Genomic DNA, 69,630 nt, shown 5'->3' on the forward strand with positions numbered 1-69,630 from the left:
CAACTCTCAGCGATTGTCGTTGAAAACCCATCTGGTTCACCGGGGATGTCCCTTTCGGGAAAGAAATCTGGCCTACACGTGACTCCACACCCCACAGCAATGCGGTTTTCTCTTAGCTGCCCCCTCTGAAATGGACTCGTGAGCCAATCAGTTCGAGGGCAATTCGGGAAGGGCAAGCACAGGGAGAATGGAATTGGTGTCCATGGTTCTGGCCCTGTGCTCGTTGTTGATAAACGCAGATCCTGGCGCACAGAGGACCTGGTCTCCTGAGCAGGCCATGGGGGCCGAGGCCAAGCGAGGCCAGACCGTCACATGACCAGACCACGCGCTCGGTTGAGGAAAGTCTTTGGGGAGATTGTCCAGAGGGTTACGTCGGTAGATTGTTTGCTCTCCCCTGGAGCCGGGCAGATTTAGGATTTGACTTCAATCGAGGATTTGCAGAAGGAAATTGGTCGAAAGAATGAACGGGAGGAGGCAATGGCATGACGCTTGGTGCATTGCTCCTTTGGAGTGCCGGCGGAGATAAGATGGGCGGAAGATTTTAGAGAGGGGGTGGGGTGGGCGGGGGGGGGGGGGGGGGGGGGGGGGGGCTGATGTGTGCCGTGTCCGAAGAGGCATGCCTGCAGATACAAGGGAGGAAGGTGGCATGAGGAGGGGAGAGTAAGGGTTCAAAACCCAGCGGACACCGAGAACAATGGGGCAAGGGGGAGACGTGAAGGGGGAGGCGAGGGTGTACAGCGTTTGAACAACAGGAGTGAATCACTGAGGCCTTCCTTCCTGTTCTGGTAGATTTAGAGTGCTTCCTGATCCTCATTCGTCAGAAGGGCCTTATTGGAACAGTGCCGGGGCAACACAAGATGTATAAAATCACCAAAGTGGCGGTGATCCCGCTGACAGACATGGAACCCTCCGACCTGCAACTTGAGGTAAAGATTCAACAATCTTCTTCCCCCAACGCTGCCGGTCTTTTGGATTTGCACCTGGGTATTTGCTCAGGGTGTGAACCCTGCTTTATTGTGACAGCCTCCGCTATGATCCCAAACAAAAGTGGAAGCAGGCTCCGAACACTGACTTTTCAAATGCCAAACCCAGGCCCAGGCTTTGGTATTTCTGCTAGGCCCCTCGCTTGCCTGCTGCTCATCCTGGTACCAGGCGGTGGTTGGATTTAACTCCCGGTGTCCCTGTTTTCCCCCTTGCCACAGGCTGCGACCCCAAACCTCCACCTCCCTAAACTCCCTTGTCCTCCTTTTGGGAAAATAAGTCTTCTTTGCTGTCACCATTCTGGGTTCTTTGATTCCATAATCCCATTTGGAAAGTGGGCCTTGCGTCTTGCCATATTCGTGTCGGGGGTGGGGGGGTTTTGGGCCCCGTGTCTAAGGAAGGATGTGCTGGCCTTGGAAAGGGTCCAGAGGAGGTTCACAAGAATGATCCCTGGAATGAAGAGCTTGTCGTATGAGGAGCAGTTGAGGACTCTGGGGCTGTACTCGGTGGAGTTTAGAAGGGGGATCTTATTGAAGCTTACAGGATACTGCGAGGCCTGGATAGAGGGGACATGGAGAGGATGTTTCCACTGGGGGGAAAAACTAGAACCAGAGGACACAATCTCAGACTGAAGGGACGATCCTTTAAAACAGAGATGAGGAGGAATTTCTTCAGCCAGAAGGTGGTGAATCTGTGGAACTCTTTGCCGCAGAAGGCTGTGGAGGCCAAATCACTGAGTGTCTTTAAGACAGAGTAGATAGGCTCTTGATTAATAAGGGGATCAGGGGTTATGGGGAGAAGGCAGGAGAATGGGGATGAGAAAAATATCAGCCATGATTGAATGGCGGAGCAGACTCGATGGGCCGAATGGCCTAATTCTGCTTCTGTGTCTTATGGTGTTCTGGTAATGTCAAAGAATTTCTCCAAGTTGCAATGGGAATCCATTGAATGAATGTGTTCGGACCCTGCATCCAAGGGACCATTTTCCAGGGGAGAAACCTGTAGGGGGAGACATTTGTATGGTGCGCAGACCAGTCAGGAGGAAGTAAGGAGGCGGTGGGTATGCCGCCATCTTGAGCCGCTGCAGTCCCTGTGCTGTAGGTACACCCACAGTGCTGTTAGGGAGGGAGTTCCAGGATTTTGCCCCGGCGACAGTGAAGGAACGGCCGATATATTTCCAAGTCGGGATGGTGAGCGACTCGGAGGGGAACCTCCAGGTGGTGGGGTTCCCAGGTATCTGCTGCCCTTGTCCTTCTAGATGGTAGAGGTCGTGGGTTTGGAATGTGTTGCCTAAGGAGCCTTGGTGAGTTCCTGCAGGGCATCTTGTAGATGGTACAATAAGTGAGTTGCTCCTGCAGGGGTCAAGGAGGAGTGAAGGATCCCCTTCTGTCCTGGAAGCATTGTACGATTCTCCCAATATACTGCGAACCTGTTTCGGGATGTGATGTCAGGAAAGAGGAAAGTTCCCCGGCATTTGAGTTAGAATTGGTGTTTTAATTGTTTTTGTTGTTGAGTAGATTGCCCTCAATGTTTAAATGGACTGTACCAGGTACATAAAGCAGATTCCGGTGGCACTGGGAGAGTTGATGGACAAGTGATCACTGCTCAGGATAACGCTCGATTTGATGACGTCGACGGTTGTCTTCTTGGCAGTCACCTTTGGAGCTTGACATGAAAGTGGGAGAAGAAGGAAAATAAGCGCCCAGACTAGCTTCAATGACAGCTGTGTAACTGTGTCCCTTTTCTCTACACAGTTCTGTGAGATACATCCGAGACTCACGCCAGACCCCTACGAGACTACCTTTCTGAAAAAATCACCTGAAAATCATTCTCCCAAGCATCAGGTAAGACGCCGTTCATCTCGCGACTCCCCCGTCTCACTCTTCCCTCCTTCCACCTCCCAGGAGCAGTCATCCGCTCGCAACCTTGGCACTGTGCCCGCCTGTGGGCAGACGCTGGTACTGTTCCGCTCGCAACCTTGGCACTGTGCCCGCCTGTGGGCAGACGCTGGTACTACCCTGGAGGAAAGCCAATCCGGCATTCTTCCTGTCCCTGGCATCCTGGCTTAGGTGGGCACTCGGATAGTATCATGGAATCCCTACAGTGCAGAAGGAGGCCAGTCAGCCCATCGAGTCTGCACCAAACCTCTGAAGAGCACCCTCCCTAAGCCCAATCCGCTGCCCTATCCCCGCAACTCCACCCAATCTATGGACACGAAGGGGAAATTGATCATGGCCAATCCACCTAACCTGCACATCATTGGACTGTGAGAGGAAACCGGAGCCCCCGGAGGAAACCCACGCAGTCCATGTCCAAATGCAGCAAGACCTGGACAATATCCAGGCTTGGTTGACAAGTGGCAAGTTACATTCGTGCCACACTAATGCCAGGCAATAACCATCTCCTACAAGAGAGGATCTAACCCCTCGACATTCAATGTCATTACCATCGCTGAATTCCCCACTATCAACATCCTGGGGGTTACCATTGATCAGAAACTGAACTGGACCCAGCCACATAAATACTGTGGCTACCAGAGCAGGTCAGAGGCTGGGAATCCTGCGGAGACTAACTCACCTCCTGACTCCCCAAAGCCTGTCCACCATCTACAAGGCACAAGTCAGGAGTGTGATGGAATACTCCCCACTTGCCTGGATGAGTGCAGCTCCCAACAACACTCAAGAAGCTCGACACCATCCAGGACAAAGCAGCCCCGCTTGATCGGCACCCCATCCACAAACATTCACTCCCTCCCCCACCGACGCACAGCGGCAGCCGCGTGTACCATCTACAAGATGCACTGCAGTATCTCACCAAGGCTCCTTCGGCAACATTCCAAACCCACGACCTCTACCATCTGGAAGGACAAGGGCAGCAGATACCTAGGAACCCCACCACCTGGAGGTTCCCCTCCGAGTCACTCACCGTCCCGACTTGGAAATATATCGGCCGTTCCTTCACTGTCACTGGGTCAAAATCCTGGAACTCCCTCCCTAACAGCACAGTGGGTGTACCTACACCACACGGACTGCAGCGGCTCAAGAAGGCGGCTCACCCACCACCTTCTCAAGGGGCAATTAGGGATGGGTAATAAATGCTGGTCTAGCCAGCAACGGCAACATCCCGTGAATGAATAAAGAAAAGACACGGGGAGAACGTGCAAACTCCACATGGTCACCCAAGGTCGGAATCAAACCCGGGTCTCTAGTGCTGAGAGGCAGCGGTGCTAACCACTGTGCCACCGTGCCGCCCAACTGGAGGTCTGGGATTCATACCCCAGAGGTGCCCGCCCTCACAAGCAGACGGCAGCACGGGCTTCGGGGGCGACACTCCCAGTGGCGCACTGAGAGTCCCATGAAGGGAGGCAGGGAAATGGAACTCTGTTCCCGTCGGGGTTACGGATTACCCAGTCGCTATTGTGGGAGGGATCTTGCAGTTTGGACTCTGGCCGTCTTGTTGCCTGCGCGACAACCGTGACCATCGAGCTTCATTGGCTGTAAAGCACTCTGGGACATCCTGAGGATGGGAAAGGCGCTATAGAAATGCAAGATGCCACCCCATGCTGTGGGGCACCGTTAAACACTGGTGTTACAGGAGGCCGAACCGGTCGGTGAAACCAGGACTGAGATTTAGTGAACAGAGAGAGTTTCTCGAGTTGGCCTAGCATTGCCGCTCTCCCACCGCGCCCAAGGTCCCAACTGTCTCCCAGTTATACTCCCTGCTAATAAATCAAATCATCAATAAAATAAACAAAGGCCTGGGGGTGAGGGCCCCGGGTGGGACACGACAACGAGAACACAACGTCAAAGGAAACTTAGCGAATCCCATTAAAATGTCATTCATTGCTGACGATGCTCTCTATCCGCTGTGGGGCCCACAGGGTACGGATGGTCCCCTATTTGAAGGTGATCACAGTCGGATTATGGTCAACAACCGGTCACTGTCTTCCACTCTGAATTAATTTCAATCGCTGGACCGACTGGGAACATACCCCCCCGTCCGCCGCCCCGCTTCACCGCGATTTAACTCCCGGTCTCGCTGCCGCACTAACTCCACCCCCCCCCTCTCCGATTCTGTATTCCAGTTCACGGGCGAGGAGAAGCTGGAACGTCGGCTACTGGAGGAACTCGTCAAAATGTTCACCAATTCGGACTCCTTCTACTACAGCCTGACCTACGACATCACGAACTCCGCCCAGCGGCAGAACGGCAAGGCGCAGGGCACAGAGAGGTCGCCACCGTCGGCAAGTGTCAGAGGATTGCTTGTGGTCGCACTCTGCACGCCTTGTCCCATACCCGTGTCCTCCCCATGTGACGCGGTCCGCTGACCATATCGCCACCTCGGGAGCGAGGCCTGCCTCGGATTCCCCAGCACCAGCCCCCGACACGATCCAGTGTCCCCCAGATCGAACATAGAACAGTGCACCACAGTACAGGCCCTTCGGCCCACCATGTTGCGCCGACCATTTATCCTAATCTAAGATCACCCTCACCTACACCCCATCAATTTACTGCTGTCCATGTGTCTGTCCGAGAGTCGCTTAAATGTCCCGAATGACTCAGACTCCACCGCCTCTGCTGGCCGTGCATTCCACACACCCACCACTCTCTGTGTAAAGAACCAACCTCTGACATCTCCCCTATACCTTCCTCCAATCACCTTCAAATTATGTCCCCTCGTGACAGCCATTTCCACCCTGGGGAAAAGTCTCTGGCTATCCACTCTATCCATGCCTCTCATCACCTTGTACACCTCTATCAAGTCACCTCTCTTCCTTCTTCGCTCCAGTGACAAAAGCCCGAGCTCCCTCAACCTTTCTTCATAAGACCTGCCCTCCAGTCCAGGCAGCATCCTGGTAAATCTCCTCTGCACCCTCTCCAAAGCATCCACATCCTTCCTATAATGAGGCGACCAGAACTGGACACAATATTCCAAGTGTGGTCTAACCAGGGTTTTATAAAGCTGCAGCAAAATCTCGCGGCTCTTAAACTCAATCCCCCTGTTATTGAAAGCCAACACACCATACTCCTTCTCAACAACCCGATCAACCTGGGTGGCAACTTTGAGGGATCTATGCACATGGACCCCAAGTTCCCTCTGTTCCTCCACACTTCCAAGAATCCTGCCTTTAACCCTGTATTCAGCATTCAAATTTGACCTTCCAAAATGAATCACTTCACATTTATCGAGCTTGAACTCCATCTGCCACTTCTCAGCCCAGCTCTGCATCCTGTCAATGTTAAATTGCCCTCAGTGTCCAAAGAAAAGGTGAGATGGGTTATGGGGGTAGGGTGGAGGTGTGGGCTTAATTAGGGTGCCCTATCCAAGGGCCGGCGCAGACTTGATGGGCCGAATGGCCTCCTTCTGCACTGTAAATTCTATGATCTATGATCTATGAATGTCCTGTTGTAACCTGCAACAGCCCTCGACAATATCTACAACTCCACCAACCTTTGTGTCTTCGGCAAACTTACTAACCCACCCTTCCACTTCCTCATCCAAGTCATTTATAAAAACCACAAAGAGCAGAGGTCCCAGAACAGAGCCCTGCGGGACATCACTGGTAACCAACCTCCAGGCGGAATACTTCCCATCCAACACCACCCGCTGTCTTCTTTCGGCCAGCCAATTCTGTATCCAGACAGCCAAATTTCCCACTATCCCATGCCCCCTGACCTTTTGAATGAGCCTGCCATGGGGAACCTTATCAAATGCCTTACTGAAATCCATATACACCACATCCACTGCCCGACCTTTATCAATGTGTCTCGTCACATCCCCAAAGGTCGGCTTTATTTTGGACAGTGCACTGTTAAGAGGCCAGGGAGGGCCGCTGGCAGTGGGGAAACTAGGCCGTCTCTGGTCAGAGTGCAGAGCCTCCTTCATCAGAGGCCGCAGATTTTGTTCAGACAGGCCATCCTTCAGGGCCGGATGTCAAACCCGAAGCCCCAATGTCATCTTTCGCCTTTTGAGGAGGATCAGGGTAATTCTCCCCGAGGGCCCTGACCAATATTTACTCCCCCAAATGTGTCAGCCGCCTGCACAAAGCAAAGTCCCCGCCCCCCCCCCCGCCCCCCCCCCCCCCCCCCCCGCCCCCCCCGAGGTGGGCAGGGAAGCAAAAAGCAGCACATGTGGGCGTCAAGAGATTGATTGACCCTGTCCGCTCCCCGCCCCCACATTCACACACTCCCGAAGAATGGTATGGGCCCACATTCTGTCTGCCACCCAGAGACCAAAAGTGGGGGACACAACACGCTGGACCTTGCTTTCCAGAGGTAGATTTTCTAAAATGTCCGCCTTTCCGTCTCATTCAGGTGGATGACAGATTCTTCTGGAACAAATATATGATTCGCGACCTGCTTGAGGAAAAGGTAAGTTCGGCCTTCTGACTTGGTGCCTGGGGAGTGGGGAGCCTGTTTGTACCAGTCCGCCTCGGACAGCAGATTTAAAGGGCCCAAACAGACCTCCTGGCTGCCCGACCGCTGGGAGGCGCACCTGCCCCTTGAAGGCCTCATTGCTGTTACCCCCCCCCTCGGACAATGACCCGGGGCCCACGCCTGGTGGTAGCGTTCGGAGACTCGAAGCAGGGAGCTGGGGCCTTGCAGGGCCTCCTCCATACGGCACCACCAGACCCCATTTACCCTCCTTCCCCCCTCCCCCCATTTACCCGCCTTTCATTCTCCGACAACTTCCCGTTCTGACCTTTGACCCCCAATGTTGTTCTTTCCGCTTCCCTCCCCCTCAGAATGTGATGGCGGAGCAGTGGATCATCCCCATCATCCACGGCTTCGTGCAAATGGAAGAGATCCACATCCACGTCTCCCAGTACTTCGAGGAAGAGAGCAGCTTGTCCGAGATTTCCGATCTTACCCAGGACGAGGAACTGTCAACTGAACCAAAGTTCCTGCTCGTTCTCATCTCCCGACGGAGCAGATTCAGAGGAGGTAGCTCAGTATTCCCTTCTCAACACCGCGTGGAGAGACATTGGTGCGTTTACTCTCTCCCTCCCTCGCCCTCTCTCACTCCTGCTCTCTCTTGCTCTCTTCACGCTCCCTTGCTCTCCCTCACGCTCTCTTGCTCTCCATCGTGCTCTCGCTCCCGCTCTGTCACTCCCGCTCCCTCTTGCGCTCTCGCTCTCGTTCTCTCTTGCGCTCTCGCTCCCGCTCTCTCTTGCGCTCTCGCTCCCGCTTTCTCTTGCGCTCTCACTCGCGCTCTCTCTTGCACTCTCACTCCCGCTCTCTCTTGCACTCTCGCTCTCGCTCTCTCTTGCACTCTCGCTCTTGCTCCCGCTCTCTCTTGCACTCTCACTCCCGCTCTCTCTTGCACTCCCGCTCTCGCTCTCTCTTGCGCTCTCACTCCCGCTCTCTCCCGCTCTCACTCCCGCTCTCTCTTGCTCTCGCTCCCGCTCTCTCTTGCGCTCTCACTCGCGCTCTCTCGTGCGCTCTCGCTCTCTCTTGCACTCTCACTCCCGCTCTCTCTTGCACTCTCGCTCTCGCTCTCTCTTGCGCTCGCGCTCTCTCTTGCGCTCTCACTCCCGCTCTCTCCCGCTCTCTCTTGCTCTCGCTCCCGCTCTCTCTTGCTCTCGCTCCCGCTCTCTCTTGCGCTCTCACTCGCACTCTCTCGCGCGCTCTCGCACCTGCTCTCTCTTGCGCTCTCGCTCCCGCTCTCTCTTGCTCTCTCGCTCTCTCTTGCGCTCTCACTCCCGCTCTCTCTTGCTCTCGCTCCCGCTCTCTCTTGCACTCTCGCTCCCGCTCTCTCTTGCGCTCTCGCTCCCGCTCTCTCTTGCGCTCTCGCTCCCGCTCTCTCTTGCACTCTCGCTCCCACTCTCTCTTGCGCTCTCGCTCCCGCTCTCTCTTGCGCTCTCGCTCCCGCTCTCTCTTGCACTCTCGCTCTCGCTCTCTCTTGCGCTCTCGCTCCCGCTCCCGCTCTCTCTTGCGCTCACGCTCTCGCTCTCTCTTGCGCTCTCGCTCTCTCTTGCGCTCTCACTCCCGCTCTCTCTTGCGCTCTCGCTCCCGCTCTCGCTCCCGCTCTCTCTTGCGCTCTCGCTCCCGCTCTCGCTCCCGCTCTCTCTTGCGCTCTCGCTCCCGCTCTCTCTTGCGCTCTCACTCCTGCTCTCTCTTGCACTCTCGCTCTCTCTTGCGCTCTCACTCCCGCTCTCTCTTGCGATCTCGCTCCCGCTCTCTCTTTCGCTCTCGCTCCCGGTCTCTCTTGCAATCTCGCTCCCGCTCTCTCTTGCGCTCTCGGCTCTCTCGCGCTCTCGCTCCCGCTCTCTCTTGCACCTCCACTCCCGCTCTCTCTTGCACTCTCGCTCCCGCTCTCTCTTGCGTTCTCGCTCCCGCTCTTTCTTGCGCTCTCGCTACCGCTCTCTCTTGCGCTCTCGCTCCCGCTCCCCTCTTGCGCTCTCGCTCTCTCTTGCGCTCTCACTCCCGCTCTCTCGCGCTCTCACTCCCGCTCTCTCTTGCTCTCGCTCTCGCTCTCTCTTGCGCTCTCACTCGTGCTCTCTCTTGCACTCTCGCTCCCGCTCTCTCTTGCGCTCTCGCTCCCGCTCTCTCTTGCGCTCTCGCTCCCGCTCTCGCTCTCGCTCCCGCTCTCTCTTGCACTCTCGCTCTCGCTCTCTCTTGCGCTCTCGGTCCCGCTCTCTCTTGCGCTCTCGCTCCCGCTCTCTCTTGCGCTCTCGCTCCCGCCCTCTTGTGCGCTCTCGTTCTCTCTTGCGCTCTTCGCTCCCGCTCTCTCTTGCGCCCTCGCTCCCGCTCTCTCTTGCGCTCTCGCTCCTGCTCGCTCGTGTGCTCTCGCTCTCTGTTGCGCTCTCGCTCCCGCTCTCTCTTGCGTTCTCGCTCCCGCTCTCTCTTGCGCTCTCGCTCCCCGCTCTCTCTTGCGCTCTCGCTCTCTCTTGCGCTCTCTCTTGCGCTCTCTCTATTGCGCTCTCGCTCTCTCTTGCACTCTCACTCTCTCTTGCGCTCTCACTCTCGCTCTCTCTTGCGCTCCCTCTTTTGCGCTCTCGCTCTCTCTTGCACTCTCACTCCCGCTCTCTCTTGCGCTCTCTCTCTTGCGCTCACGCTCTCGCTCTCTCTTGCGCTCTCGCTCTCTCTTGCACTCTCACTCCCGCTCTCTCTTGCGCTCTCGCTCCCTCTTGCGCTCTCTCTCGCGCTCTCGCTCTCTCTCTTGCACTCTCGCTCCCCGCTCTGTCTTACGCTCTCGCTCTCGCTCCCGCTCTCTCTTGCACTCTCGTTCCCTCTTGCACTCTCGCTCCCCGCTCTCTCTTGCGCTCTCTCTTGCGCTCTCTCTCTTGCGTTCTCACTCTCTCTTGCGCTCTCACTCTCGCTCTCTCTTGCGCTCTCACTCTCGCTTGCACTCTCTCTTGCGCTCTCTCTCTTGCGCTCTCGCTCTGTCTTGCGCTCTCGCTCTCGCTCCCGCTCTCTCTGGCACTCTCGCTCTCTCTTGCGCTCTCTCTTGCGCTCTCACTCTGTCTTGCGCTCTCACTCTCGCTCTCACTCTCGCTCTCTCTTGCGCTCTCTCTTGCGCTCTCTCTCTTGCGCTCTCGCTCTCTCTTGCGCTCTCACTCTCGCTCCCTCTTGCACTCTCACTCCCGCTCTCTCTTGCACTCTGACTGCCGCTCTCACTTGCACTCCCACTCTCTCTTGCGCTCTCGCTCCCGTTCTGTCTTGCGCTCTCGCTCCCGCTCTCTCTTGCCCTCTCGCTCCCGCTCTGTCTTGTGCTCTTGCTCCTGCTCTGTCTTGCGCTCTCGCTCTCGCTCCCCGCTCTCTCTTGCACTCTCGTTCCCTCTTGCACTCTCGCTCCCGCTCTCTCTTGCGCTCTCGCTCCCGCTCTCTCTTGCGCTCTCTCTTGCGCTCTCTCTCTTGCGTTCTCACTCTCTCTTGCGCTCTCACTCTCGCTCTCTCTTGCGCTCTCACTCTCGCTTGCACTCTCTCTTGCGCTCTCTCTCTTGCGCTCTCGCTCTGTCTTGCGCTCTCGCTCTCGCTCCCGCTCTCTCTGGCACTCTCGCTCTCTCTTGCGCTCTCTCTTGCGCTCTCACTCTGTCTTGCGCTCTCACTCTCGCTCTCACTCTCGCTCTCTCTTGCGCTCTCTCTTGCGCTCTCTCTCTTGCGCTCTCGCTCTCTCTTGCGCTCTCACTCTCGCTCCCTCTTGCACTCTCACTCCCGCTCTCTCTTGCACTCTGACTGCCGCTCTCACTTGCACTCCCACTCTCTCTTGCGCTCTCGTCGCTCCCGTTCTGTCTTGCGCTCTCGCTCCCCGCTCTCTCTTGCCCTCTCGCTCCCGCTCTGTCTTGTGCTCTTGCTCCTGCTCTGTCTTGCGCTCTCGCTCTCGCTCCCGCTCTCTCTTGCACTCTCGTTCCCCTCTTGCACTCTCGCTCCCGCTCTCTCTTGCGCTCTCGCTCCCGCTCTCTCTTGCGCTCTCACTCTCGCTCTTTCTTGCGCTCTCTCTTGCGCTCTCACTCTCTCTTGCACTCTCACTCTCGCTCTCTCTTGCGCTCTCACTCTCGCTCTCTCTTGTGCTCTCTCTTGCGCTCTCTCTCTTGCGCTCTCGCTCTCTCTTGCGCTCTCGCTCCCGCTCTCTCTTGCGCTCTCTGTCGTGCGTTCTCGCTCTCTCTTGCACTCTCACTCCCGCTCTCTCTTGCGCTCTCGCTCCCGCTCTCTCTTGCGCTCTCGCTCCCGCTCTCTCTTGCGCTCTCACTCCCGCTCTTGTGTTCTCACTCCCGCCCTCTCTTGCTCTCACTCTCGCTCTCTCTTGCACTCTCACTCCCACTCTCTCTTGCACGCTCGCTCCCTCTTGCACTCTCACTCTCGCTCTCTCTTGCTCCCGCTCTCTTGCGCTCTTGCTCCCGTTGTCTCTTGCGCTCTTGCTCCCGCTCTCACTTGCGCTCTCACTCCCGCTCTCTCTTGCTCTCGCTCCCGCTCTCTCTTGCTCTCTCACTCCCGCTCTCTCTTGTACTCACGCTCCCTCTTGCACTCTCGCTCCCGCTCTCTCTTGCGCTCTCGCTCCCGCTCCCTCTTGCGCTCTCGCTCTCTCTTGCGCTCTCGCTCCCGCTCTCTCTTGCGCTCTCTTTCCCATTGTCTCTTGCGCTCTTGCTACCGCTCTCTCTTGCGCTCTGTCTCCCGCTCCCTCTTGTGCTCTGTCTCCTGCTCTCTCCTGCACTCTCGCTCCCACTCTTGCGCTCTCGCTCCCGCTCTCGCGCCCTCTCTCTTTTGCTCTCACTCTTGCTCTCCCTCTCCCCCTCCCTCCCAATCGCTATCTCTCTCTTGTTCTCTCTCTCTCTCTTTCCCCCCATGTCACTGTCTCTCTCGCTCTTTCTCTCTCCCTCCCTGTCTCTCTCTCTCCCTCCCTGTCTCTCTCTCCCCTCCCTGTCTCGCTCTCTCTCTCCCTCCCTGTCGCTGTCTCTCTCGCTCTTTCTCTCTCCCTCCCTGTCGCTGTCTCTCTCGCTCTCTCTCTCCCTCCCTGTCGCTGTCTCTCTCGCTCTTTCTCTCTCCCTCCCTGTCGCTGTCTCTCTCGCTCTCTCTCTCCCTCCCTGTCGCTGTCTCTCTCGCTCTCTCTCTCTCCATCGCTGTCCCTCTCGCTCTCTCTCTCTCCCTCCCTGTCGCTGTCTCTCTCGCTCTCTCCCTCCCTGTCGCTGTCTCTCTCGCTCTTTCTCTCTCCCTCCCTGTCGCTGTCTCTCTCGCTCTCTCTCTCCCTCCCTGTCGCTGTCTCTCTCGCTCTCTCTCTCTCCCTCCCTGTCGCTGTCTCTCTCGCTCTCTCTCCCTCCCTGTCGCTGTCTCTCTCGCTCTCTCGCTCTCTCCCTTCGCTGTCTCTCTCGCTCTCTCTCTCTCCCTCCCTGTCGCTGTCTCGCTCACTCTCTCTCTCCCTCTGTGTCGCTGTCTCTCTCTCTCTCCCTCCCTGTCGCTGTCTCTCTCTCTCTCTCTCCCTCCCTCCCTGTCACTGTCTCTTCCACTCTCTCTCTCCCTCCCTGTCTGTCTTGTCTTCTCTCTCTCTCTCTCTCTGTTTCTCTCGTTCTCTCTCTGTCACTCTCCCTCTCTCACTGTTACTCTTTCTCCCTCTCTCGTTTTCTCTCTCTCTCTGTCCCTCCATGTTCGGTGTTTTTAAGCTGGTCAGAGTGACAATTGGTGTGGAACCCCAAATAAGTTTCTGTGGATGGAAGAATAGAAAGATATGCATTATTTTCCTTTTAAATATTTTTATTGGTTTTCCCATTTTATGTTTCACTCTTCATTTCTTCAGTTTTTTAAATTCGTTCATGGGTGTCGCAGGCTGTGCCAGCGTTTATTGCCCATCCCGAATTGCCCTCAGTTAAGAGTCAGCCCCATTGCTGTGGGGTCTGGAGTCACGTGTAGGCCAGAACGGGTCAGGACGGCGGATTTCCTTCTCTGAAGGACATGAGTGAACCAGATGGATTTTTACAACGAGCGACAATGGATTTGTAAGAAGTCTGACAACACCAGGTTAAAGTCCAACGGGTTTGTTTCGTAACACTAGCTTTCGGAGCGCTGCTCCTGCCTCTTCATTCACCTGAGGAAGGAGCAGCGCTCCAAAAGCTAGTGATTCAAAAAAAACCCGTTGGACTTTAACCTGGTGTTGTCAGACTTCTTACTGTCACCCCAGTCCAACGCCGGCATCTCCCCGTTTGTGGTCATCGTTCGACTTTTAATTCCTTGACTGGTTAAAGTTTTGCTGTTGAACAATTGTTGAACAATTATGTGGGTTAGATAACTATTGTCAAAAACTACGGACGATTCTGAATAGTCGAAGAGCTCCTGCAAATTGTGGCTCTCCACTACGAAGACTATCCCCAGACTCCCTGGGGTAACAGTGCCACGTGGTTGTTCTTGACTGCCTCCTGCTGGTCGGAGGTCTTGTCTGTCACTATATACATGACTGCTTCTGCATGTCATCACAGTCCTGTCTCCAGCTTGTGATGGTGGCGGCCATTGTTACCTGAGTAAACCTATGTCTGATGGCGGACATTTTGGTTCGGCCAAAGTGCTGAAGGAGTTGATTTGACCTTTCCCCTCAATGACCCAACAACTACGAAGCGTGCGACAGCCAATGAGGTACAGTCGCTGTTGCCGTGTCGGAAACGCAGCAGCCAATGTGTGCACAGTGCGATCCCACAGACAGCACAGTGCCGATGACCATTTTTTTGCGATGTTAATTGAAGGATACATATTGACCAGGAGACGGGGAGGGGTGGGGGAGAAGCCTCTGCCTGACCATCAGCAATGGAATGGTTAATGAACTGTTTCTGTTTCTCGTCAGGAATGCGGTACAAACGCAGGGGAGTCGATAGCGACGGAAATGTGGCTAATTACGTGGAGACCGAGCAACTGGTTTACCGAGGCGATAATATTCTGTCCTTCGTCCAGCTCCGGGGCTCTGTCCCCATCTTCTGGAGCCAGCAGGGTTATCGATACAAGCCCAGGCCCAAACTGCACAGGAGTAAGTCGGGAGGGCGGCTGATCAGCAGCTCTCCACGTTCTGATTGGCTCCTCGCTGTGGGGTACTCGCTCAGTGGTCCCACTCCCAGGCCCTGTAAAAGGGGGGAGGGGACTTGTCTCGGCAGACCCCAGTTACCAGCCCGGGAACAGCGCAGAGTGGGAGGAGGCTAGCTGGCCCGGCAAACCTATTCCACACCATGGCGGCCAGCAGGTATATCGACGGCACACCTTCTCCTCCCCCCCCACACCAGCCCCTCCTCTCTATCCTCGGAACAGATCAGTCATTCCTGATGCGCCCAGCTTCCACAGAGCTCTGAGACCTCACAAGAGGGCATGTTCTATCGGCCCCTCCAGCCTGTTCCGTCATTTGATTCGCTCAATGCGGCTTGGCCCCGCATTCCCGCCGACCGCCCAAACCCCACTCCGCTGATACCCTTGTTCGTCAAGAATCGGCCTTTGAACTATCCACTGACCCTGCCTCCACCACCCTCTGTAATCGACAACACTCCATTTGTCGTCCTAATGCCTTGCTGTGGCTAACCTTTCATAATTTACTAAAAGGGTGTGACAATTTGTTCAACACGGAGAGAAGTCAACGTAAACTTTGCTTTTCTGTTGGAGCAGGTGACCAAGAGAACAGGCTGGCTTTAAGACCCACTTTGAGGAACAGTTTCAGGTTTACAGTAGAGAGGTTTGTTTCCGTTTCTTACTCATCCATTTAACATCCTCCACTTTGCCCCCCTTTGAATGATCAATGGCGGGGTGGAGGGGGGGGCTCAGTCAGGTCGCCATGGGAGCTGACCCAGTAAGAGCCAATGGGAGCGGGGCTCAGTCAGATCGCCATGGGAGCAGACCCAGTGAGAGCCAATGGGAGGGGTGCTCAGTCAGGTCGCCATGGGAGCAGGAGCAGGCCCAGTAAGAGCCAAGGGTGGGGAGGGGGGGGGGGGGGGGGGGGCTCAGTCAGATCGCCATGGGAGCTGACCCAGTGAGAGCCAATGGGAGGGGGGTTCAGTCAGGTCACCATGGGAGCAGACCCAGTAAGAGCCAATGGGAGGGGGGCCTCAGTCAGGTCGCCATGGGAGCAGACCCAGTAAGAGCCAATGGGAGGGGGGGGCTCAGTCAGATTGCCATGGGAGCAGACCCAGTCACAGCCAATATGTGTAGGGGGGGGGGGAGGGGGGGGCTCAGACAGGTCGCCATGGGAGCAGACCCTGTAAGAGCCAATGGGTGGGGGCCTCAGTCAGGTCGCCATGGGAGCCGGCCCAGTAAGAGCCAATGAGAGGGGGGGCTCAGTCAGGTCGCCATGGGAGCAGACCCAGTGAGAGCCAATGGGGGGAGGGGGTGGCTCAGTCCAGTCGCCATAGGAGCGGACCCAGTGAGAGCCAATGGGAGGGGGGCTCAGTCAGGTCGCCATGGGAGCAGACCCAGTGAGAGCCAATGGGTGGGGGCCTCAGTCAGGTCGCCATGGGAGCCGACCCAGTGAGAGCCAATGGGGGGAGGGGGTGCCTCAGTCCGGTCGCCATGGGAGCAGACCCAGGAAGAGCCAGATTGTCAGGAGAAAGGAAGACAATGGAACTTTGCACCTTCAGTTTGAGCTTTGTGAGAGTTTGGATCCCAGAAGGTGTCTGGGTGCAGAATTAGCTTGACCCCAAATTCCACACGGTCCCTGTTTATTTTCCAAGGGGGTGCGGATGTGACCCCTGGCTCGGGATTGCTGACCGGTTGTGTCTTTGCTCTAGGTCATCATCAATCTCATGGACCACAGTGGCCCGGAGAAGCTGATTGGTGATGCCTTCCTGAGGCAGGTGGAGTTGCTGAACGACCCTCGCATCATTTACGTCTCCTTCGACTTTCACCGTCAGTGGTAAGAGGGTAGTATCGCTGGGCTAAACTCAGTGAACCCCTTTCCCCCAACATTCCCCCCCCCCCCCCCCCCCCCCCCAGCTCGCCATTGCCGTGGAGTTCTATCGCATCCCGACAGCACGTAAGGGGGACCATTCGGCCCATTGAGTCTAACCCGAGGTTAAACCCTAGGTAAGAGCACCTTACCTAGAGCCACTCGGAAGCGCTTGCTGTCAGAATGTGCCGGGGGGTGGGGGTCACTACCTCATGACAATTGAATGGCTCCCCCCCCCCCCCCCCCCCCCCCCCCCACCCCCACATGCACCCTCATCACCTCCCAATGCCAGCGGTTCCTCTCCCGCTCCCTGAACCCCCTGCTCCCCCGAGAGAGAGGGTGCGAATCGGCCTCTTCCCCCCCCCCCCCCCCCCCCCCCCCCCCCCCCCCCCTCCGTTGCCTTCCAGCGGCCGACTCTGCTAACACGGATTGTCCCTTCGTCTCTCCCAGTCAGGGCAGGAAGTTTGAAAATGTCAACATTCTGACGGGAGGAATCAGTAACATCATCAACGACCTGAGCTGGTTCAGGTAAGCACCGGCCGAGCGCCGACTCCTCCAGCCTGGAATTCGGGCCTAGCTGTTCTGGGCCTCGAGCTGCATTTCACAATCCTGCCCCCCCCCCCACCCGAGCCAAATAATAAGCAGAACGAGCAGTTGGTTGAAGGCTGTTAATGGAGGGGAAAACAGATTGCAGGGGTGCAGTAGGCCGCATCCCTACTTCTAGGCCCGAGGCTCCGGGTTCAGGTTCCACACCAGGCCTGCTTGGCTGCGGAAGGAGTAACCTTGAGCCGGTTCGACGGGCTGATAGTCAGCCGGGGAACCCTCCCAAAAGATGAGGTGGGGGGGGGGGGGGGGGGGCGGCGGGGCGGGGAGGAGGAAGGTGGCGTGAAAAACACTCACAATACAAGGAATTTGGGAATCATTTGAATTCCCGTTTCACCATCTGCCACGGTGGGATTTGAACCCACGTCCCCCGAACTTGAGCCGAGGTCGCTGGATTAATAGGCCAGTGGCAGTAACACTCGGCCACCCTCGGCAGATTCCGTTCTTTGTGGGGGGGGGGGGGTAAATAGCCCGCCCCCCCCTACCTTCGCCCCTCCTTCGCGGTGTTGTCAAGGGGTCTGAGCCGCTGTTGGCCAAGAGCTGGGCAAATTTCCCTCGCTCAGGATGAAGATCTGAACAGGTGTGGGCCATTCAGCCCCTCGATAGCGAACCTTTGCCCTGTATCCCTGAACACCGTTCGATCACGGAGGCCCCCCCCCCCCCCGATCTCAGATTTAAAATGAATGGATTTGGTGTCTGGTCTCACCCTCGCGAGGACCACGCGGGCAATCGCTGATTGAATGCGTGTTGCCGTGGTGAGCATGAGGAGACTCACTCAGCAGAGACTGGTTATTGGGGCCTTTAAACGTCGCTCCCAGACCTGGACCGCCTGTGGAGTTCTCTACCCCATCGTCTGAATTGTTAACGGATGCAGACAGTGGTTGAGGCCAGGGCTGGCAACACCAGTCGTGATCGGACGGGAATGAGGCGTCGCCCCGGGCTTGAGCACTGACCTCTGGGAAGCAGCAGGACCGCCACTCTTGGCGATCTTGCCGACGCGCTCTCTCGGCAGTTCCGGATCTGAACCTTGCTGTCTCTGCCTCCACACCTTCCGCAGGTTAACTGAGGGTGTGGTGATGAGCTGGCAGGAAGGCGTGCCTCGTGTCAACTGTATGGACTGCCTGGATCGGACCAACCTCGTGCAAGCCGCCATCGCCCGGAACATTCTGGAAAGACAAGTAAAGCGGCGCCTTCTCCCCTCTCCCTCTGCGCCTCTCGCCCTGTTCAATCCCCTCGCCCTCTCACCCCTGACCCATGCCCTCTCACCACCGCTTCCCCCCCCCCTCCCCCATTCATTACGACCATGTCTGATCACACATCGGCCTCAAATCAATCTATCCCTGCCGTGGAAAGGGCTAATTCCTATTTTGGGAAAGCTGGGGGAGGGATTTTATCCACCGATGCAGACTTCCATTTCTACCTGGGGACGGGTGGGGGGGGGAGCGCCCCTGTGGGTCTATCCCACAATTCCCAGCGGTTCTGGGGAGTTGCCAGAGTAACTATCCTGACATCACTTTTGGGGGTAGCACAGTGATTAGCACTGCTGCCTCACAGCGCCAGGGTCGACTCCAGCCTCGGGTGACTGTCTATGAGGAGTCTGCACGTCCTCCCCGTGTCTGCGTGGGTTTCCTCCGGGTGCTCCGGTTTCCTCCCGCAGTCCAAAGACGGGCGGGTTAGGTGGATTGGCCATGATAAATTGCCCTTGGTGTTCAAAAAGGTTAGGTGGGGGTTACTGGGTTACGGGGTTATGTCATGGGCTCGTGTAGGGCGCTCTTTAGGGCAGCACGGTGGTGCAGTGGTTAGCACTGCTGCCTCACGGCGCCGAGGTCCCAGGTTCGATCCCGGCCCTGGGTCACTGCCCGTGTGGAGTTTGCACAATCTCCCCGTATCTGCGTGGGTCTCACCCCCACAACCCAAAGATGTGCAGGGAAGGGGGATTGGCCACGCTAAATTGCCTCTTTATTGGAAAAAAGAATTGGGTACTCTAAAAAAAAATTTTTTAAATAGGGTGCTCTCAGTGGATCTGTGCAGGCTCGATGGGCCGAATGGCCTCCTGTAAATACCCATTTTGGGCTGAGGAGGATCTATTCCATCAGAAGGGGCTGAGTTTGACCTCTGACCCGGAACTGAAAGCCAGCGAGGTCATTCGGTCTGCACCAAGGGCTCATCAAGTTCACCCGAGAGGTCGTTTCCCCCTCCCCCCCCCCCCCCCCCCCCCCCCCCCCCCACTGGGGTTCAAACTCCACCGCCCCGCAGGAAGTCCGCTGACTCGGGCTGGAGGATCCTGGGCGGTTTCTAATCCGAGCCTCTTCTTTCGCAGATGAAGATGTTGAGGCTGCTGCCACGGCGAGCCACTCTCCCCCAGGACGTTCAAAAAATATTCCAGATCGTCTGGGCAAACAACGGGGACACCATCAGCAAGCAGTACGCTGGCACCAACGCGATGAAGGTAAGAGCCCGCCCGCTCGTATTGACGTCCCGGCTGAGGGCCAGAGCGGGCGAAAGAGAGGGGTAAAGGGAGTCTCCTCGTCAAGCGAGTGACTGGCGGCACTTTGAGATTCAACGGGTCCTGTGCTGTCCCCCCGCCCCCCCCGTAGTCGAGTGGCTGCCGCCAGGGCAGGGCGCAACCCGCAGTGTTGCCCGCTTGCCTCAACGCCCGCAGTGGCCTCACAGCGCCAGGGACCCGGGTTCGATTCCGGCCTTGGGTGACTGTCTGCGTGTGGGAGTTGGCACGTTCGCGCCCGTTGCCCCCCCCCCCCCCCCCCCCCCCCCCCCCCCGCCGTGTCTGCGTGGGTTTCCATCGGACACTCCGGTTTCTTCCCGCAGATATGCAGGAATCGGTGGACTGACCGGGCTGAATTGCCTCTCAGTGTCCAAACGTGAGGTGGGGTGACAGGGATAGGGCAGGGGAGTGGGCCTGGGCCTGGTGTGCTTTCGGAGGTTCGGTGCAGACTCTATAGGCCGAATGGCCTCCTTCTGCATTGAAGGGATCCTCCGATAGTCTTTACACCTTCTTTAAGGAGGTGGGAGAAAGGAAATAATTTTCACACACAACATCCTGTCGTTGAGGCCGAACCCTGATTTATTTTTGTTTTCTCGCCGTGTTAGAGCGATTTTACGCGTTATGGACAGCACAAGTTTTCGTCCGTGATGAAGGACAGCTACAGGTCTGCGCATCGCTATTACCTCCATCACTTCAGGCACACATACAGACAGGCGGTCATTGGTAAGGAAGAGGCGGAGGCTGAAGGGCCATCATCGGGCCTATCGGAAGGGATTTGGGGGAAAGAAAACAGGCGGGGGAATTCCAAAATCGAGGCGTTAAGTCACTGGAAGCCGATGGAGTGGGAGGGGGATAGGAGCTTGCTGCAGAATGGGCTGAAGTACACGGATGAGCCTGAAAGAGCGAGCTCTGCTCGCGGACGGGGGAGGAACTAGATTGTGCTTCATGTCAGGTGGGGGGGTGGGGGGGGGGGGGGGGACGGGCCGAGGGCATCTCAGGCCTGGGAAAACCAGTGGCCCCTTTATCCATTCAAGCCCCCCAGTCTTAAGAGGGTTGCAGATGAGGTCCACATGAGTGGTTAGCACTGCTGCTTCACAGCTCCAGGGTCCCAGGTTCGATTCCCCGCTTGGGTCACTGTCTGTGCTGAGTCTGCGCGTTCTCCCCGTGTCTGCGTGGGGTTTCCTCCGGGTGCTCCGGTTTCCTCCCACAGTCCAAAGATGTGCAGGTTAGGTGGATTGGCCATGATCAATTGCCCCTCAGTGTCCAAAAGGTGAGGTGGGGTTACTGGGTTACGGGGATAGGGTGGAGGCGTGGGGCTTAAGTCGGGTGTTCTTTCCAAGGGCCGGTGCAGACTCGATGGGCCGAATGGCCTCCTTCTGCACTGTAAATTCTATGAAAACGAATCCATGAGTGTACGGGATGGGAGCCCCAAATGAAAAATCTCTCACATGTGCTATTCAACATGAGATATCTTTAGTCTTGGCCCCGATGCCTGTCCAATAGTAGCAGCAACTGTTCGACCCCCAACATTTGTTAGGATATCAGACAAGAACCCCAAACCTTTTTTTTAAATTTGTAAAATGTGAGGAAAGGGGACTTCACCCCACGAATTACAACTCGAACCAATCGGTATCTTTTATGTTAAAACAAACTTCAATTTAAACGCAGAATTAACCCCATTAACATCAAAGAAATAGTGTTACAATTATCCGTTAAAAGTTCTTTAAATGTAAGGAAATTAAACTTGGTAACTGACCATCCACATCTGCCACTAATTCCAATTAAGCAACCCGATACAGTTCAAATGCCACTTATAAATAAAGTCAGCGCAACAGGTACTCGCTTAGTTGTGCACAAACCTTTGGGAGAGTTCCTTTCAAGTACACGTCTGTCGTGTCCAACTCACATCCTGTGTCAAACTGCTGTTCAACTTAAAATCTTGCATCAGACCGCAAAACTACAGCCAGACCTCGTGAAGGTCCATGACCTGTTTAGCTCGGACTAAATACAAACCCTCATTAATTATGTACTCTCCAGGGAATCTCCAGCAATCACAGCAACATCCCATTAGCCCTTTATCTATAACCAAGTAAATGGCTAGAAACAATAATTACTTCAGGCATCCGTAACAAAAGAGTGATCAGCCCTCAGCAAAGGCTAAGAGACTGAACCAGATGCGTAACTTTTTAAAGTTTTAAGACGGTGAAGAAAGATTAATTTGTTCCAGGAGTAATAATATAAGAAATAGGCCTTGGTTATTTTATAAACAAACTTTATTCAAACAAAATAAAAGAAAACAATTTAAACTTTTCAACTGAAAACTAACACTAATAAATTACATGCAGTTTCTTCACCCTAACACTAGTTCCCGTCAAACAGCAGATTTCATGAAAATACAGCTCTCGTTCCACTTAGACATACAGGCAAAAGCAACCCTTGCACTTAGGAAGCAATCTTTCTTCTGTTGGGACATTCAGTCAGAACCCTTTTCCTAAGCCTTCTCTGTGACTTTTTCATGACGTCTTCGATGGCTACTTACATCCTTCTCTGTGTACCAGATCCATGACCTGTCTCATGGCTGCTCGCATCCTCTGTCTTTGCCTGTTCCAAATTAATTCTCTCTCTCTCTCTCTAAGCTACGCCCAGCCCTTCAAACAAAGCTCTTCCTCTGGAATGTCCAGGCTGGAACTTATCAATTATAATTGAGCTCCTCCCGTTTATCAGAACTATGCCATTCATATGCAGCTACCTTCCATTGACGGACAAATGGGCCATCAAGCTCTGTAATAGGATAATGGCTGTCAAACAAGGTTGTCCCGAATGACAATGGATCTTGGGTGAATCACCTCATGTATTCCCTAACTAGTTTAAGTCTGAATGGGACCATGTGACTTGGGCAGGTGTGGGCGTATCCCTTTGAATCCGGGCTAACAGTATTTTCCTTCCGTCTGTTTAACCCCTAAATTGCCGTCTTCACCTTGGCCCCCCCCACCCACAATTTCTGGACCAAAGTTCCTTATATCTCCCACATCGTGACACTTTTACAACACCTTAATTGCAGATTTAGTAGGCACACTGCATGTGTGTATTTCAAACCACGGTTCTTAATAACATTACTGCCGCAAATATGGAAATATAACAATTTCTACATTCAGTACAGAGCACCCAGGACAGAAAGCAGATAGAGTGATAATAATCCACTTTCTGATTGCTCCTAGACTTGATGCATGGCGTTAAAATGACCATGGATATGCAGACCCTCATCGGGAAAGAGAAGCCAGCAAAGGCTCTCTTGAAGCGGGAGAGTATGTCCCGGCAGAAGGAGGAGATTGAAGCATTGATCCAAACCTGCAGTTTTCTCCTGATCCCCACCTCGGAGGAGTTCCTGGGAGGCTGGCTCTTCATCAACTGCATGCCGAGGTGGCCCTCCGACATTCCCCTGAAGGATTTAGCCTTTTGGAGCTTTGAGCACTTGCACTCAGAGTGTCGACGGGGCGGCGGGCTTTCTGAAATGTAGAGGCAGATGTTTGTGTTCTGGGCAAGGATGTAACACAGAGAGCGTGACATAACCTTTACGCCGAGGGTTGAGTGTTCAGATATGGTTCCCTCGGAGCGGCACAGTGGTTAGCACCGCTGCCTCACGGCGCCAGGGACCCGGGTTCAATTCCGACCTGTGTGGAGTTCCCCTCAGCTCGAGAAAATGTTTGACGGGGGACCATCCTCAGTGAGGTCGGGAGTTGGGCGTGTAAGGGCGGAGTCTAACTAGAACTAGGGGCAGCACGGTGGCACAGTGCTTAGCACTGTTGCTTCACAGCGTCAGGGACCCAGGTTCGATTCCCGACTTGGGTGACCGTCTGTACGGAGCCTGCACGTTCTCCCCCGTGTCTGCGTGGGTTTCCTCCGGGTGCTCCGGTTTCCTCCCACAGTCCAAAGATGTGCAGGTTAGGTGGCTTGACTGTGCTAAATTGCCCAGTCGTGTCCAAAGTTTAGGTGGGGGTTGCTGGGTTACTGGGATAGGGTGTCGGCTTAGGTAGGATGCTCTTTCGGTGGCCGGTGTAGACTCGATGGGCCGAATGGCCTCCTTCTGCACTGTAAATTCTATGATTCTAGAGGCAGCGATGTGGGGCGGCAGGGGCGGTGTGAGCTGATGAGTGTCGGCGGGCAAACTGATCCTTGTACTGAGGCTAGGTTTAAGGAGAGCTCGACCAACAGGAAGAGTGGGGAGGTGAGGACACAAACCAGGGGTCAACAAGTGCCCTTGTACACCTCACCAAACCACACGTCAAAGGGGGTTCGGACTGTGCAGAGCCGGTTTTATTCACGTTATCGTCTCACTCGGAAGAGAATTTGAAAAGTATTGTTGGTGACGGAGCTTGTATGCCCGTCTATCCGCTCTTTGTACGTGAGGCGCTGGTCTCGAGGTTTCGGTTGGAACAATGGACTGGGAAATGTCGGGGGCGATCTTGCTGATGACTAATTCTCAGGCCGAATGCATTCATCGTGTCAGACGACGTTTTGCGTCTGAACCCAGTCAACTCCAACAAACTCTTAACTATTCTGTTGTTCCTTTGCTCCAGTTCAGGAGATACGTCAGCTCAGGACGTGGATGTCACCTTCCTGCTCTCCAATCACGCGTGCTATTTCGCCTAGTAAGTACTCCCAAGTGTGAAGGCTAGCACCGGGATGCGGGCCCAATGGCCTGCCTTTCGTCCTCTGCTCACTCATTGTTGGATGCTCCATGTGGTCCGAGGTTTGGTTGGGTCGCGCCTGAACTAATGTGTCTCCCTTGCAGCATTGACAAGGACTCGGAGATCACGCACCACAGTCGGATAGGCCTGGAGGATATTGACAAGATCGAGATTGGTAAAAATGTTGCCTTTGCCTCTGTCCGTCTGTCGCTGTTAGAACTGAAAATTCGGGTGTTCGTCCAGCACGAGAGCAAACAAACGAGGCTGGGATAGTTCAGCCAGAGGTGCCAAGTAGAAGATCCATCTCGGTCTCCTCCGGAGGTCCCCACTATCCCAGATGTCAGTCTGCCAATTCGATTCACCCCACGTGTTGTCAAGAAATGACAGAAGGCACTGTATACAGCAGAGGCTATGGGCCCTGACACTATCCCGGCAATAGTACTGAAGACTTGTGCTCCAGAACTTGCCACGCCCCTTGGCAAACTGTTCCAGTCCAGCTACAACATTGGCACCCAACCGGAAATGTGGAAAATTGCCCAGGTGTGTCTTATCCAGAAGAAATCTATCCTGGTCAATTATTGCCCCATCAATCATTATTTTTTTTAATTAATTTACGGGATGTGGGCGACACTGGTTAGGCCCAGCATTTATTGCCCATCCCTAGTTGCCCTTGATGGTGGTGAGCTGCCTTCTTGAACCGCTGCAGTCCCTGAGGTGTAGGTACTCCCACAGAGCTGTGGGGGAGGGAGCTCCAGGATTTACTTCCGTCATTTTTCCCAAAATTCTTTGGGCTCTGGAATGGTTCCGACAGATTGGAGGGAAGCTAACACAGCCCCACTATTCAAATCGGGAGGGAGAGAGAAAACAGGCAACTGTAGGCCAGTGAGTCTAACGTCAGTAGTAGGGAAGTCGCTCGAGTCCATTATTAAGGATTTCAGAGCAGAACATTTGGGAAGCAGTGGTATAATCAGACAAAGTCGGCATGGATTTACGAAAGGAAAATCATGCTCGACAAATCTACTGTAATTCTTTGAAGATGTAACTAGTAGAGTTGACCAGGGAGAACCAGTGGATGTGGTTTATTTAGACATTCAGAAGGCTTTGATAAGGTTGCACTCAGTGCATTAATAGGTAAAGTTAAAGCACATGGGATTGCGGGTAATGTCTTGAGAGGGATAGAAAACTGGTTAGCAGACAGGAAGTTTGAAATGAATGTTTTTTTTTCCAATTGGGAGGCCGTGACTAGTGGGGCACCGCAGGGATCTGTGCTGGGACCCCAACTATTCACATTGTACATCAATGATACGAACGTGCATCAGTCACTGAAAGAAATCGCACAGGTACAGCAGGCAGCATGGGTGCCGACATCTGGTGCAGGGTGGGCGTTTACCCGCCCTCCGTGTGGGGGGTTACCCACCGTCCATGTGGGGAGAGGGGGTAGGGTTAGGGGTGTGTGGGACGGGGTTAGTGCCAGGGGCACAGTGTTGCCTCCTCACCCTGGCCGCCCTGACGCGGTTGTGCAGTTTCTCCCAAGATTGCTGTCCGATCTGGATGGTATTACCCACGGCGCTGACCGCCTTTTGCCACCCGCGCCCAGGCACGGCGAGCGGCAGCGGCCGCCGCCTTCCCGGGCTGGTGTACAGGGTCATCCGCCTCTTCTCCACCGGGTCCAGGAGGGTCTCCAGCTCGGTATCCGTGAAGCGTGGGGCTGTTGGCTGGGATGGTATGTGTGGGGAGGGAAGGATGAATATGTGGCTGCAACCTGTCCGCCTCCTGATTGTCAATCGCGAAACTGGCGAATCGGGCACCGTTTCTCATTGGAATCGATTATGTGCCACGTGGCCCCGGTGCTAGCCTCTTTACGGGAGCAGAATCGGTCCAGGTGTGGCGCCAGTTTGGCCGTCCGCGTGAAACTCCACAAATTCTGCGCTGGCGTCAACTCCTTATCTCAGACACGGAGAATCCCATCCATTGTCTTCAAATTTGCAGATGACACAAAGGAGGGTGAGCTGTGAGGAGGATACAGAGATGCTTCAGCGGGATTTGGACAGGCTGAGTGAGTGGGTACATGCATGGCAGATGCAGTATAATGTGGGTAAATGTGAGGCCATCCACTTCAGTAGCAAAAATAGGGAGGCAGATTATTATTTGAATGGGTGTAAATTGAGGTGGACACTCAGCAAGACCTTGGTGTCCTCGTGTATTAGTCGCTGAAAGTGAGCGCGCAGGTACAGCAGGCAGTAAGGAAGGCAAATGGTATGTTGGCCTTCATAGCGAGAGGATTTGAGTATCGGAATCGGGATGTTTCACTGCAATTGTATCGGGCATTGGTGAGGCCACACCTGGAGTAGTGTGTGCGGTTTTGGGGTCCTTATCTGAGGAAGGATGTTGCTATGGAGGGAGTGCAGCGAAGGTTTACCAGGCTGCTTCCTGGGGTGGCTGGACTGTCATATGAGGAGAGACTAAGTCGGTTAGGATTATATTCATCGGCGTTTAGAAGAGTGAGAGGGGATCTTGTTGAAACTTATAAAAGTTTCCAGGACATCACTGCAGGAGTTCCTCAGGGTAGTGTCCGAGGCCCAACCATCTTCAGCTGCTTCATCAATGACCTTCCTTCCATCCCAAGGTCAGAGGTGGGGATGTTCTCTGATGCACAAGGTTCAGCACCATTCGTGACTCCTCAGATACTGAAGCAGTCCCTGTCCCAATGCAGCAAGACCTGGACAATATCCAGGCTCGGGGCTGACAAGTGGCAAGTTACATTCGCGCCACACAAGTGCCATGAATTAACCATCTCCAATAAGAGAGGATCTAACCATTTCCCTGTGACATTCAATGGCATCACCATCGCTGAATCCCCCACTATCCACATCCTGGGGGTTACCATTGATCAGAAACTGAACTGGACCCAGCCACATAAATACTGTGGCTACCAGAGCAGGTCAGAGACTGGGAATCCTGCGGAGAGTAACTCACCTCCTGACTCCCCAAAGCCTGTCCACCATCTACAAGGACACAAGTCAGGAGTGTGATGGAATACTCCCCACTTGCCTGGATGAGTGCAGCTCCAACAACACTCAAGAAGCTCGACACCATCCAGGACAAAGCAGCCCCGCTTGATCGGCACCCCATCCACAAACATTCACTCCCTCCACCACCGACGCACAGTGGCAGCCGTGTGTACCATCTACAAGATGCACTGCAGCAACTCACCAAGGCTCCTTAGACAGCACCTTCCAAACCCACGACCTCTACCATCTAGAAGGACGAGGGCAGCAGATACCTGGGAACCCCACAACCTGGAGGTTCCCCTCCAAGTCACTCGCCATCCCCGACTTGGAAATATATCGGCCGTTCCTTCACTGTCGCTGGGTCAAAATCCTGGAGCTCCCTCCCTGACAGCACAGTGGGTGTACCTACACCTCCGGGACTGCAGCGGCTCAAGATGGCGGCTCACCACCACATTCCCAAGGGGCAATTGGGGGTGGGGAATAAATGCTGGTCTCGCCAGCGACGGACACATCCTATGAGTTACGATCCAGAAACCATGCCCTTTGCCATGTTGATCAACTATTGCATGTAAATGGGGTAACGACAGTATTAAGAATTGAATGTAGACACGATGACGTGATTCCTCCAAAGGGCGGTTATTTGTTGTCAATCAGACCCACAGTAGATCTTTGTAGTCTGTGGCCCACTTGGCGTATAGGCCTGACGATGAATTCTTTTCCAAGGTCAGCAACCCATCGCCATGGCAAACTCCAAGACGTTTCACTTGAGACTGCATTGCAGGAGTGCGGGGAAGAGGGATGGCCTGTTCACGTTGCAAAGCACTCTGCAGTGCCAACAGGACAGCAGTAGAGGTAACGCCCCCCCCCTTACTTTCAATTCTGTTCAACACTCGCGTTGGTAAGGCTCTCCAAGCCACTCGCGACCGTCGCCCGGGTGACCAGACAACCTTTGGGCCACAGTTGATATTGCCTGTAACTGCGTGTTTCTGCCTGTAATAACTCTCCCTGTTAGACCGAAACTCTCCGCCATTACACAGTCTCTCTCCCCGTCACTTTGGCCAGGGACTAGCTGCTAATGTTGCATCTCTTTCAGGGACACTGCAGTCAATAGCAAAGGCTGTCCAGAAGGCGAAGAGAGATACTACGGGTCTTGACCTCCCAGTCCTGGTTGACAATCCGCATCGGTGAGTTCCCGGGCCTGGGGTAGCGGAGGGGAGTTGGGGGCATGGGGAGTGGGGGCGGGGGGGGGAGGATGGGGGGGGCAATGGCTCTGCAGAGTAACATTCAGGTGTCAAGATATCCTCCGTGGGGTTCTGGAGAGCTGGTTTGTGTGGCATGCCGTCTCTGAGTCTACCTCGCCCACTGCAGATCGGCCAATGGGGTTGCCCCGATGGTGGGTAGACGAGCAGGAAATAGCCTCTCCAACCGCACCCGAGAACCTCTGCCCAGGGCTTGCAGTCGGTCGCAGAGTCTGGGGAGCCCTGCGGTGATGCCGTGGCAGTCCTGACGTTGGTTGCGTCGGGTTCATGTCTTCCGGGGCGGCATGGCAGCGCAGCGGTTAGCACTGCTGCCTCACGGCGCCGAGGTCGCGGGTTCGCTCCCGGCCCCGGGTCACTGTCCGTGTGGAGTTTGCACATTCTCCCCCGTGTCTGCGTGGGTCTCGCCCCCACAACCCAAAGATGTGCAGGGTAGGCGGATTGGCCGCGCTAAATTGTCCCTTCATTGGAAAACAAATGAATTGGGTACTCCAAATTGAAAGAAAGTCTTCTCTCTTTGCAGGTCACGTATTTCAGAAAGATTGTGGGCCCTGCTGGTGTCCTGGGTGGAGTCCCTCGTAGCCATGGTTAAATCCGTCATCAGAGCATGTCAACAGGGTCTCCTGAAGAACAGGTATTGTCTCCCTCAGAGTTTGTGAGCACCTCGCACCTTCCAACCATGTCTCAATAAGAGGCTCCTCTGGGAGTGACGCGCACGGAGGTTCAGAGAGCCTCCATGATCTGGACGTCCTGTCTGGCGCGTGTTAAACCCAAGCGGCAGCGTCAATGTCTTGCAGTCTTCCTGAAATAATCGACACCAGGAGCGTGCAAGCTTCCATGACCCGCCCCTCCCCGGCCTCGTTTGTGGGGAGTGAGACTGCGTCTGTCAGAGTAGGACCAAGGGGACAAGGGTTGGCCTCAGTACCTCTGAGAGCGAACCTACCAAGTCAAACCGTGACCCAAGAACCTTCTACTGCCCCGCTGTGTCCAGGAATCCAGTTCGCCTCCCAGTCTTGGTAACCCCCCCTGCCCCAGCCTTGGCCACGTGGCTGAGATGCAGGGTGAGCAGTGAGGAGGGGAGGGTGGGGGGATGGAGGGGGGGGGGGAATGCGGATGGGGGATCACGGTGCCCCCCCACACACACACACCCCCCACACACACACACCCCCCCCCACCCCTCCCCAGACCCATTGTTGAAAGACCACCTGAGCGACACCTGAGCCTGTCTTCACAGAGAACTTCTCATATCTTGCAGGGGCCTGATAGAGGCGGCGCCCGATGTTCCGGAATTACCCGCGAGGTTTACGCCCACCATTAAGGTCAACGCTGGTCCGGCCGAGTGCCACGAAGGAGAGGTTCTCTACCAAATTGACCAGCAGAGGGCCAAGGACCAGATGTTCTCCATCTACCTGCCCACAGAAGGGAAGCAGACCTTGCCGCATCCTGTCAAGCTGTTAGAGAAAGAGGACGACTCCAGTGACTTCTGGCCCTACGTCTCGTCCAGCAGCTCCACTTGTAGCACCTGCAAGAATTCCGACCAGGAAGAGTATTTCCTTTCGTCCAACAGCACCTCCTCCTCCTCGTCGTTCCTGTCCGAAAGCGACCCGACCACGATGCAGCGCTTCATGCTGGCCCAGGTGGACCCCAGCGCCGGACGACCGAAGGCGGGCGAGAGGAGCCAAGCCCAGCGCCCACCCCTCGCCGCCCGGTTCCCCTGCCAAAACGAGCTGCCACCCATCCGAGGCCTGGGCATAAACACCACCAGCAGATACAGCCGCAACCTGCAGGCCCAAGGCCTGCCCCCTCGGCTGAAGGTGCCCACCCGCCCGTCCAGCAAGTCCGGCCCCAGGGCAGGCCAGGCTGGGAGGCCTGCCACCCCCAAACGCCCCTCCGCTCAGCCGTCCCCGGCGCAGGTGTACAACAGAGCCAGCCCCTCCAAAGGCCAATCGCGGGGCAACAGACGGGCACGGCACACCGCCCGGGCTGAAGAGGCCAGGTTAGCGTCCTGGAGCAAGCAGATGGACGAGATACTCCCTCCAGATTAGGGCGGCCTACAACTCACTGGGAGAGGGGGGGGGGCCACCGCAAAATGGCGGTGCCCTGAACCCCAGTGAGATTAATAACAATCCTGCCTTAATGGAGCGATCGCCATGTACAACAGTGTTTGGTCCCCTCCTAACCTGCCTGGAGTACATACAATTATTGTCGGGCGTAACATTGACATTGAGACTGCCTGTGTTTACGGACATCACTTCAAAAACACCTTTCCAATGACGGAATTAATTTGATCCTCGGATTGTGGCCATTTAAGTTGCTGATCCGTCTGCCACGGCGCACACGCACACACCCATCTCGCATTCTGCACGTGTGTGGCTTCATGTTCCAACCAAAGATACGATCAGCAATCTGACTGCGTCGACCTACGAGCCTGTTTCAAACGTTCTATTTTTCACAGACAATGTATTATAGTTAAAACTGGTGAAACCTTTGTCGGTCTTGCCTCTTTGCCAAAGAATCAACCCTTCCTCCTTAATATCTCTCTTTTTTTTACCGCCGGATCAACTTTGTATCGCTGTCTGTGATCGATATTTTGCAGGAAACGATTAAACTGTTGACCACCGCCCTTTCCGTTTGTGTCTGCGTTCCTCCGATTTGTCCAGTGAGGTTCCTGGACGCCCGCTCCGGGGCGGTGCGGTGTTTGCAGGGGAAGCTCTCTGCCCTCCTCGCCTCGGGAGGAGTGCGGTGCTCGAGCTCTGAGAGGGTGGGTTATACTGGCCTCCGAGGTTGTTCGCCCTGGACCGCTGGGCGGCAGGGGGAGGAGGGGACTGGACGGGCGTGTCCCAATGCCGAGAACATCCAGACCCTCAGCAAGCACACCGGGATCCCTGAAGGCAGGAGGGCAGGTTAATAGGGGGTGAAAAAGGCACATGGGACACTTGCCTTTGTCAATCGAGGCACAGATTACAAAAGCAGGGAGGTCAGGTTGGGAGTTGTGTAGAACTTTGGTGAACCACTGCTGTGTGCAGTTCTCGTCGCCACTCTATAGGAAGGATGTGGTTGTACTGGAGAGGGTGCAGAGGGGATTCACCAGGATGTTGCCTGGGATGACACGTTTAAGTTATGAAGAGAGGTTGGCTAGGCTGGGGTTTTCGCTGGAGCAGAGAAGGCTGAGGGGGGACCTGATCGAGGTGGACACGATTCTGAGGGTCATGGACAGGGGGCAGCTGTTCCTCTGAGTTGAAGGGTCAGTCACGAGGGGTCACAAGTTCAAGGTGAAGGGGCGGGAGATTTGGGGGATTTGAGTCGTATCGTTTTTACCCAGAAGGTGGTGAGGGTCTGGAACGCACGGCCTGGGAGGGTGGTAGAGCCGGGTTGCCTCACATCCTTTACTGAATACCTGGAGGAGCACTTAGCACGTCAGAATATTCAAGGTGCTGGCAAATGGGATGAGGCAGGCAGGTCAGGTGTGTGTCATGCAAACTCGATGTGCCTTCTGCGTGTTTCTGTGAAGCCAGGCAGCCCATTGCATCCGCGATTTCTGGAAAGTTCCCGGCCGCCTCATCCCAGAGTCCGGCTCCTTATCCATAGTCCCAACAGGTTATGGCTCAGACTCAAAACAATACAGTGGCTTCTGACTCTCCCAACCTCCGAGGCACTGAGTACCAGACCCCAACTACCCCCTGGGGCAAGACGTTCTCCTCAACTTCCCTCGAAATCCTTCTAGAAATCTCTTTCAATCTGTGCCCCCTGGTTATATTGATGGGGAAAACCTATCCTTCCTCTTCACGTTGGCGACCCATTCTCATTTTACACACTTCAATTCAATTTCTCCTGGGCGTAGTCGCACTTGGCAAGAAGCAAGATGATTGTGGCCGTTGGAGGTGGGATCGTGACCGGCACAGACTTAGAGGGCCGAAGGGTCTGTTCCTGTGCTGTGCTGTATTGCTCTTTGTTCTTTGTCAGCCATCTCGCCACTGGACTGCAGGAGCGCCTCAGGGTGGTGACCCAGGCCCGATCATCCACAGCTGCCTCAACGATGGCCTTCCCCCCAACGTAAAAGGGAGATTTGGAAAGTTCGAGAGAAAGGACCGGGAAATAGTGGGGAGCAATGATTACCAGAGTGTGATAGAACATACAAACATTGGCGGGTCCCAGCAACAAAGGTAAAAAGACGGGACAAAAAGCTCTTTATCTGAATGCTCGTAGCAGTAATGGCAGGATGGATCAACTGATGGTACAATAATGAGGACGATACGATAGCTATTATTTAAGCCTGGGTTATGGACCCACATTTCTCACTCTCAAATTGAATATGAAATTCCATCATGTTATGATCACTCTTGCCTAGAGGATCCTTCACCATGAGGCCCTTAAGGAGGCTCCCATGAGGAGATAAGAAGGAGCAAAAGGAAAGAAGCCAATGGGGGAGTAGCTTATAGGCTTGCTAACATCAGCTACATGGGAGGACAGAGTATCCGGCAAGAAGCTGCAATAATTGTGGGTGATGTTAACCTTCATATAGATTGGGCAAATCAAATTGGTAAAGGCAGTCTGGAGGGTGAGATCATTGAGTGCATTCGGGACAGTGTTCTTTTGAACAATATGCCCTGGAACCTACCAGGGCACCAAACTATTTTGATAATGTGTAATGAGACATGATTATTTAAGGGCCTCATGGAAAAGGATCCTCTAGGCAAGAGTGATCATAACATGATGGAATTTCACATTCAGTTTGAGAGTGAGAAATGTGGGTCCATAACTAGTAGCCCAGACTTAAGAGGCAATTAAGAGGGAACAAAGAACAGAGTTGGCTGAGGTGAATTGAGTAAATAGGTTAAAAAGGTAAGACGGTGGAGATGCCGTGACAGATATTTAAGGAGACGTTACATAACTGTCAACAGAGATTCAGACCGCTGAGGAGGAAAAAACCTACCAGAAGGATGCGCCATGCGTGGCCCGCTAAGGAAGTTAAGGGTGGTATGAAATTGAAAGAAAAAGCTTACAACTCCAGATGTTAGCCTAACATCTGTCATTGGGAAAACGCCAGACCCCATTCCTGAAGAAGCACTGGCAGGAGGTAGAGAAAATCGTCAAGACAATCAGGCAGAATTTGTGGGAAGTCGACCACGTTTGACAGGTTTATGAGCACTGTTGCGGAGTCGAAACAAAGAGGCTGGATGAAGGGGAAACCAGTCGATGTAGTGTATCTGATCACTGCATAAGGTAACAGCTCATGTTGTTGGTGGTGCCATATTAGTGCAGGTAGAGGACTGGCTGCTAACGAACAGGAAACAGTCGGGATAGAAGGGTCTTTTTCAGGTCCGAAAACTGTAACTCCTGGAATGCCGCAGGGATCAGTGTTCATGATTTGGATGAATGAACCAGGTGTGTTGTAGCCGGCTTTGCTGACGATACCGAAGATTGGTCGGGAAGTAAATAGTGAGAAGGATACAAGGAGTCTGCAGAGGGATATAGACCTGGGAGTGGACACAAATTTGGCATGTCCTGTATAATGTGGGAAAACTGGAGGTTCTCCACTTGGGCAAGAAGAAAAGCTTACTTGAGGAGGGATATCCTGGCCTTGGAGGAAGGTCCAGAAGATGCTCATCTGGCAGATTCCTGGGATGAAGGGGATTGAGCAGGTCCGGGCCTGAACCCAATTTGGGGTTTAGAAGAATGAGAGGGGATCTTATTGAAACATCTCCAATTCTCAGGGGTCAGAATGGGATAAAATTCGGAGAGGGTGTTCCCTCACCCACCCCCCCCCCCCTCCCCCCCTTGGGGAAGTTTGAAAATAAACTCTCCCGTTCAAGAAGGAGATGAGGAGGAATTTATTCCGTTGGGGAGTCCTTCACCTTGGATTACTATCCCCCAGAGGGCAATGGAGGTTGGAGCAGTGAATAGAATGAAGGCAGGGTTCGATTCCTGATTGACGGGGGAGTTGAGGGGTACGCTGGACCCTCCAAAAAAGTCTACTATTAGACGTGAATTTTGTGATTGGGCAACACCTACCGAACAATCCTGAGTGCGCTGATAGCCGCACTAATAGATGCACTCAAATAATCAATCGAGCCTCGTAACGTGGCTCATTTTATAGAAATGCGGAGTTAAGTTTACAATCTGATCAGTCAGGAGCTTATTGAATGGAGGAGCATGCTTGAATGGCCTACTCTGTTTCCTCATATGCTTATTTTCTTATAAAGTTATAAGTGGGGATGTTCGCTGATGACTGCACAATGTTCAGCACCATTCGTGACTCCTCAGATACTGAAGCAGTCCCTGTCCCATTGCAGCAAGACCTGGACAATATCCAGGCTTGGGCAGGCAAGTGGCATTCGCACCACACAAGTGCCAGGCAATAACCATCTCCAACAAGAGAGGATCTAACCATCTCCTGTGACATTCAATGGCATTACCATCGCTGAAACCCCCACAGTCAACATCCTGGGGGTTACCATTGATCAGAAACTGAACTGGACCCAGCCATATAAATACGTGGCTACCAGAGCAGGTCAGAGGCTGGGAATCCTGCGGAGAGTAACTCACCTCCTGACTCCCCAAAGCCTGTCCACCATCTACAAGGCACAAGTCAGGAGTGTGATGGAATACTCTCCACTTGCCTGGATGAGTGCAGCTCCCAACAACACTCAAGAAACCCGACACCACCCAGGACAAAGCAGCCCCGCGTGATCAGCACCCCATCCACAAACATTCACTCCCTCCCCCACCGACGCACAGTGGCAGCCGTGTGTACCATCTACAAGATGCATTGCAGCAACTCTCCAAGGTTCCTGAGGCTGCACCTTCCAAACGCACGACTTTATCATAGAATTTACAGCGCAGAAGGAGGCCATTCGGCCCATCGAGTCTGCATCGGCTCTTGGAAAGAGCACCCTACCCAAGGTCAACACCTCCACCCTATCCCCACAACCCAGTAACTCCACCCAACACTAAGGGCAATTTTGGACACTAAGGGCAATTTATCATGGCCAGTCCACCTAACCTGCACATCTTTGGACTGTGGGAGGAAACCGGAGCACCCGGAGGAAACCCACGCACACACGGGGAGGATGTGCAGACTCCGCACAGACAGTGACCCAAGCCGGAATCGAACCTGGGACCCTGGAGCTGTGAAGCAATTGTGCTATCCACAATGCTACCGTGCTGCCCACTAACCATCTCGAAGGACAAGGGCAGCAGATACCTGGGAACCCCCTCCACCTGGAGGTTCCGCTCCAAGTCACTCACCATCCCGACTTGGAAATATATCGGCCGTTCCTTCACTGTCGCTGGGTCAAATTTCTGGAACTCAAATTCAGGCAGAACCTCCCATAACGAATTGTACCCCATGGCGAATAAAGGTAAGTATTTGGTCTGCATTTGTAAGTGTTTTATCTATTTACTGGACGTGTTCCACTCCTACCATTCATTGTGTCAGCTACTACTGTGGCCCCAGAAGGTTAACTTCACAATTCTTCAGATTGAATTCCATTTTCCCCTAAATGATCAGCCCATCGTTGCCTTCAGCAGCCTCAAACTATTATTTCCTCGCCGATTTGTGAATCGGTCAAACCGGTGGATAATAAAGGACGTTCCATTGGAGAGGTTCAGGGAAGGAATTCCGGAGTTTGGACCGCCAATGGTTGGAAGTCGGGAAGATCCAAGAATTGGAGGAGCGACGAGGTTTTGGAGGGGCCATTGGGGCAGGCCAAGATTACAGAGATAGGGAGTCATGGAATGAATTTGAAGACTTGGATGTAAATTGCGATCGAAGCGAATGCACATCAGCAAGCGGTGGGGGGGGGGGGGGGGGGGGGGGAGTGCTGACGGGCAAATGGGACTCAGTCTGGATACAGGCAGCAGAATTTTGTATGTTTCTTTGCTTGTTTGTACCAGGCACAGTGAACCGTGCTCAACCAACCCACGCTTGCAAAACACTCCCAAAAAAGTCTACTATTAGATGTAATTTTGTGATTGGGCAACACCTACCGAACAATCCTGAGTGCGCTGATAGCCGCACTAATAGATGCACTCAAATAATCAATCGAGCCTCGTAACGTGGCTCATTTATACCTGCTCGAAGTGACACACACTTATGCACAGGAACCCATTGCCTGCAAACAAAAGGAATGTGTTCAAGCCTCATGTCTGTTTTGAATTACCCGGGGCTTGGGCAGCCCTTGAACAGTTCCCTGTTACTTCCTCCACAGCAGTGCCAATCGGGGTCAACTTGCCAATCAATCGGCGCCCCTTTCTCCTGGCAGTATAACTTGTTGTGAGAGTTTGAACTTTGACATTCTTGTGCTCGTCCTGGTGGGTGCAAGGTGAACAGAGCTTTGGCACTCCGGAGATTAAATTGGACGGTTTTGGTGATGGGAGGGGATGCGAGGGTGAAGTGGGGGGGGGGGGGGGGGGCGGAGGGCTGAAGGTGACACATGACGAGGGGAGATTAAGAGAATCCTCTTGCTGTGGTGAGTGGCTGAAAAGGGTGGGGGTGGGTGATTAAAACGTGGCATACAGCAGGGAATTTGATTTGATTTATTGTCGCATGTACCGAAGTACAGTGAAAAGTATCTTTCTGCGGCCGGGGGAACGTACACAGTACGTACATAGTAGACAAAAAGAATAATCGACAGAGAAGAAATGACTAATGGTCCATCGACAAACAGTGACTGGTTACAGTGCGGAACAAGGCCAAACAAAGCAAATACATGAGCAAGAGCAGCATAGGGCGTCGTGAATAGTGTTCTTACAGGGAACAGATCAGTCCGAGGGGGAGTTGTTGAGGAGTCTTGTAGCTGTGGGGAAGAAGCTGTTCCTATGTCTGGATGTGCGGGTCTTCAGACTTCTGTACCTTTTGCCTGATGGAAGGGTCTGGGAGAAGGCAGTGCCTGGGTGGGAGGGGTCTCTAATACTGCTGTCTGCCTTCCTGAGGCAGCGAGAGGTGTAGACAGAATCAATGTGGAGGTAACCAGCTTGTGTGATGCGTTGGGCTGAGTTCACCACACTCAGCAGTTTCTTGCGATCTTGGGCCGAGCAGTTGCCATACCAAGCTGTGACGCAGCCGGATAGGATGCTCTCTATCGCACATTTGTAGACGTTTGTGACAGTTGATGCAGACATGCCAAATTTCTTTAGCTTCCATTGGAAGTGGAGACGTTGTTGGGGTTTCTTGACTGTTGCATCAACGTGAGTGGACGAGGACAGACTGTTGGTGATGGTGACCCCCAGGAACTTAAAGCTATCGACCACCTCCACTTCGGAGCCATTGATGCAGACGGGAGTGTGTGTCATGCTGCGCTTCCTGGAGTCGATGATCAGTCCCTTGGTCTTTCCGACATTTGAAGATTGGGAGGGAGGGGGGGGGGGGGGGGAGAGCAAGGGATGCATCCGAGAGATGGGTCACAGAGCTGGCATCCGGGGGCTCATTCTGTGCTGCAAGGTTCTGCGAGCTGAGAGGGGCACTGTCCCTTTAAGAGGAGCTCTGAAAGAGTCCAAATCTCCACCAGGGGGTGACAACACTCCTGTTCCTCCTGACCATTCCGTTGGGAGACGCTACTGCAATGAACTACATGCCTGGGACGGCCAGTCTGATCGAGGATATCGACAGTGAGTGTGTCACCTTCCCTCTGGGCATTGTCCAGGGGCTTAACCCCTCTCCCCTGACCCAGGGACTCCCACTTTCCCCACTGCGGGAGGCAGGCTTCCCCAATTCAGCTCAAGAACTGGATTCTGAGACAGGTTTGATTTGCCACTTGCTGCTGTCTCTCTGCCTGTGGGAGGGAGGTGCATCTGACCCAAGTTCAGACTCTCTAAAAGTTTGCAAAAACTTTTTGCTGAATCAAACGGCTCACGTAACTTGAGCAAGGGGGAAATTGCAAACATGTCCGGTTATCCTCAATCCCTCCCCCCGCCCCGCCCGCCCACCCACCACTCAATTGACGTGTTTAGATCCAATTTATGACTGATTTGCTTTTGGAGATGAGAGATTATACTCTTTTTAAATCTCTTCCCCCCCCCCCCCCACCCCCCCCCCCCCCCCCCCTCCAAGACATCAAAACCAGTTCCAACTGTCTGGGTGAGAGCAGCAATTGAACTTGGCAATCATTTTCCACTGAAAAGCTACTGTGGACAGGTACAGCAAAAGATAACTCCCTGCAGTGGTGGTCTTCGTTTTCTAAAACAAGTGGGGGTGGAATAAAATGAGTGCAAGTTCCAGCTGTACAGAATTCTGCCTCCAAATCTTGCCCCATGGACTAGTAAATTGTGGGCATTCAATCCCCTCCCCCAGAGATTGGTTTGGAAAGAGGGACAGTGCTGGTTCCTGGGGGTTCAAAGGGTTAAGTCATGAGGAAAGGATGATTAGCATTTAAGTTGTGATTGCAATTGGGGGTGGAATTGAGGGTTTGTGCAGAACAGGGGAGGGTGGGACAATTTAACAGTGATAGCTCTCCCCACCCCCCACACACAACCCCCACACACACAGTCTGGCCATCCTTTCAAATTGTTCCAAAGGCAGCACAGTGGCTAGCACAGTTACTTCACAGCTCCAGGGTCCCAGGTTCGATTCCCGGCTTGGGTCACTGTCTGTGCGGAGTCTGCACGTTCTCCCCGTGTCTGCGAGGGTTTCGTCCGAAGGCTCCGGTTTCCTCCCACAGTCCAAAGACGTGCGGGTTAGGTGGATTGGCCGCGCTAAATTGACCTTAGTGACCAAAAATGGTTCGGTGGGGTTATTGGGTCACGGGGATAGGGTGGAAGGGAGGGCTTAAGTGGGTTGGTGCAGACTCGATGGGCCGAATGGCCTCCTGCACTGTATGTTCTCAGGGGGGGGGGGGGGGGGGGGCGGTCAGTTGAACATTTCAAATCTGAGATTAATGGATTTTGGGGTACTTAAGGGTGAGGGAAACGAGTTGAGCAGATGGAGTTCAGATGCAGGATCTAATTGAACAGCAGGAGCTAGAGGGGCTGATTGGCCTCCCCCCCCCCCCGCTTTGTGTAATCTCAGGAGTGGGCACCAGAGGGTGCTGCTGGACCACGAACCGGGTTGTCCTGTGCTGCCACACAGTAGTGGAGGATGATTACGAATGCTGATCAGTGCCAAGCTGACCCAACATTGATAGAACATTACAGCGCAGTACAGGCCCTTCAGCCCTCGATGTTGCGCCGACCTGTGAAACCGCTCTAAAGCCCATCTACGCTATTCCCTTATCGTCCATATGTGTATCCAATGACCATATGAATGCCCTTAGTGTTGGCGAGTCCACTACTGTTGCAGGCAGGGCATTCCACGCCCTTACTTCTCTCTGAGTAAAGAACCTACCTCTGACATCTGTCCTATATCTATCTCCCCTCAATTTAAAGCTATGTTCCCTCGTGCTAGACATCACCATCCAAGGAAAATGTCCACCCTATCTAATCCTCTGATCATCTTGTATGCCTCAATTAAGTCACCTCTTAACCTTCTTCTCTCTAACGAAAACAGCCTCAAGTCCCTCAGCCTTTCCTCATAAGATCTTCCCTCCATACCAGGCAACATTCTGGTAAATCTCCTCTGCACCCTTTCCAATGCTTCCACATCCTTCCTACAATGCGGCGACCAGAATTGCACGCAATACTCCAAATGCGGCCGCACCAGTGTTTTATACAGCTGCAACATGACCTCATGGCTCCGAAACTCAATCCCTCTACCAATAAAAGCTAACACACCGTACGCCTTCTTAACAACCCTCTCAACCTGGGTGGCAACTTTCAGGGATCTATGTACATGGACACCGAGATCTCTCTGCTCATCCACACTGCCAAGAATCTTACCATTAGCCCAGTACTCTGTCTTCCTGTTATTCCTTCCAAAATGAATCACCTCACACTTTTCTGCATTAAGCTCCATTTGCCACCTCTCAGCCCAGCGCTGCAGCTTATCTATGTCCCTCTGTAACTTGTAACATCCTTCCGCACTGTCCACAACTCCACCGACTTTAGTGTCATCTGCAAATTTACTCACCCATCCTTCTACGCCCTCCTCCAGGTCATTTATAAAAATGACAAACCGCAGTGGCCCCAAAACAGATCCTTGTGGTACACCACTCGTAACTGGACTCCAGTCTGAACATTTCCCATCAACCACCACCCTTTGTCTTCTTCCAGCTAGCCAATTTCTGATCCAAACTGCTAAATCACCCTGAATCCCATGTCTCCGTATTTTCTGCAGTAGCCTACCGTGGGGAACCTTATCAAACACTTTACTGAAATCCATATACTCCACATCAACTGCTTTGCCCTCGTGCACCTGTTTGGTCACCTTCTCAAAGAACTTAATAAGGTTTGTGAGGCACGACCTACCCTTCACGAAACCGTGTTGACTATCTCTAATCAAATTATTCCTTTCCAGATGATTATACATCCTATCTCTTATAAACCTTTCCATGGTGATGATCTGAATTTTAAAACTGTGCCCTCTCCATGTCTATGTTGTCAATCCCATTCAGGATCTTTTATTCCTCAATCCAGTCACCCCCCCACTCTTCCAAACTCCACTGGAAACCAGCCCAATCTGCCCAACCTTTCCTCGGAAGACAAGCCGCTCATTCTCGCTACCAATCTCGTAAACCTCCTCTGAATTACCTCCCAATGCACATGCACCCTTCCTTGAAGAAGGAAACAAAAACTGCACATAGAACATAGGAAATACAGCACAGAACAGGCCCTTCGGCCCACCATGTTGTGCTGAACTTTTGTCCTGGATTAAGAACAAATTAATCTACACCCCATCATTCTACCGTAATCCATGTACCTATCCAATAACTGCTTGAAGGTCCCTAATGTTTCCGACTCAACTACTTCCACAGGCAGTGCATTCCATGCCCCCACTACTCTCTGGGTAAAGAACCTACCTCTGATATCCCCCTATATCTTCCACCTTTCACCTTAAATTTATGTCCCCTTGTAATGGTTTGTTCCACCCGGGGAAAAAGTCTCTGACTGTCTACTCTATCTATTCCCCTGATCATCTTATAAACCTCTATCAAGTCCTTCTCCGTTCTAATGAGAAAAGATCCAGCACCCTCAACCTTTCCTCGTAAGACCTACTCTCCATTCCAGGCAACATCCTGGTAAATCTCCTTTGCACCTTTTCCAAAGCTTCCACATCCTTCCTAAAATTATTTGAGATGCGACTGGCCTCTATAATTGAAGCTTAACATCCTTAATTTGTGCTCAGTTCCTCTCGTAGCCACATGAGGAGCTATAGGGAAGCTGGTGGGCAAGGTGTTACCAGAGACCCAGAGTCTGGGGCCCCGGGCTCGAATCCCACCAGGGCAGATGGTGGAATTTGAATTCAAGAAACATCTGGAATTAAAAGTCGAATGATGAACCATTGTCCATTGTCGTTAAAAACCCATCTGGTTCACTACTGTCCTTCAGGGGAGGAAATCTGGGGCTGATGCCCTAGGGAGGGTGAACTCTTCCTCATCGTGCGCGAGGCTCAGCCTCATACAGTTTAAGGTGCTGCACAGGGCACACATGACCGGGACAAGGATGAGCCGGTTGTTTGGGGGTGAGGACAGGTGTGTTAGGTGCTCACCCATATGTTCTGGGCATGCCCAGCACAGGAGGAATTTAGGAAGGGTGTAGCGAGGACGGTGTCGAGGGTGGTAGGATCCAGGATCAAACCGGGCTGGGGGCTCGCAATATTTGGGGTGGCAGAGGAGCCGGGAGTGCAGGAGGCGAAAGGGGCCGGAATTCTGGCCTTTGCGTCCCTGGTAGCCCGGCGGAGGATTCTTCTTCAGTGGAAGGATGCGAGGCCCCCAAGCGTGGAATCCTGGATCAACGATATGGCAGGGTTCATTAAATTGGAGAGGGTGAAATTCGCCTTGAGAGGGTCGGTACAAGGGTTCTTGAGGCAGTGGCAACCGTTCTTAGACTTTCTGGCAGAACGGTAGATATTGGTCAATGGCAGCAGCAGCTCGGGGGGGGGGGGGGGGGGGGGGGGTTTACTTTATTTTTATTTTTATTTTTATTTTTGTTTTTGTTATTTACACTGGAGGGTCTAAGGGGGTGTATATACTTGTGTTAAGTCGGGGTGTCAATGTTAATTTATTATTTATGTACAGGGGGGAGGGGGGTATGGAGGGTTGCTTTTCTAGACTGTGTTTTGTACTTAACGCTGTTGGGTTCCTTTTTCATTTTGTTATTGATATTTTATATATATCAATATATATTAATAAAAATTATTTGTTTAAAAAAAAAAGGGGGGGAGGAAATCTGCCGGCCTTCCCCGGTCTGGCCTACATGTGAGTCCAGACCCACGCAGTGATGTAGTTAACTCTTGCCGACCCTCTGGAATTGTCCTAGCAAGGCCATTGTCTACGGACAGAGTTTCACGCCCATGAATGTTAATCCGAATGGATTCGGTTTTTACCTCGGGTTTCTCAACCTCTGCAGGATTGGTGGTTTTTGTGTTGGGTTTTGAATGAGAATTTCAGAGATGGGCGGTTGAAGGTTTGGGTAGGGTTGGCACCGAAAACCAGTCTAACGTTGGACGGGCTCCGGTTGTGTGTGGCACTGGAGTCCTGTGACCGCGGCGTTCGATTTATACTCGACAGAAAAGTCAGGAGTTGCTCAGATGAACTGTCGGCTGTCATTGGCTCTGAAGGAGGCCAATCAGCTCTGCTCGAGCGAGACGGCATCCAAGGGAAACGGGGGCAAATAATTAATCCACCCTGTTCAATATTACAGAGAAACACCTTGTTCTCCTGCGCGATGGGCGGACATTAATTGGATATTTGAGGAGTATCGACCAGTTTGGTGAGTGATAAGGTTAACCACCCAGCACAATAAATAAGGCTCTTGCACGCTGTTGTGTTCAATGGTTTAATTGTTCTGTGTTGGATCATGAGAGTCCGGTAACTGATCTGTGCTCACTGTGCTTGATCTGCCTGCCCTCACCCTATCGACCTCACTTCAAATCTGCATTTACTGCAATAAACGGTGGTAATTACCACAAGGTAATGTCACTGGGCTAGTAATCCAGTGACACCCCCGGCTAATGCTCTGAGGTCACGGGTTCAAACCCCACCGTGGCCGTTCGTGGAAATTCAATTAAATTCATCAATCTGGAATTGTCACTAATCCCAGTAATGATGACCATGGCGACTGTCATCTATTGTCCTGAAAACCCCATCTGGTTCACTCATCTCCTTTTAGGGAAGGAAATCCGCCCACCATACCCGGCCTGGCCTACACATGACTCCAGACCCCACACGGCGCTGTGGTTGACTCTGAAATGGCCAAGCAAACCACTCCGTTCAAAGGCAATCAGGGATGGGCAACAAATGCCCAACGATGCCCGCATCCCGTGGGTGGGCACAGACTCTGCACCCGAAGGCTTGACTGCTTCTTCGAAGAGGGGGAAGCTCACTGAAGGAGCTTGTGTTTCTGAAAAATCAGGAGGATCAGCTCGCGCTTAAAGACAAAATGGGAGACCGCCTCATCGTAAAGCATCCATGTTCTATAACAGTCCGGATGCTGCTAGAGAGTACCTCCGTGCCATTGAGAGTGGGACAATTACTGTGCAAGTGTGGTGCTGTGCATTGCCAGGTTGAAACTGTAACTTGTATCTTATTGATTTGAACTCTGCAGCCAATCTGGTGGTTCACCAGACACTGGAACGGATTCACGTGGGCCAGAAGTACGGAGACATCCCTCGCGGGATATTCGTGGTGAGAGGGGAGAACGTGGTTCTGCTCGGAGAGATTGTAAGTGCGCGCGGCCTTGCGTTCAGACGGGAGGGCCGGCTGGGCCGGGAGAGCGGGTCCTCCCTTTTTCCAAACGTGCGGATTGGGAATTGTGCGCGGATCACTGAGACCGGGTCAAAGGCCCGTCCGACCGCCCCCACCCGCAGTCCACGGTGCTGTCGGGGAGGGGTTTCCAGGGGTTTGACCCCGGCGACAGTGAGGGAATGGGCGACGCATTTCCAAGGCGGGTTGGCGCGGGGCGGGGCGGGGGACCTCTGGCGACTGTGAAGGGGCGGTTCAAATATCTGGAAGAGCATTCATTCTTGCTCGTGGAGAGTGGGCCCAATCTGTTGTGAATTCCGGGCAGAGGGAGGCTTACGGGATCCCGATCTGCACGCGTTCCGGTAAATCCCTGAGGCGTCTCTCCGTCTTGGATATACCCGGAGTCGAGGACACCGGGAATGGGGAAGAGCTTGCGGCCCGGCCCCTGAAAGAAAAGCAACACTAAACTGAACTATCCTTTGACAGGATCTGGATAAGGAGAACATGTCCACCTTACAGCAGGTGACCGTTGAGAAAATTCTGGAAGAACTGCGTGCAGAGCAGGAGGTCAGGACCAAGACTGAGAAGCTGAAGATCCGGTTTTGTCAGGAGCGTGGGCTTGTCCTCCCCCACCTGGACACTCTGGACGAATATTAAGAGCAACAGAAGGGTCGGGGGTATCTCGACCTGGGATTGAAGTGAGTTTAAACCCAGCCGCCTGTTCGGGTTAACTGAAGCATTTTGGATTTTTAATTTCCTCTTTGCGAGGAAATAAATTAATTGAATTATTTATTTTCTCTCCATCGGGTGAACACTGAGGGATAAATGTACAAATGCCTCACTGCTTACGTCTCCGCCTGCTCCTGCACCTGTTCCCAATCATGTTGGCAATCTTGCCCCTGGCCAGCCTTCTGGGGAAAAATGCAGCCAAGTTCCGGAGTTTCAGCCAAGTGAAAATTCCTTTTTATTCTGAAGGAAATTTGGACCCCATCACCGGAATGATGGAGGGATGGGTTTGCAGAATGTGATCTTCCCGAAGAATTTGTACACGTGTTTAAAAAGGACAGGATTTGACTCCATGCCACCAAAGGCTGGACTTTGTGTCTGCCCAGCTCCAGTGGCGATGCTCTCTGCTCCCACGAGCCTCCCGCTGCTGTTTGAAGGCAGTTAAAGGGACACTACACCTGTTGGCTCCCACGTCCCCTTGGCTAGTTGCAGGGGTCCACAAATGCAGAGGCCATAATGTAATGTGCGTTGCCATAACGTCAATCCTGGGAGTTTCCCAATGTCGAACCGCAGGCCTTTTGACTTATCTGATGGGGTGGAGTGGCAGGGAATTGACTTTTACACCTTGTTTGTAAACTCCATCCAGGTATTGGCAGATTCAAAGTATCGGCTTGGGGCCTGTAATCTCATTCGAAGTATCAGTTCCCACAGACTTGGGGCCTACAATCTGATTTGAAGTATCAGTTCCCACAGGCTTGGGGCCTACAATCTGATTCGAAGTATCAGTTCCCACAGGCTTGGGGCCTACAATCTGATTCGAAGTATCAGTTCCCACAGGCTTGGGGCCTACAATCTGATTCGAAGTATCAGTTCCCACAGGCTTGGGGCCTACAATCTGATTCGAAGTATCAGTTCCCACAGGCTTGGGGCCTACAATCTGATTCGAAGTATCAGTTCCCACAGGCTTGGGGCCTACAATCTGATTCGAAGTATCAGTTCCCACAGGCTTGGGGCCTACAATCTGATTCGAAGTATCAGTTCCCATAGGCTTGGGGCCTATAATCTGACTCTGTTTCTTCTCTCTCTCTCTGCAGGAAAGAAATGTTTATTGTTCGGACAAGTCTCTTTTTTGGGGGGGGATGCGGGAACGATTCTGTCAAGGCCCGAATGAATCTGCCACACAGGTTTCCCCGAGGAGCGTGGAGAGCCTAGAGTGGGTCTTTCTTGACGACATCAGTCCTGACCAGGACGGTGCTGGGGGAGACTACCAGGATGTATTTACATTTTGTAAAGTGACTCTTTCCTCTTGCTATCTGTGTCTGACTGGGAAATCCCATGCGTGCGTGCGTATTTCTTTATTGTTGCCCTTTGAATCCAGTATTGCTTTTGGCATTTAATTTCCTGTTTTGTTTTTTTCCGCCACTCCCCCCTCCCAAACAGGATAGGATCATCGCTGTTTGTGTTGAATTAAGTTCAGGGACAAATCCTAGGCATGGCCAGGTCCAGCCGACGTGGGGGTTGGCCAAATTGGCCACCATTTTGGATTGATGGCCCTCCCACGATTGTCTCCTTGCGCGCTGAGTGGGAGGGAGGTACTGATACTGGCTTCAAATGGAGTTGATGTCGGCGGAGAATGTGAGATACGTATGTTTGGAAACCAGCTTGTTTTTGCGAAGTCTCATTAAAATGTTGCACCCCCTCCACTCCCCGAGGTCCTGTGGGCTTAATTATGCTCGGTTCTGGACCATTCTGTGTTTACGTGTCTTGACCATGAGTCACCAATTAAAATGGTTATTCTGAGGTTCGTTATCCATTCTCCCAGGGATCTCAACGAGTGAGTTGGGAGTTGGAACCGTCTCCTAAGCAGGGGGGGCGGGGTGGCGGGCAACCGCAACAGTATGGGAAAACTCCCCCATGTGCTCACCGTAAAAGGTTTTTCAAATAAACCTTCCAATCGAGGCCCTTAATGAAGGGGACGGTTTTAGGAGGAGGCGTTGGGGAATTGCGACCATTACTGCACACAACACATTAGAAACACAAGTGAGTGAAATGTTCGATTCCGATAATGACTTGTGAATTGACATTACGTTCTGTCTCATTTTATTCTTCTTGTTGAAGGGTATTCGCTCCCGTCAATAATCATTTTTATTACGGTCACAAGTCGGCTTACATAAACACCGCAATGAAGTTACTGCGAAAATCCCCTCGTCGCCACATTCCGACGCCTGTTCGGGTACACAGAGGGAGAATTCAGAATGTCCAATTCACCCAACAGCACGTCTTTCGGGGACTTGTGGGAGGAAACCGGAGCACCCGGAGGAAACCCACGCAGACACGGGGGAGAACGAGCAAACTCAGCACAGTCAGTGACCCAAGCCGGGAATCGAACCTGGGTCCTTGGCGCTGTGAAGAAACAGTGCTCTCCTGCCGCCAACTCCATATTGTACTGTCCTGCCATTGGAGAATGGACAGAACAGTCTATTTCTGTCTGAGGGTAATATCCGAGTGTGTTTTCACCCTACCACTGCTGCATGAGTTGCAGTTGATGACAGCAACAAGGTCTCTGCAGCCACTGTGGGTATTAGCTTGTCTGTACCTTGGTGTGTTTAACAAGTTGTGTTTAAACTGTGTCTTTTTACTGTGTTAAAACATTCCGAGCTGATTTAACAGTGATGCTCGTCCGTCAAATGTTACACCATTTGGGAGATTTCAGTGGCCAATTTTTTTGTTTTTTTTAAATGCCTGGTCAAAGAATCTGGTCTTTTGGAAGTGTCTTAAATGAGGAAGAGGTTGAGAGAGGAAATTCCGGAGCTTGAGGCCCACGTAGCTGAAAGCATGGCCATCATTCGGGGAGCAAAAAGAGGTTGGGATTGGAGCGGCGAAGAGATCTTGGAGGGTCGCAGAGGCTGGAGGAGGTTACAGAGATAGGGAGGGGTGTCGGGGCTGGAGGAGGTTACAGAGATAGGGAGGGGTGTAGGGAGCCGGAGGAGGTTGCAGAGATAGGAAGGGTTGTCGGGGCTGTGGGGGGTTGCAGAGACAGGGAGGGTTGTAGGGAGCTGGAGGAGGTTACAGAGATAGGGAGGGGTGTAGGGAGCTGGAGGAGGTTACAGAGATGGGGAGGGTTGTACAGGCTGGAGGAGGTTGCAGAGATGGGGAGGGTTATAAAGGCTGGAGGAGGTAACAGAGATGGGGAGGGTTGTAGGGGCTGGGGGAGGTTACAGAGATAGGGAGGGTTGTAGGGGCTGTGGGGGGGTTACAGAGATAGGGAGGGTTATAGGGAGCTGGAGGAGGCTACAGAGATGGGGAGGGTTGTAGGGCTGGAGGAGGTTACAGAGATCGGGAGGGTTGTAGAGGCTGGAGGAGGTTTCAGAGATAGGGAGGGTTGTAGGGGCTGTGGGGGGGGGTTACAGAGATAGGGAGGGTTATAGGGAGCTGGAGGAGGCTACAGAGATGGGGAGGGTTGTAGGGCTGGAGGAGGTTACAGAGATCGGGAGGGTTGTAGAGGCTGGAGGAGGTTGCAGAGATAGGGAGGGGTGTAAAGTCTGGAGGAGTTTACAGAGATGGGGAGGGTTGTAGAGGCTGGAGGAGGTAACAGAGATAGGGAGGGTTGTAGGGGCTGTGGGGGTTTACAGAGATAGGGAGGGTTGTAGGTGCTGGTGGAGTTTAGAGAGATAGGGAGGGTTATAGAGAGCTGGAGGAGGTTACAGAAATGGGGAAGGGTGTAGAATCTGGAGGAGGTTACAGAGATAGGGAGGATAATAGAGCCTGGAGGAGGTTACAGAGATAGGGAGGCTTGTAGGGGCTGTGGGGGGTTACAGAGCTAGGGAGGGCTGAAGTCAGAGATTGGTTTAAGACACTGATAAGCATACTAACAGTGAACATGTCGAAATATTTGAACACATGAGTGACTGCAGCCAAGCACAATTCCTTCTGCCAGGAAAATGTGTCCCGCAGGAATTCCTGCTTGTGGAGCAGTGAGGAGCGCCCTGACCTCTGTGCCACCAGCTCTGGGGTGCAGGTCCCACCTCTGGACTTGCTGCCCAAGCAAGGTGCCATCTTAACCAGGCCAAACAGGTTGATAGTCCTTCTAACAGGCCCGATGGTCAGCCATTTCTGCGTAGGCCTCAGCCAACTCCTGCAGTACTTTGCCAAGTGTCGTCATAGACCGATCTATCCATGAGAGCGTAGAGAGAGTGGATATGGATGCATGTTGAAGATCCGCCGCCCCCCCCCCCCCCATTTCTATCTCCACAAAACACTTTGTGACTAACGTCTGAGGGAAGTCCTGTCGCCAGACCGCGGCGGCCTCTGTGAAGCCTCTGATAACACTCGCTGTTATCACATTCGCACACTGGGTTTCCACACCCTCTGACTCTCGTGGTTGCATTTTTTTCACTTCGAAATCAGCCGATTCTTGACCTTGAACGGTTGTTCATCAGCGCGTTTTAATATGTTTTTTTTTTTTTTCGGTTTTACGTTTTCAGGCTTGCCAAGGTCAGTATTTACTCTGCCTGCCATCTATCCCGGCCCCTCGAAGTGAGGAGTATAACTCTGCTTGCGGTAATCTGCAGAGTGGTGGGCGAGGGCAATTGTGTTGAATTTGATCGAAGAACGTTTTCAGTTGGCCAATCCTGCCATTTAAAAGAACAAAATGTTCTGTCCCTGGACTGTCAATGGTGATTTGGAGCAAGTCGGCTGACTGGACCACAGCCTGGAGTGTTGGAATGGGAACTAGGATGGGGCCTGAGCGTGGCCTGGGGCCTGGTATCTGCGACAGAGCCTGGGGGTCTGGGATGAAATCTGGGGCCTGAGATCTGAGACGGGGCCTTGGGCCTGGGGCCTGGTTTCTGGGACAAGGCCTCTGGGACAAGGCCTGGGGCGAGGCCTGAGATCTGGGACGAAGCCTGGGATGTTGCTGTGCACCAGCTGGCTGTTTTAGGTCTCCTACATAAAGGACAATGACCGTTGGGGAATTGGACAGTGAATGGTAGAACCCTCAAGAGTATTAACAGTCAGAGAGATCTAGGTGTACAGTGTTGCCAATCGGCACCAGAGTTAACAATAATGTTGCTCTTTTTAGGAGTGGAATACTCTCCCACCAATCGACACCAATAATGTTGTCAAATTAACTAGATATGGCAGTTATTAATGATACTGCTTTTCAGAGTCCCCAGGTATCAAATGATACCGCCACAAGGCTTTACCGGATATCGATCAAAGACCAAACAACCAGTTAGTCAGTTCAAGTTCAAAGATAGTTTATTTACACACAAGATTCACTTACACATGCAACATAAAGCACTACAAGTTAAACTACACCTAACAACTACAATAACCTGTACTTAACTTCAGGGCAACCGGCTCTCTGCAGATGAACAAGACCTTTGTTTGGATCTTGCGTGGCTGGGTAGAAGAAGTGGCTTCGTTTCTGCGGGGCTCATCCGTCTGGTAGCGATCGTTGGTCTTGAATCTTCTGGTTGTAATGCTACGCTAGGATTTAGGCATAGGCCGGGGTCAAGAGAGACTGAGCACGTGGCTGTGACTCTTTTTACCCCTACAGTCCTTTTGTTCTGGGGAAATGGGCCATTAGAATGCAAACGAGCGGGGGTTTCGATCGCGTCTAGCTATCTGGGTTGCAAACACAAGCTCTGAGTGTGTCGGAGTCCTGGGTTGGCCATAATTCCCATGGTCCTTTGCAGGTGACCATCTGAGATGGCTACCGCAGGTCCACAGGTCACTGAAAGGGGCAACACAGGTGGAGAAGGTAGTCAAGAAGACATACGGCATGCTTGTCTTCATTGGCCGGGGCATTGAGTATAAGAATTGGCAAGTCATGTTGCAGCTGAAAAGAACCTTAGTTAGGCCACACTTGGAGTATAGTGTTCAATTCTGGTCGCCACACTACCAGAAGGATGTGGAGGCTTGAGAGAGGGTGCAGAAGAGATGTACCAGGATGTTGTCTGGTATGGAGCTACGAGGAGAGTTTGAATAAACTCAGTTTGTTCTCACTGGAACGACGGAGATTGAGGGGCGACCTGATAGAGGTCTACAAAATTATGAGGGGCATAGACAGAGCGGATAGTCAGAGACTTTTTCCCAGGGTGGAGGGGTCAATTACTGGGGGTCATAGGTTTAAGGTGCGAGGGGCAAGGTTTAGAGTAGATGTACGAGGCAAGTTTTTTACGCAGAGGGTAGTGGGTGCCTGGAACTCGCTGCCGGAGGAGGTGGTGGAAGCAGGGACCCAGCAGGGATTCGAACCTGGGACCCTGGCGCTGTGAAGCCACAGTGCTATCCACTTGTGCTACCATGCTGATCCCTGCAGAAATGCAAGGAAAAATGTGTTCTTTTTCTCTCTCTGTCTATTTCCTTCCTCTCTGCAGCTCTCTCTGCCCCTCTCCCTGCCCCCCTCTCTCAAGACCCTTTCTGCATTTGTCTTCCATTCCAAGTCAAAATTCTGCTTAGTGTGCAATTCTGGGGGGTCTCCCAATTGCAACCTGGGTGCAACTTCAGTTCTTTATTTGATCTGTGCTCCTTGGATAGTTCCAAATTGACAGGGTGACTCTCGTCCTCGCAAAAAGATTTTAAAAATTCCCAAGCGCGTCCAAATCAACTGCTTTCAGCTTCCCGTTCTTTCCCAAGACCTCGGAACAGGAACTCGTCACCTCCTTGGTCTCCCCTTCCCGTAAGGTCGTCATCTCCTTCAAGGCCGTGCCCGCCGGGCTCCAGTATACCCGCTGAAAGCTGAAAAGGGCAATATTCAGGATGGAGGAATATGCTGAAGATTTAACTCTCCCTCAAGTGACTCCCATCCTGTCACAAGAAATTCAGGGTCTCCGTGCTTGTAGAAAATTACAATTCGCTCAACGAGAGAACGCTTGCGAAGCACGCACGTGAACAAATCTGCGAAAAAGCTGCTGGAAAAGGTCAAAGGAAAACGAACGCAAACCGAAGCTGGCACAAAACTATTCTGGGTGAGTGAACATGGCGCTAAACTTTCCAAATCCCAGCTCCAGTAGGGATAAAAGGGTGATCTGTGCTGTTACGATACCCTAGGCTTGTGCACGAGCAATTCCAATCCCCCCCAAAGTTGCGACACAAGTGAATTAACCAATAATTCTGATAAAAATACCCGAAGCTTTTGGCCCTTGGCCGCCCAGTAATTACACTCACCAGGTTTGTAAGTTTAAACACAATTACTGTTTATTTAGACCAGACATTGTCAAACTCAGGGGCGCGACCGTGGGTGTCGGGAGGGTCACACGCAGCAGCCGGCTTTTAATAATGCCGGCTGCGAGCGGCCTTCAAAATGGCCAGGAACAGATTTTAAAAATTTGGCCGCACTGCGCATGCGTGCCTGATCATCACTCGATTGCGATCTGCATGCGCACCGATGATCGGGCACGCATGCGCAGTGCGGCCGCATTTTTTTAAATATGGTCGCAGCCTTTTTTTTTCCCCAAGTTCGGGGGGGACCAAAGGGACCGTTGGGGCCAAAGGGACCCAAAACCATTAGCTTCAATTTTGTCAGCAACAAACAAGGTAAGAGAAAATGGTGGATCGTGCAGGTTAGCTGGCGTGGGCCGCAAAGGTCGGCCAGCATAGGTCGCGATGGTGGCCGGCGTGGGTCGCGAAGGTCGGCCGGCGTGGGTCGCAAAGGTCGGCCAGCATAGGTCGCGATGGTGGGTGGCGTGGGTCGCGAAGGTCAGCCGGCGTGGGTCGCAAAGGTCGGCCAGCATAGGTCGCGATGGTGGGTGGCGTGGGTCGCGAAGGTTGGCCGGTTGATAAAAATGGGTCCCCGGAAAAAAAGTTTGAAAAACACTGATTTAGACCAGGAACTAACTACAATGAAATATGCAGCAAATACAACTGGTTAACTATTAGCTGATTCTAATCCCCATTTTAACCTGCTCTCACCAGCCGCACACACACCAGACAGACAAACACTGAGTGGTTGAAAGGGTTAAAAATCATCAGTGAAAGGAAAAAGAATCTTTGCTTCAGATGATAGTTTTCAGCACACCTTCACAGCACGCTTGCGGGTTAAAGTCTCTTGTTTGCAGCCCGTAATGGTCTTCTCTGTAGATTCCTTCATTGCGGTCAGAGGTATAGCAGTCCCAGCCTTTCTGGAGCGAGAAAGAGTAGGTTCTGGTCTTTTTTTTTTGTAGCCTGTAATGGGTTTTCTGCCAAGTTCAGAAACACAGCATTGACAGCGGCTTTTCAGGAGCAAGAGAGATGTAGCATTCTTGCCTCTGTACTCCCAGAATCCGAACTGAGACTCCTTGGCACTCTGAAAAGAATTCCACTGGGATGGGACCCAATCACCGCCTGTTATCAAGGAGAGTACAGCCTTTTATGCCAATTCATTGACCACCAGCCAATCAATCAAACTGAGTCCTACTTCATCTCTCTCTCTCTCTCTCTCTCTCTCTCTCTCTCCAGTGACCAAAGTTAGCAGTTTCTTTTGAAACCACCACAGATTAGCAAAGCGATCTCTCCTGTAACCTCCGGACTCTTCTGCTTGCATTAAAGATGCATGTCCATCACAATCCATGGATCAAAAATAATGTGAATACGAAAGAAAGGGGAAATAATGGGATAAACAGCAAGGGCCCTTCCAGTGGCAGAATGGGTAGTTTTTTTCCACTTGCAATAGCAAATCTACGAGCTCGTAACAGAATGAACAAACTGGAACTGATGAGAGAAGCCACAATTCTAACTATGTTGGCAGGAACTAACCCCCACTGACGATCAAAGAAAACAGACACCTGAAATTTTGAAAACCATAGAGCCCTGGGTGAATGATACATATGAGTGCTACGTATTCAGCACTAGAGCTCAAGGTGAACAGGAAACCATTGATTGCTATGTCACTGCAGTAACACAACTTGCAGAATAATGTGAATTCTGACAGCTAATACGCAACCCCTCCGTGAGAGAGTGTGTACTGCAAGAGGGGAAACCCCACGCTCACGGAAGCAAAAGGCGAGTGTAGAAGTGCTGAGCTTGCACAGCAGCCAAGGACGGACATTATACTGAGAGACATTCCAGGCCAAACGGGCAGTGCAATTGCAGACAAAGGGCAGAATGCAAATACTGTGGTGTGTTCCACGCAAAGGTAAAAGAAGAGATAGACGTTTACATTCCCCAACAATGGCAACAACTGCCACAGAGAAAACACTCTCCAGACCAACAACCATACTAATTAAAGACCTGTGCATGGTCTGACTGGAAGAACAAACAATTGTTGATGCCTGTGCACACTTTGGGTACAATGGATAACTTGGGTAACACATAGTTACTCATGAATGTACGTACAAGTGTGTCTTGCGTTCGTTAGGAAAATGAGGGATGTTTAGCTCATGAAAAGGATGTGTTTGGGTTTTGAAATGCAACTGTGTATGTCCTATTGGACTTGCCATGTCAAGTGACCTCTGCCATGAGACACTCCGGACAGGCCAGTTCAATAAAGATCGAAGCAAAGAAGCAGTCTTTAAAAAACAGGAAGTCCACCATCCAATCTTTATTCCTTCTTTTTCTGTCACTTCGACCTTGCTCCTGTGTGATACGTGACAAGCTGGCCATTCAGCCCATGGCGAAGACCCTTTGCAAAGTGGTGGAAAGGCGTTGTGAATATATCGGTGCCAGTCTCTCCGGCAAGATGGTTTTCTGGTCATTCTCGCGGAGCAGGCGGTGGGAGCAGCCATGTTGCCTGAAAAGCGGGAGGTGGGGGAAACGGCGGAGATGAAAACTTGGGAAGGGACTGGTACTGGTTGGAATTGATCTTGGCCAACAGAAAATGCGACGCCAGCACTGACCGGTTTTTGCCTACCCCCACCCCTCACGGTATATTCCCCCCCCCCCCCGGGATATTCCTTTTCTCCCCCCCCCCCCCCCCCCCCACCGGGACATTCCCCCACACACACTGGAATATCCTTGCCCCACTGGAATATCTCCCCCCCCCCCCCCACTGAAGTATTCTCCCTCCATCCACTGGAATATCCCCCCCCCCACTGGAATATCCCCCCCCCCACTGGAATATGCCCCTCCACTGGAATATCCCCCCGCCCAAGAATATCACCCTCCCCACTGGAATATCCCCCCACCCCCACTGGAATATTCCCCCCCCACTGGAATATGTTCCCCACTAGAATATCCCCCATCGACTGGAATATCCCCCCCCCCCAACAGGAATATGTTCCCCAGTGGAATATACCTCCACCACTGGAATATCCCCCTCCCCACTGGAATGTCCCTCCCCCACCACTGGAATATCCCTTTCCTTCCCACCCCACTGGAATATCCCCCCTCCCCTCTGGAATATCCCCCTCACTGAAATATCCCCCCCAACTGGAAAATCCCCCCCAACTGGAATACCCCCCCCACTGGAATATCCCCCTCACTGGAATATCCCCCTCACTGGAATATCCCCCTCCACTGGAATATCCCCCCACTGGAATATCCCCCTCACTGGAATATCCCCACCCCCCACTGGAATATCCCCACCCCCCACTGGAATATCCCCACCCCCCACTGGAATATCCCCCCCCCACTGGAATATCCCCCTCCACTGGAATATTCCCCCCCACTGGAATATACCCCCACTGGAATATACCCCCACTGGCATAATAACCCCCCCCCCACTGGAATATCCCCCCCCCACTGGAATATTCCCCCGCCACTGGAATATCCCCCCCGCACTGGAATAGCCCCCCCCACCACTGGAATATCCTCCCCCACTGGAATATGTTCCACACTGGAATATACGTCCCCCACTAGAATGCCCCCCCCCACTGGAATATCCCTCCCCCCCCACTGGAATATCCTCCGCCCCACAGGAATATCCCCCCTCACTGGAATATCCCATCCCACTGGAATATCCCCCCTCCCCTCTGGAATATCCCCCTCACTGGAATATCCCCCCCCCCCCACTGCAATATCCCCCCTCCCACTGGAAAATCCCCACCCAACTGGAATACCACCCCCCCTAACTGGAGTCCCCCCCCCCCACTGGAATATCCCTTCACTGGAATATCCCCCTCCACTGGAATATCCGCCCACTGGAACATCCCCCCCCCCACTGGAATATCACCCCCACTGGAATATTCCCCCCCACTGGAGTATACCCCCACTGGCATAATAACCCCCCCCCACTGGAATATCCACCCCCCACTGGAATACCCCACCCACTGGAATATCCCCCCCCCATCCACTGGAATATCCCCCCCCATCCACTGGAATATCCCCCTCCCCTCTGGAATATCCCCCCCCCGCACTGGAATATCACCCCCCCACTGGAATCCCCCCCCCCACTGGAATATCCTCCCCCCCCCCACTGGAATATCCTCCCCCCCACTGGAATATCCTCCCCCCACTGGAATATCCCCCCCAACTGGAATATCTTTCTCCCCCCCCACTGGAATATTCCCCTCCCATGGGAATATCCCCCCACTTGAATATGCCGCCCCACTGGCATATCTTCCCCCCCCCATTGGAATATCCCCCCACCCACTGGAATATCCCCCCACCCACTGGAATATCCCCCCACCCACTGGAATATCCCCCCACCCACTGGAATATTCCCCCCCCCACTGAAATATCCCCCCCCACTGGAATATCCCCCTCCGACTGGAATACCCCCCCCCCAACTGGAATATTCCCCCACTGGAATACCCCCCCTGGAAATATCCCCCTCCCCCCCCCACTCGAATACCCCCTCCCCCCCACTGGAATACCCCCCTCCCACTGGAATATCCCCCTCCACTGGAATATCCCCCCCCCGGCATATCCCCCCTCCAATGGTATATGTCAGAAGTGAGTGACTTTCAGGTGGATGCCATTGGCTGGAAAAGGTGTCTTTTTTGGGCGGGGAGGGGAGTTAAAGGGGCTCCGCTGGGGAGGGTGAGTGACAGGCGCTACAGCAATGCAAGTCCTCCCCGGCTGCATGTTCCGTGGCTGTTTGCAGCCAGCCCTTGTGGGGGCGGGAATGACGCAGGGATTGACGTCAGCAGGGGGGGTGGAGACCACGCCCTCTCTGGGCTCTGGCCACGCCCCTCCACCCCCCAGCCAGCCTGTGGAACGTTGTGTATCCAAAGAGGGGAAATGACAATTGGAGCGCGGCGGATACATTGTGTCGGCGGAGAGGGGATTCCCTGAAGGAAACTGACAGAGCTGCCTGGTCTCTCACTCTGCACCTGGGAGACTGCAAACCCCTTCCCCACCCCTCACACCTCCTCCAGGTCACAGCCCCCCCACCCCAGAGCTGCTGCACGACCCTCCCCTCCCTCCCCTCACATACACAAATGGAGCTGGAGAACATTGTCGCCAACACCGTGTTGCTGAAGGCGAGGGAAGGTAAGCAAAGCCAGCCCCAGCCTCCCTTGGTGGGCATTTGGGAAGTTTCAGCCCCCCCCAAAAAAGGGAAAGGTGGTGGGAATTGAAGTGGGGGGGGGGGGGGAGGTGGCTAAAATGGACTGTTTCTATCTCAAAACCCAGGAGTGTTGTCTGTGGGGGTAAGTGGGGGGGGTGGGGGGGGGGGGACTCCGGAAATGCAGCAGTGTTTGTGTGTGTGGGGGGGGGGGGGGGGTGTAAGAGGATCTTGTGGTTTGTGTCAGTGTCAGGTCTTCCTGTTTTGCTCTTGCATTTTGTGGGTGATGATAATGTGTGTGTGTGTGTGTGTGTGTGTGTGGGGAGGGTTCCTTCACACCCTGGGTTCCTCCTGCAGGAATGACACAGAGACAGAGAGAGAGCATTTGCAATTTAGGTGGTCAATTCAACCTCACTCCAACCGCTTGCTTTCCCATTTGCTGGATTATCAGTGGGGTTTGATTGGAAACTCTGAAGTGTGTGACATCTTCTTTGCTCGGTGGAGTCAAGACTGTGCTCGGGAGGGAGGGGGGGCTGATTAAAGTTCGCAGGAGCTCACAACTGTGGCCATCATTCTTTGGGAGTTCGCTCATGTGATTCTCTCCTATCTTGAGTGTCAGTGGTTTTTGTGGTTTCACGATGCTCCACTTTGCAAAACTCCAGTCAAGGTGAGGGAGTGCTGCACTGTCAGAGTTCAGGATGAGGAGCTGGACCCGCTTTGTCCTCTTAGGAAGAGGCTGGGCCCCTCCAGCCTCTTCATAGAATAATAGAATTTACAGGCAGAAAGAGGCCATTCGGCCCATTGAGTCTGCGCCGGCCCTTGGAAAGAGCACCCGATTTAAGCCCACGCCTCCACCCCATCCCCATAACCCAGTAACCCCCACCAAAACTTTTTGGACATTAAGGGGCAATTTAACGTGGCCAATCCACCCAACTTGCACACCTTTGGACTGTGGGTAGAAACCGGAGCACCCGGAGGAAACCCACGCATAGAGCGTGCAGACTCCGCACAGACAGTGACCCAAGCCGGGAATCGAACCTGGCACCCTGGAGCTGTGAATCAACTGTGCCAACCACTCTGCTACCGCCCTTTTAATGCGATCGACTGACTGATCTGTGGCCGAATTCTGTTCAGGACTGAGAGCGCAAGGTTCCCCCCCCCCCCCCCTTCAGAACACGGGTTGCTGCAAACACTGTGGGGGCAGAACGAGGGGAAGCTGAGTTCATGTGCCAGCCCCGCGGCCTCCCGTCAGATCCCACGGGAGCTGCCTCAAACTCCATCCGGGAAAACTGTCCACTGTTTACCCCTCGACCACTTCAAAATGGCTGCTGATCCGGTCATTACCGGTCGGGCCTATTGGATCGTGCCGGGTGGCAGACGGCGCGTTTACGCCACGACAGCAGTGACCGTGCTTTGCCCCAGTTCCGTGGGCCCTCCCTCCTGGGTCACTGTGCGGAGTCTGCACATCCTCCCCGTGTCTGCGTGGGTTTCCTCCGGGTGCTCCGGTTTCCTCCCACAGTCCAAAGATGTGCAGGTTAGGTGGATTGGCCGTGATCAATTGCCCTTAGTGTCCAAAATTGCCCTTAGTGCTGGATGGGGTTACTGGGTTATGGGGATAGGGTGGAGGTGTTGACTATGGGTAGGGTGCTCTTTCCAAGAGCCGGTGCAGACTCGACGGGCCGAATGACCTCCTTCTGCACTGTAAATTCTATGAGAAAGGGCAAAATATCTGGTTTCGAAACAGAATTGTCAACTTCGCCAGCCTCCCCTGCATTTCCCCTTCAGGAGCCTTGTTGCAGAGAGGAGGCAGTTCTTTGTTAGCGCTGGTGTCGAGGGACCTTGTCCGTTCCACTTGAATATAATGGTGGTGCACTCAGTCGCAAAGCAGCGACCGTTGATTTGTCTAAATAGTGGGGCAGGGGGGTGGGGATTATTTTCCACTTGTACTTGGAGAAAGCACAGTTGATTCTTTAAACACCCAAGTGATTGTGCAGTTGAGGAAGGATGTTGTGGTCGGTGCCGTTGGGGCGGTTTGGCGGTTAGCACTGCTGCCTCACAGCGCCAAGGTAGATTTTGGTTCCGGCCTTGGGTCACTGTCTATGTGCAGTTTGTGCCTTCTCCCCCGGGTGCTCCGGTTTCCTCCCACAGTCCAAAGATGTGCAGGTTAGGTGGATTGACCATGATAAATTGCCCCTTATAGAACATACAGTGCAGAAGGAGGCCATTCTGCCCATTGAGTCTGCACGGACCCACTGAAGCCCTCACTTCCACCCGATCCCCACTTCATCAACCGGAACGCACCTCTCCCAAACGTGTCTCCGCCTTCAAGCGTTGGAAACCCAAGTTTCTGCAACCTGCCTTCATCATTCACCTGCTCACCCCTGTCGCCATTCAGGTAAACCAAAACGGCAATCGTTTTGAGACACCTTGTTCGAGGCATGACGTCTCTCCTTGCTGGTATCCAATCTCCTTGAGATAAAGCACTCTGCACGCCCGAGGCATGGATCTGGCCGCTGGATCCGCCAACTTCTGGCTGAGGGACAGTTTCTATCTGCACGGGCTGTCACGCATTCACCTCCGCTCTTTATCCCTGCCATCGAAAGTGCATGGCTCCCCCCACCCCCACCCCCACATGGACCTCCACCTGCTGTAGTTCTTCTCCCTCCCTCCACTTGTCATCTCCTATTAACCCACCCACCCAGTCGATTGAGCCTCCCACCCACGTACCTTGTCGTGACTTGCACCTGTCACTGATGGTGAGGGACAGGTCCTTGGGGAGCGCCAATTGACACCTCCCAATCCCAGAACGTTCTCCTCAAGCCCCTCCTGCGTGCCTCCACTTGTGCAATGGGCTTCCCGGGCAACAGCGGATGCTTACCTCCAAGGTCGGCACGCCCGTAGAATTTCTACAGTGCAGAAAGAGCATCCTATTTCGGCCCACTCCCCTGCCGACCTAATCTGCACATCTTTGGACACTTGGGGGCAATTTAGCTAAGCAAATCCACCTAACCTGCACATCTTGTGAGGGAACCCTGTTGAATTCCTTGTGTCAGTCAAGTTCATGGAAGCACACATGGGTGCAACTCGATCTACCGGTATAACACCGTAATCGTGGCAGTACGAGATGCTGAAGCCTCGACAGCACCTCGTTAATGTCTTCGAGCCAACCGTGCATGTTTCTGTGTTGGCTCAGTATTAGTCATTGGGATGGTAGTTTGGAACCTGGGCTGCCACACCGATGGAGGAAGTGGCACTAATCTCGCTATAATGAGGGGTGGGACAGATACCAACCAGCTGAGCTGATGGGTTTGCTCCTGGGTGGACATTGCGCCCTCCCTCCATCGCCTCACTTCACCGTTGATTCAGCTGAGATAGAAAAGCAGAACAATTAGCCACTTGGCGATCTCCTTTGGCCATCCCTGCGATTGGTTTGACTGCTCGATACGCGCTTGCTAGGTGACTTGTACATACTGAATTCTCCCTCTGTGTACCCGAACAGGCGCCGGAGTCTGGCGACGAGGGGTAACATCATTGCAGTGTTAATGTGAGCCTTCTTGTGACACTAACAAATTTATTATCGTGCCTCTGGTTTTAAAAACGAGCCTAATGATGAGGCTGCACGGTGGCACAGTGGTTAGCACCGCTGCCTCACAACGCCAGGGCCCCAGGTTCGATTCCCGGCTTGGGTCACTGTCTGTGCGGAGTCTGCCCGTGTCTGCGTGGGTTTCCTCCGGGTGCTCCGGTTTCCTCCCACAGTCCAAAGATGTGCCGGTTAGGTGGGGCTGCAGAGACAGGACGGGGGAGTGGGTCTAGGTAGGGTGCTCTTTCAGTGGGTTGGTGCAGACTCGATGGGCCGAATGGCCTCCTACTATAAATTCTATTATCTGTGTTCCTTTGGTGCAGGGCCTGCCTTTCCAAGCGGAGAGGTTACCACCTCCCAGCGTTTCCCACCTGTGCCCAGACCCCTCCACTACCCACCTTACTAAAACCCGCGGCTACCTCCTTCACTTTGAGCTGGGGCCTGTATTTTCCTCATTGACCCGCTCAACAACATAAAGACCAACTTCGGATTCGAGGCCCTCGTTCTTTCTTAACTCCCCTTGCTCTACGTTTGTGCTTTTCTGGAGGATTTCGGGATGTTTCACAACCTCCCAGGTTTCTCCCAGAAGTGAGTCAATTTGCAATGGTCCCTTTCCATCCGGAGACTTTGATTTAATTCTGTTTGAATGCCGTTCCACGCCTGCTTTGCTTTGAATAAGATCCAAGCAAGTGTCATTGTGGCTTGGTTCTTGAAATCCAGAGCTGGGTCTCTGCTGGTGTCAGGGTTGAGAAAGTGTTGTGTTCAAGAGCGAGCGCTTGTCTCGATGTCAGGACAGGTCGGTCGTGATTGGTCAGCACTGTTGACCAGTTGACTGAGGCGACGATCCCGTAATATACTGAGGTGGAGCCTCCATTTGCGTTTGATTGCAATTGATTGTCTCATTGCTTCCCTTTTTAAAAAAAACCTATTTTATTACAAACATGTATCTAAACAGGTCACAGCGAACAAACACCCCGGGAAACATTCTTCCCAACTATCAACTATACAGTCTGTACAGATTCTCCACCCCCCCCCCCCCCCCCCCCCCCCCCCCCCCCCCGCTCCTCAAACACGGTCACAAACATCCCCCACCTTTCCTCAAACCCCCCTGCTGAGCTCCTTAACTCATACTTTACCTTCTCGAACCGCAGGAGGTCGCACAGGTCACCCAACCAAGCTGCTGCCCCCGGTGGCGATGCCGACCGCCACTCCAGCAAAATCCGCCGCCGTGCAATCAGAGCGGCGAAGGCCACAACATCGGCCTTCCTCCTCTCCATGAGCTCCGGCTTCTCTGAGACCCCGAATATCGCCACCAAAGGGTCCACCTCCTCCTCCACTATCCTGGCTAAGACCGCGAACACTCCCGCCCGGAATCTTCCCAATTTTTCACAACCCCAAAACATGTCCGTGTGATTCGTTGGCCCCCGCCGAATGTGCGAACAGCTTTGACAAAAGAGTCACCCAGACTCGAAACGTTGGCTTCCTCCTCCTCTCTCTCCGCAGAAGCTGTCCGATCTGCTCAGATTGTCCTGTATTTTCTGCTTCTGTTTTGTTTTGGGCGGCACGATAGCACAGTGGCTAGCACTGTTGCTTCACAGCTCCAGGGACCCAGGTTCGATTCCCGGCTGGGGTCACTGCCTGTGCGGAGTCTGCACGTTCTCCCCCGTGTCTGCGTGGGTTCCTTCCGGGTGCTCCGGTTTCCTCCCACAAGTCCCAAAGATGGACGGGGTTAGGTGGATTGGCCGTGAAAAATTGCCCTTAGTGACCAAAAAGGTGAGGTGGCGTTACTGGGCTCCGGGGATGGGGTGCTCTTTCCAAGGGCCGGTACAGACTCGATGGGCTGAATTCCGCCTCCGCAGTAAAGTGCCCCCCCCCCCCGCCCACACACACACACACACTGCTGCTCTTGACTCAAATCGACCTCTGACCAGATTTGGGCTCAAACCTGGGCGTTGTCATGTTTGGCTTGCGTTGGGGCCTTGTTTGCAAATGTGTCTCTGAAGCCTGTGCGCCTGAGAATGTCCATGGTGTTCAAATGTTCACCTCTGCCCAGGCACTTGAGGAGGTTTCAAGCAGTTTCCAAGTGTTGATGGAGCAGTGCTCCACCCAGAGGTTGTGCAAGTCGCGTTGAGAAGGAATTTCTCCACGCTCTGCCGGGCTGGCTGTGTCATTTGATCTCGGATCGTGTGCCCGCCAAGAATGCGGGTTATTTTTTTTGCATTGGCGGCTGGCAGCCGCTTAGCTGGGAACCTTGTGTGCGAGGTCTTTGAGGGAAGTCTGTCTCGGAGACACAGTAGCATCCTGTGGCGTCTGCCCTTTGCGCCATGTTTGAGACGCTGCTGGTAGCATTGGGCTGGGATCCGGGCCTAGTTGCAGGGCCTCGGTTTTGACAACAGGGAGGGGCCGAGGGGAAGTACGGGGTGATTCTACATCGCGGCTAAATAAAGGAGAGAAGCAAGGTCCATCAGAATTGGGAAAGGACGGCCGCTTAACGTTTCAGACGGACAATCGGGCCAAATGGACACGTTTGAACTCACTTGAACGACGAGAATAAAATCAAACTGCTGCTGGTGCCGGAGATCGGAATAAAAAAAACAGAAAATTCCGGAAAAGCTCAGCAGGCCTGGCAGCAGCTGTGGAGAGAGAAACCGAGTTAACGTTTCGAGTCCTTGTGACGCTTCTTCAGAACTTGCATGTTCACTTTTACGACGTATGGAATCTATACAGTGCAGGATCGAGATTGGATTGGATTTGTTTATTGTCACGTGTACCGAGGTACAGTGAAAAGTATTTTTCTGCGAGCAGCTCAGCAGATCATTTCGTACATGAGAAGAAAAGGGAATAAAAGAAAATACATAATAGGGCAACACAACATATACAATGTAACTACAAAAGCACTGGCATCGGATGAAGCATACAGGGTGTAGTGTTCATGAAATCTCCCTCTGGGAGAGCACCTCACCCAGGCCCACTCTCCCGCCCTCTTCCTGTGACCCGACCTAACCTGCACGTCTTTGGACACTAAGGCACAATTAATCATGGCCAATTCACCCAAACCTATGCATCTTTGGACTGAGAGGAAACCGGAGCAGCCGGAGGAAACCCCCACAGACACGGGGAGAACGTGCAGACTCCGCACAGACAGATCACCTGAGGCTGGAATTGAACCTAGGCCCCTGGAGGCGTGAGGCAGCTGTGCTAACCACTGTGCTGCCCAGGTGTCCCTCAGGCAGACGTGTCGTACGACACATTGCTCGACGTGACACAAATTCTCTTTATTGACCGTCCCAATCCACGAGAGTTTCCAACCCAGATTTAGCCCACTGCTCGAGGTTCAATTCCCCGATGCGCTGTGGTGGGATTGGATTTCATGTCTCTGGAGCATCTCTCGTTATCTGACCCCTTGCATCACCGTGACCCTCTCGTTCCCACGAAGAATAGCCCTCTGGGAGAAGAGAGCAGAGGACATCTGCTGTGCGACAAAGCCTTGAGGTAGAGTTGGAGGATTCACGCCCGGGGCACATACTTGAGACGTGAAGTGGTGCGGGAAAGATCTATTACTGTTGGTGATGTGGGCGGGCGGCAGTTAACACATTCTTAACCTCTTCCTCCGTTCTCTATTCAGCTGACTACATTGACGGAAGCAACCAGAACCGTCACTTTAACAAACACAAACAGACAGATCGTTCCCAGGCTCTGATCTGCCCTGACAAAACAACCTTTTGAAGTGCATTTGGATTTGGCACGAACCGTACAGCGAGGGGTTAATTTAATTAAAGACCCTGACTGTCAATCTTGATTCGGAGCAGGGTGTCACAGAGCCCTCTAAGCTCCCGTTGTTTACTTTTTTGGAGAGTCGGACGATCCCAGAAGTCCCGATTAAATAGAGTGCATGGGAAAAGGCATATTGACATTCCTCACTGCTCCTTGAGCATGTGGGGGGCGACAGCGCTGAACGGGCCAGTCGAGTCCGTTTTCGGCGCGTCGACACGGCAATTTCGCACAGCAAGGTGCCGCGAAACAGCACTGAGGTGATGGCTGGGTCATCATATCTCTTTAATGCTCTTGGGCGAGAGATGATCTTTATTATTGTCACAAGTTACATTAACGCTGCAATGAAGTTACTGTGAAAATCCCCTAGTCGCCACACTCCGGCGCCTGTTCGGGTACACGGAGGGAGAATTCAGAATGTCCAATTCACCTAACAAGCACGTCTTTCGGGACTTGTGGGAGGAAACCGGAGCGCCCGGAGGAAACGCGCGCAGACACTGGGGAGAACGTGCAGACTCCGCACGGACAGTGACCCAAGCCGGGAATCGAACCCGGGACCCTGGAGCTGTGAAGCAACAGTGCTAACCCACTGTGCTACTGTGCCACCACATAAATAGGGCCTCGGAGGGAACGCGGCAGCTCCACTTGGAGCCGTGCCATGGGATCTCTGAGAGAAGAGACGTTTAATGTCTCATTGTAGGCTGCTTCCTTCTGTTTCGGAATCCGGACCAAATCTCCAATTCTGGTCAAGACCCCGGAACAGAACCCAACTATTTGCATTTGGTAAAACACTGTGGAAATGTTACTGCGCCACAGGAGTGATAACACTGACCAAAACACAGGTTTTATATTAAAACAAAGTTTAATTTGAACACAGAATGGAGTACATTAGCAACAAAGAAAATAGCTTTGCAGTTGCAACATCACAACTTGTTTCCTGAAGCCTGCCTCTACATTCCAATTAAGCAAGCCCATATATTTCAAGTACCTCTTGTGTATGAAGTTAATAACCCGGTTTTACTTGGTGCAGAGTCCTTGGAGAGAGAGCGAGCCCTTTTCGGATCGAACTGAAATCGCTTCTGCTCAACCTAGTGGGCAATTGCTTTTTCCATATAGACCTGGCCCCTCCTATTAGCTGCACCAGATGCGCTCAAAGCACACAGCATTCTTTTGACTCTTGTTGCACGGCGCGCCTTCATTCGTTTAGCCAGGCTCGAGCTGTTGAACCATTACATTCGCTCTCGATCTGCAAGTCGGCCGTTTGGCCCTTTGAGCCTGCTCCGCCGTTCATTATGCTCACGGCTGATTCGCTATCTCCACTCCATACTCCTGCCCTCCCGCCATTCCCCTTGATGCCTTTGGGGTGTACGTACGGCTTTTGGGGCCTTGTGCGAGCTCGGGGCAGCCTGGTGCCTTGTCTGGGGGGAGGAATCAATGCCGCCACATATAAGTGAGCTGATTCTTTGACCTGGCAGTTAACCCGATGCCTTTTATTTGTGGTTATGTTTGTCAGCCATTATTCTATTTGGATGAAGCCGCAAATTCCCAAGTTTTATTCCCAAGATGTATGGTTGTTTTGGCAGCTGTTTCAATACTTGGCCTTTGTTTCTTTTCCCTGGAGGTTGTCTTCCTGCATCTTTTTACTGGTTTAAATGCTCCCTCGTTCGAGCACTGTCGTTTTACCCGACCCCCTCTGCCTGGGAGGGCAAGAAAAGCATCTCCTCTAGTCTCCAGCCCAATTCGCTGCTGATCCTTTCCCAGATTTCGGAGTTTGGGCTCCCGCTGGAAGCACGCCTGACCTTTTTGAGATGCTTCCGACCCCACCCACCCCGACTCCCATCCATCGTCTCCATTGAGCCCAAGTTAAAAGATGGACGTCCGCGAGCGTGGTCAGCGATATCGCAGAGAACGCCCAGGGCGTCGTTGCGGCTTGGTGCTGTAGTGCCCGCGAGTTGTATGCCCAGTCACCTGGGCACCGGCGGGCATGCAGGCCACCTCGATCTTCCATGAGCTGATCGGCAGGAGCAATTCTCCTTCCTTCCCCGCCTCGTCTCGTTGCCCTTGCCGTGAAATTCGAGGCCTTGTTGGGCACGGCCGGCTCTCACCCCGAGTGCACCTTCCTTTCTCTCGTGCAGCGGGCAACTTGGGGAGCAAGCTCGGAACTTGGACACTGGGCCCCCACTCACATTTTTTTATTAACGCGGGCAAGTTTGAGAAATCGAAGTTAATAAGCCCTGATTTCCAGTCCGACAACGCAGAATCACTGAGTGTCTTGAAGACAGAGATAGATAGGTTCTTGATTCATCAGGGGGTCAGGGGTTATGGGGAGAAGGCAGGAGAATGGGGATGAGAAACACCAGCCATGATCGAATGGCGGAGCAGACTCGATGGGCCGAGTGGCCTAATTCTGCTCCTGTGTCTCTCGGGGCCGAGAAAATCCAGAGTAAATGGCGAAGGAATGCGGAGCTCACTTTGCGAAGGAGTGGGGACCCAGAACCAGGTCTCCATGGTTATTAATTCCCACTCCAGTCTGAATTGAGATTGCCAACTTCCTATCTCGAAATTATAATTCAGGCAAGGGGCCTAAACTGAAGCAAATTTGGTCCGGTTACGATGGCCCACTCTCGCTTCTGTCGTCCATTTTGTACTTGGGACCATTTGTAGGCTATGGGAACAAACAAATTTGTCCCACAATTTGAATGAAAGAACTGTTAATCGGAGGAAAGTTAGGGCTTGTTGTTGGACTCTCCAACACTAAGGGTATTCAAATGGTCATTGGATAGACATATGGACGATAAGGGAATAGTGTAGATGGGCTTTAGAGTGGTTTCACAGGTCGGCGCAACATCGAGGGCCGAAGGGCCTGTACCGCGCTGTAATGTTCTCTCTCTGTCGAGACAGAACATGCAAGAGAAGACTGCAAGTTGATGCTTTATTCCCTCAAATCTTTTCCTGCCTTTGTTTATCTTCAAGAACCATTTGCCAAAACCCTTTGTCTGTTCAACCATCTCCTCTTCAAACACTTCCTGTTGCTCAATTGATCGAGTTCCATGTCAAGGTGAACTTTGATTGGCTCTGCATGCTAACATTGAAGTCTTTGTTTTATCAATTCTGGCCTTGTGTGGGCCGCAGGTAAGGGGAAGGTTTTATTGCCCTTTGTATTTACCCCGAGTGAAAATGGCGGCCAGCTGCCCCCCTGCTTTCTTCAGCTATTGCAGTCTGTTATTTTTTTATTGTGTGTCTGAGTGGGTCGTTGAACGTAACAGTGAGGATGTTGTGCTTTGGTTAGAGAGGTCATTGGTGAGATCCCGTCTGTGTGCAGTTTTGGTCTCGTTATTTAAGGAAGGATTGGACCAGTTCAGAGGAGGCTTACTAGAAGGAGTGGGTTGCCTTCGGAGGGAAGACTGGGCTGGTTTCCAGTGGAGTGTATAAGAGTGAGGGGTGACTGGATTGAAGTGTACAAGATCCTGTACGGTATTGATAAGGTGGGCGTGGAGAGGATGTTTTCGAGGCGCAGTGAAAAGTATTGTTCAGCGTACAGTCCAGGCAGATCGTTCCATACAGGAAAGACAAAGGACATACAATAGATACACATTGTAAATACATAGACATAGGGTGAAGCATACGAGTGTAGTACTACTCAATAGAGAAGATGTGTGGAGAGATCAGTTCAGTCCATAAGAGGGTCATTCAGGAGTCTGGTAACAGTGGGGAAGAAGCTGTTTTTGAGTCTGTTCGTGCGTGTTCTCAGACTTTTGATCTCCTGCCCAATGGAAGAGTGAGTAAGCCGGGTGGGAGGGGTCTTTGATTATGCTGCCCGCTTTCCCCAGGCAGCGGGAGGTGTAGATGGAGTCAATGGATGGTGAGGTACACTCAATAATGATGCTTGGAGATTAAACTGTAAAGAAGGCTTTATTAGGCTAATAACTATGCTACAGATTTGGACGAGAGCTGACTGCTACACAGACCATGAGGCAGGCCTTTATGTATGGCTCCCAGATGGGCGGAGCCAGAGGCGGAGTCCCCAGGGTTCCAAGCCTGGTCTTAAAGGGGGCATCACCTTACATGATGATAAGGCAGTAACCGTTCATCACATTCACCCCCTGTTTAAAAAGGAGTCCGGCGGGGGTGAAGTGTCATCATAGGTCCATCCGTCTCGGTGGCCGGATCGTCCTCCTCGATCTCCTCAGTTCGGGCGGTGGTGCGGCGGGCACGGACGTCCCGGTTGAGGGCACATCCGGGAGCACAGCGGTCGGAGCTTCGGTCCGGGTCGGGGCAGAGGAAGTAGGCAGGGCCGGGGGTAGCGGAGCCGGCGCCGCCGGGGTGTGTAAAGGGGGGGTGCAAGGGGGGGGCGCACGGTAGGAGCTCACCAACGGGTGGTAGGGCCGGAAGGGGGTGTGTTGTAGGGGGCGACGGGTCCTGCAGGGGAGCGGCGCGGGAAGGGGCGTCTGTGGTGGAGGATCCAGCGGGTGCCAGATCCCGGAGGGAAACCGTATCTTGCCTGCCGTCGGAGTACTCCACGTAGGCGTAACTGGGGTTGGCGTGGAGCAGTCGGACCTTTTCAACTAGGGGGTCCGTTTTATGGCTCCTCGCGTGCCTCCGGAGAAGAACAGGTCCCGGAGCCATCAGCCAAGGTGGAAGCGAGACCCCGGAGGTAGACTTCCTGGGGAAGAGAAACAATCGCTCATGTGGGGTCTCATTTGTGGCCGTGCAGAGGAGTGACCTAATGGGGTGTAGGGCATCGGGTAGGACCTCCTGCCAGCGGGTGGTTGGGAGATTTCTCGACCGCAGGGCCAGAAGGACAGCCTTCCACACGGTCGCGTTCTCCCTCTCCACCTGCCCGTTTCCCCGTGGGTTATAGCTGGTCGTTCTGCTCGAGGCGATGCCTTTGCTGAGCAGATACTGACGCAGTTCATCGCTCATGAACGATGTACCCCGGTCGCTGTGGATATAAGCAGGGAAACCGAACAGGGTGAAGGTGCTGTGCAGTGCCTTAATCACCGTGGCTGAGGTCATGTCGGTGCAGGGAATG

General features: G+C 53.2%; 3 protein-coding genes across 5 annotated transcripts in view; all 3 read left to right on the top strand.

Annotated features, from left to right (window-relative positions):
- The first annotated feature begins 7,743 nt into the window (after positions 1 to 7,743).
- Positions 7,744 to 30,975, top strand: LOC140396740 (phosphatidylinositide phosphatase SAC2-like). Its single transcript, XM_072485484.1, has 15 exons — positions 7,744 to 7,925; positions 14,248 to 14,427; positions 15,051 to 15,117; positions 16,166 to 16,290; positions 16,774 to 16,851; positions 17,984 to 18,104; positions 19,247 to 19,375; positions 20,035 to 20,152; positions 22,648 to 22,849; positions 24,007 to 24,078; positions 24,222 to 24,292; positions 27,852 to 27,980; positions 28,222 to 28,312; positions 28,908 to 29,018; positions 29,640 to 30,975. Exons 4-15 carry the CDS (start codon positions 16,181 to 16,183, stop codon positions 30,427 to 30,429), a joined length of 2,022 nt encoding a protein of 673 aa, XP_072341585.1. The 5' UTR covers positions 7,744 to 7,925; positions 14,248 to 14,427; positions 15,051 to 15,117; positions 16,166 to 16,180; the 3' UTR covers positions 30,430 to 30,975.
- Positions 30,976 to 37,901: 6,926 nt separating this feature from the next.
- Positions 37,902 to 46,586, top strand: lsm1 (LSM1, U6 small nuclear RNA associated). 2 transcript variants are annotated; one of them, XM_072485485.1, is made up of 5 exons: positions 37,902 to 37,993; positions 43,118 to 43,186; positions 44,021 to 44,136; positions 44,644 to 44,855; positions 45,978 to 46,586. In XM_072485485.1, the coding sequence occupies exons 1-4, from the start codon at positions 37,948 to 37,950 to the stop codon at positions 44,812 to 44,814; spliced, it is 402 nt and encodes a 133-aa protein (XP_072341586.1). In that variant the 5' UTR covers positions 37,902 to 37,947; the 3' UTR covers positions 44,815 to 44,855; positions 45,978 to 46,586. The 2 variants fall into 2 exon arrangements, with proteins under 2 accessions (XP_072341586.1, XP_072341587.1); XM_072485486.1 differs by having other exon boundaries at positions 44,021 to 44,100.
- Positions 46,587 to 56,900: 10,314 nt separating this feature from the next.
- The window catches only part of grk5l (G protein-coupled receptor kinase 5 like), a 217,546-nt gene continuing 204,816 nt past the window's right edge, over positions 56,901 to 69,630 (top strand). Inside the window, exon 1 of one of the 2 annotated variants that reach the window (XM_072485911.1) lies at positions 56,901 to 57,234. In XM_072485911.1, the coding sequence (XP_072342012.1) occupies positions 57,183 to 57,234 (52 nt within the window). In that variant the 5' untranslated portion in view covers positions 56,901 to 57,182. The remainder of the gene's footprint in view (positions 57,235 to 69,630) is intronic. The other variant, XM_072485910.1, reaches the window with a different exon arrangement.

Source organism: Scyliorhinus torazame, chromosome 20, assembly GCF_047496885.1.
Source record: "Scyliorhinus torazame isolate Kashiwa2021f chromosome 20, sScyTor2.1, whole genome shotgun sequence".
Lineage (NCBI taxonomy): Eukaryota > Metazoa > Chordata > Chondrichthyes > Carcharhiniformes > Scyliorhinidae > Scyliorhinus > Scyliorhinus torazame.

Coding starts and splice junctions, on each gene's coding strand:
- LOC140396740 (XM_072485484.1), top strand. CDS start 16,181: ATGGACCACAGTGGCCCGGAGAAGCTGATTGGTGATGCCTTCCTGAGG. Junction 24,079..24,221: donor CACGCGTGCTATTTCGCCTA/GTAAGTACTCCC, acceptor TCTCCCTTGCAG/CATTGACAAGGACTCGGAGA. Junction 24,293..27,851: donor TATTGACAAGATCGAGATTG/GTAAAAATGTTG, acceptor TTCTTTTCCAAG/GTCAGCAACCCATCGCCATG.
- lsm1 (XM_072485485.1), top strand. CDS start 37,948: ATGAACTACATGCCTGGGACGGCCAGTCTGATCGAGGATATCGACA. Junction 37,994..43,117: donor TCTGATCGAGGATATCGACA/GTGAGTGTGTCA, acceptor TCAATATTACAG/AGAAACACCTTGTTCTCCTG. Junction 44,137..44,643: donor TGGTTCTGCTCGGAGAGATT/GTAAGTGCGCGC, acceptor ATCCTTTGACAG/GATCTGGATAAGGAGAACAT.